This window comes from Haliaeetus leucocephalus, unplaced genomic scaffold, assembly GCF_000737465.1.
Source record: "Haliaeetus leucocephalus isolate CR32 unplaced genomic scaffold, Haliaeetus_leucocephalus-4.0 Scaffold0, whole genome shotgun sequence".
NCBI classification, from domain to species: domain Eukaryota; kingdom Metazoa; phylum Chordata; class Aves; order Accipitriformes; family Accipitridae; genus Haliaeetus; species Haliaeetus leucocephalus.
The window spans coordinates 17,984,242-18,056,330 of NW_010972436.1; positions in this window are offsets into that span (position 1 = coordinate 17,984,242).

Consider the following 72,089-nt stretch of genomic DNA (forward strand, 5'->3'; position numbering starts at 1 on the left):
AGTTTCCTAGGGACAGAAAGCAAGTTCAAACAAGGAAAGCAAACAACATTCTCTGAATAGCTATATTTCCCTGTGTATTTAGGCTAAAAAAAAAATAAAACCCACATGCTGCAAGAGACAGAGAGAGAGAGAATTTCCACATATGCAAATCGAGCACTGAGAAGTGTAGGACACTGAGTGTGATTCCAGTGTACAATGACATCGTCCAATAGTTAATTTGCATGCATCTTATTTTTATGCTTATGAAATCCAGCAATCCTTTCATTATAAAGATCCTACCTTGAAGGATTAACATTTAATGTCCATGCAGTGAGGATCACATTGCAAGCATATATTTGCACGGTGATTTCATTCAGTTTTATACCACATGCAAAAAGTGTGTTAAAAAGCTAAAATGTGGATATTCATAGCCGTTTGTTGAATTAGTATAGGTAGGAATATTTTCATTGTCATTTAGAAAGTAAGTGAGTTAACTCCCAGTGAGAAGTAAATATCTTAATTTCTCAAAGACCTAAGGAAGAATAAATACAGATGCTTGCCAGATTATCTGCATACTAATTTCGTGCAAAAGCAGTAACAGGTATTTTATATTTCCATCTCTCTGGTTTTTTTTGTTTTGCTTTCTTTTGTTTTTCAATCTGTGTGTGTAAAAGGACCAGGGTTTAGAAAACTATGCCTAATAATTTAGAAAAATACAGTTTAAATTTTTAGGGCTTTATAGGAAGTTGCTGGATTTGTGGGTTCTTGTTGTGTTTTCTCCGGGGCTTTGGAATGTGGCAGAGTACTGGCAGAATTCAGCACAGCGGCCTCAGCACAGTTTGTGCAGATTTCATAGCCTGTGGTATAGATTTTTAAAAGAAGGCTTGTTTTCTGAGATAAATGATTACAAGTAGACCAAACAAAAGCAGAGTTGCCGTTTACTGATGACACTAAAAAGGCCACACTTCAGCAGCCTGTGGCAACTTCTTAGAAATCAACATACAGAAAGTTAACTATGAAATGGGTGATTGGAGATGTGCCCCTTATGAGTTATTATTTTCCAGTACAAGACAACAAATAAGCCACCTTATTTGTAATGCGGTTTTATAGAGCTAGCGATTAAAGTCAATTACTGGAAACAGGAGGGAATCAGGTATGCCTGATGTGGTAGAAGGCCATGGCCGAGGTCACTGCTGATACAACAGGACACGAAATAAAGGTTGACAGAATAAACTAAATAAGGGCAGCAAGCGGGTGAGAGAGAGAGGCAAAAGGATTGTGAAATGAAATTCCATGAAAAATTAATGAAATAGAAAGATTGTGCTGAGGACGGAGGGAGGAAACCAGCTTGGTTCTTCATCATCCTGCAATGCCAAAGTAATAAATGAGCGTGTTTCATCTTGGCGAGGTTCAGGGACACAACTCCTTCCCCACAACAGGATTGCGTCGTGCTTCAAGATGTGTTCCGCTTATCTCGTCCCCTGACAGCTGGAGAGGAAGAGACTGGATTTGGTGATAAAATTAAATTGATTAAACCTTTATCCATCATCTAATTTGGTACCTTTCTTTTTTCTTTTTTACTATTACCTCCAATTTCTAGTGATCCGTGTAATGACAGCAATTTGAGATAGCATCAAGGACATTAGCTACGATGACTGAACTTAAATTTAGAATAAAAATATGGGATTCATGAGCCCATATCTAAATAGCAGACGATTAGGTTAGAGCAGAGTTGTATCTTCCTAGCAACAGCACGTAAGAGTGAGGACAATAAAATGGCACATTTTACTTTGAGAGAGAACAAAATATTTCAACTTTACCTCAAAGTATTAATTATTTAAGTAAAAAAAGCATTAATATAAATATTGACCATATCTTACATAAGCAATGACATATATAGCCATTTTTACCTTTTTGACCACATAAATTGTTGGATGTTTTGCTTTCTTCAGTGGCGATGCAGAGGCAACGTAAAGCTAGTGGCCAAGTATCGTACTGTTGGAAGTTGCTTCATATTGCTTAAAATTTTGTAGCTTCTCCTTGGTGTTTTGGGTAGGGAAGTTCTCCCGTAAGGTGAGAGAGAGCTTTGCATACATATTCCAGTTTAAGTGACATTAATGGAGTTTATAAAATGCTTAATGGCAGCCCTTTCTGAAGTGATACCCTACAAATGGAAAACGCTGCACTAAAAATTAAAGGTCAGATCAAATTGCCTTGTGAAATACCAAAGCTACTGAAGGTTTGTGCAAACTGTTTTCTTAGGTTCCTTTAATGCCCTTTAGGTTAGCAAGTTGCATTAAAAAAAGTGAACATTAGAATAGCTGTCTGATCTCTGTTAATTGTAATACTTTTGAATTACTGCTGTCCAGTATTGTATAGGTTTTGTAAGTAGTAATGAACCTGAATTGATCCTTATGTTTACAGCTAACTATCTCTACAAACTTTCAGGCAGTTTACTGTTTTTTCCATGTAAACTACTAGTTATCCAGACAAAAAAAGCTAATAGGCATCAGTAGATAGATTATTCTCAAGGCATCTGTGATGAACTCGATGTTTTCTGTGTAGAACAGCGCGGTTTGCCTGCAGATTATTTAAGTTCCGATAGTAAAATAAAGTGCTTACCTTCCTGCTCTGGCTGACCTTTGTTCCCAGCTGTATGAATTTGAAACGCAGCAGCCAACCCAGAGGAGTTTTAACAGCATATTGTGATATATAGTATATTAAAAAGACGGCTTTGTTAACTGGCAGAAGCAGCTTGTCAACCCATACTAATAGAGAACCCTCCCCGAGTCATAAAATAACCAAATTTAATGCTTTAGCAGAAAGCATTAAATGGATGGCATTATCATTGTCATTCAGTCAGTCTAGAATTTCTTGCTTCTTACAACGGGTTTGAAATACGAAGACGTGTTTTGGGGCCCTGGGTTAACAATACCTGCTCCGGACTAAGGACTGGACATGGCTGTGGATGGTTTAATGAAAACCTCTGCTAGAGTAAAGCATGATAACAAGGGAAGCATAGAGCAGGGCAGAGTGCGTGAAGAGCAGGATGGCTAATATTGAAGATATTACGTTGTCATTAATGAATGAAAGGTGTGTTTTCACTGGGTGTGTTCTACTTCATCCTGGCTGTTCTAGCTCCCAAATGTGTACTAGAAATAGTGAGGATTCAGAGTCATGTGGCAAAAGGGATTAGAGATGTGTAAAATTTCAGTAGAAGAAAATTGGTAAGATTTATATTGTTTACTTTGGAGATAAACTTAGGAAAGAATACAGTAAAATTATATTAAAGAAGGAAAGAGTATAAAGAAGGTAAACAGGCTACTCTAATTCATTCCTGATTTTTTTATTTACAAAGACAGAGGCCTTTAAGGAAACAGAATTTCAGCATGCTTAATAGGGTTGGAAGTACTTTTTCTGTTGAGACGGTATGTAGCTGGCCTGGGGAATTCGTTCATTCAAGGTGTGGAAAAGCAAAACTTACATATGTGTAGGAAGTCGAGGGATTTGATTAGGTCAGCTGAGACTAACGCTAAAAAGTTTGCTGCTCGCTTCAGTGAATGTAGGCTTTGGCTTTAGGGAGGATACACTAAGAAGGATTTGTGTTTTTTTTTAATATGAGATATGAATCGTCTTTTTCAGGAAATTATCTGACTCCTGACTTCCTTGGATTACGTGGAAAGATGATTTGTAGGCTGTTTGCTCGCTCCTGTTCCTGTGAGGCGGTTGGCAGCCTCCTGCGCTTCCACGGCCGAAGCTGTAGCGCGGCGGGTCAGGAGGTGCCGTTCTGCTCGGCGGGGGCAACCGCATCCCTCCGCCCGTGCGCCTCCCAAAACCGGGAACGCAGCTGCGAGGAAGGCAGGCGCGTTTCCGTGGAGTATTCCTGACGGCTTCTTAAGTCGCCTTCCTCTCTGTTCCTACTCAACGCCTTCCCTGCACGATGTATGTAAAAATAGACCGAAGCTGAGGCTGATTCCCAGTCTCTTCCTTCGGTGCTGTAGTGAGGTTAGGAGGATAACGATAAAAATTAATACACCCCCCGTTTCTTATTCCCTTGGAAAAAGAAACAAAAGAGTAGGGTAAAAGGCGGTGAAAACGAAGTCTACAAACACGTGATCATTTGTCAGGAAGAAAAAACCCCACAGTTACTGGCGTGACTGCTAGTCCATCATCATCAGATGACTATTGTGTAGTAGGGGGTTACCCCTGCAAACCACGGTCTGTCTTTGTGAAAGTGTTCCTGCTGGGTTAGGGTTTGGTCCCAACGCTGTACCAGATATTGCCTCTGATTTTGGAGTTGTGCCACTTGCGAGTGCTGTTTCTGAAACCTGCAGTACGTGCCGGTGGCGTTTTATTTGTGGTTCAGGCATGAGGAGGGAGCAGTAAGTAGAGCTCAGCAAAATACTTCATGATGAAGTGTGATTTTTTTTTTCTCCATTTTTACATCATCTTTGTTCCTTATAAGAGAAATGGTGCTCAAAATTATTAGCAGAGTCACCTTTCTTTTAAGTGCTCATGAAACATCAACATGAAGAGTCAAAAGCTGCTGGGGAGTGTGGGAATAAAGAAGTAGAACTTGACAGATACTTTATCTCCATCTCCAGAGAGAGAGATTTACACACAACTAATTTTATGCAATTGCCCGCTTCTTACCACTTCTCAGAGACTGTAAAATAGCTATCTATTCCTTAAATAGTGGGGTTTAACAAATGTAAAATGATGGCTATTAAGCGAACTGTAATAATGTGTTACCTTTGTATAAGGCCTGATGCTGCTGCCCCTACTCACAGTAAAATTGAAACTGAAACTTCTCAGCATGAGTCAGGGTGGCAGAACTGTGCTGATATATACATGGGTGTCTGTGCCTAAATATATATGTACATATATACATTTTTGTATGTGTATAGGTGAAATATAAACTTTTGCTTCAGCTGTCTAGCTGTATTAAATGAATGACTATAATAAACTCCCAAGTTATATTAGACAAAGGGTTTTAAAGCCTGTAGAGTCCAAAAAATATTTACATTAGGGATTAATTTTTATATTACATTGAAGGATTTTGTTTAGAGATGTAAAAATAAAATACATTTGTATCATCTGTTTATTTATACACATCCATCCATGCTGTATGAATTTGTAATTTTAAATATATATATATAAACATTCTCATAGGATTTGTGTATGATCTTCCTCTATGTAATACTAATAGTCTTGCAGACAAATCACAAAGGCACAACTGCACAAGGATTATAAGATTATTTTAGAGTGAGAAATAAACAAATGAAAGAAACTTCTGATAAGCCAGATTTTTTTAGGATATTTCTATGTTCTGTTTCTCTAGATAGGTTTTTCTGAGTAGCTAAGCAATTCAGAATGGTGAAGGCAGAGGCTTATGCAGGAGCCTGTAATGCCCATGTCAGGAAACCCCAAACCTTTACCGAAAAGGTGAATTTGGTCTTAAGTTTCTTTGTGTGCTGATCTTTCTCCAGCTGAAACTTAGGGAAGAACTGACATAACTGGGAGCAGAAGCCAACCCTGAGCTCGTGCTCCGTTTTACATCCATGCCAGCAGCCCTGCCACAAACTGCCAGGCAAAATGCCGATGGATTCTTGAACAATACTGGGCTGAAATTAACTTTCATTAGCTGATTTCCAGGTTGTAATTTCCTTCCGTCATGCCAGTCATGAATTGCTATTTATATGTTCATATGAATGGTGATTTTGGGAGGCGAGGGGAGAGCTGCAGTGGTCTGCGTTGCCTCCATTGTTGAGCACCGCAGACAGTAATTAAATTGGAGCTCAGCTCTTGCTGCTCGTGGATTTAGGAGTTTAAAAGAAACAGTACAAAAAGGGAATGTTCTCTAATATCACTGACAGCAGGTCTCCTCCAGCTGCAACTGCTGCAAAGATTATTGATTGATCTGTGTTAATCATTTATTTATGCTAAAGCATCTGATGTGTGTCTCTTAAAATCTCGTTTCTCAAATCAAGATACTTGAGTCATTTTCAATTCACATTTATAATGACCAGTTTTTACAGCTGTATGACAGCGGTTTGCTTTACCTGGTGCTGTGCCCACAAGGAGCACTTTTTGTGCCTTCAGCAGAAATCCATGAGCACAAGTCATTTGATAATTTAAAAAAAAAAAAAGCTTCACTGTGCAAATCCTTTAGATTTCATACACAGGAAGAAGAGGGAATATACAGTATTCAAGCATAAATGTGAAGCATTTCAGTTCTGCCAGAACAAGTCAAAAACTAGGCTTTCTAGGTTAACTTGTATCCTGCCAATAATACTTTTAAAATGAGACTTTAGCTCTGCATTAATTTTGCTAAAAAACAGAAGAATTTTGGAATCTTTATGTGTTATAGCACAAGGTGTAAACTGTAAGGTAAAAACACGCAGTAAGATACTAACAGTACCAGTTACCAGAAGATGGTTATGAGGTGTCAAAAAAAAAAAAAAAAAGGGGGGTTTTTAAAAAATGTACACTGGGTTTGATTAGACAGAAGTGAAATAGCCTTTTGCAGTTTAGAAATGTGGTTTGTAATAGAAGTAGTTCAACAGAACACTGCTTTATAGATTGGTTAGCCCAGGCACATTTTTAAGCAGGTGATACATTCTGCTTAAATGGGGTAAGAAACCATAGACAAAGAAGTTTGGCAGTTCTTCCTGAAGGCTACCCGTGAATTCCTTATTAAATTTATTCTTTTATGATGTAAGGCACATTGGACTATTTTTCCCTGCCAGTGACTTAAGATCATCCTTCTCTTCAGATAATTGCAACTCATCCCAGCCAGCAAGGACTCTTATTGCCCAGAGTTAATAAAAATGCATCAGTGTACTCACACTAGGTACACGCTCAGAGTATTTATGAAAAGTTGTTATTAACTCTCACAGACAGAGAGGCCGCATTCCCCCAGTTCACAGAGAGGGAAACTGAGTCAGAGCAGTTAACAAATCTGTTGCAGAATTAATTAGCAAGAGGTAGGAATTCAGGAGCCTGTCGCTCCGGTTTCAAGTATCCAGTGAACCTGTTTCTATCTTTTCTGCAGCTGCATCGCATCCGTAGTTGCATCACATCGCTGGGGTTTATCCCTGCGAAATACTCGTGCGACACGGCAGGTGGGTGGGAGCGCTGCCGGTTTCACGGCGCCGGCAGCGGGTGCTCAGGGCCGGGAGCAGGTGTCATCCCTGCTGCGAGGCAGACCGCTACGTTTGTCTGCAGAGCCGTTCTGCCCGGTGGCGGCTGAAAGGAGAGGGCTTTTTTATTTATTTAGCTATTTTGTGTGCAAACGCGTGCATGGGGTCAGATTCTTCCTCGGTGTTAAATCACATTTGCTCTTCGGCTCCTGGAGGGCTTTTGATTTCTCCCAGAATGGCTTGTTAGACATGCTGAGGGCGAGGTTTCTGTGTCTCCGAGTTTACATTTAAAAGGCAACTCTTTCTTCAATGTTAGCAGCACATTGCTGACAAGTCTGTAGAATAACTCTTTTTTTATAACATACATTACTTCCTTCACATACTATGAGAATTTGCTTATGGAATTGACTGAAACTGTTACAGATTTTCTTTTTTTTTTTTTAAATGAGATTTGTCCTTTTAGATGAACCACTTAATTTCCATAGGATTAAATATTATCTAAATTTCATAACTTTTATTTCCATTAAAAATCTTAGGAAAAGTGCCTACATTTGTGCCTTGCCTGTAATTCATCAATTTTGTATATGCAAGTGCTTCTTGGAAGACCAGGAGGCTATTCCACTTTAGCTAAAACCACTGTAAATTGACCGTACTATTTAACCATAAGATAATTCTTTGACTAATATGTGGCAGACAATTGTAAGATGAAAAAAAAAGAACCAAGCCCTCATTTCTAGATCTAGGAAAGTAATTCTAAAAGCTAAAAACAATTTAAAAAAATCTGTTCCCTATACATTATTACTTTAATTTTGCCTCAAAAAACTCCAAGCCCTCATCAAGAATCTCCTAAATTAACTGAAAGCAAGAAGCAACAAATTACACACTGTTTCAGGGCTTGTGGAGTGCTGTTTTAATGGGAACATGAATTAAACACTATAGAAGCTATCTCAATTTATTGTTAATGATTAAAAGATAACCGCAAAGGCTCCAAAAAAACACTCTTAAAATAAAACATAGTGTATGTAACCCTGAAAATCCATGTGTTTATCACCAATTTGCACTTTTTGAATTTATTTCTGTCTTTACCAAAACACCCGTCTCGTTCTTCCCCTTGTTGCTTTTATCTTAATCCCCTCGTTTGCATCCCCACCTATTGAAGCAGCTGTTATTCATACAAATTACGAAAATGAAAGTATATAGGAGATTGGTGGCTGGATAGGACCAATATATCACCAGAGGTCTTTGGGGGGGTAATGTATGGCCTTGGTTCAGCAAAATCACTTGTTCAGTCATTCCATTGCTGCTCAGAAAAGCAGTAAATAATAAGTAACAAGATCTGCATACCAGTATGCCGGCACTTAATTTTTTGTGTGGAATCAGAAACTGGATAAGAAGTTACTATTCTTTTCCTAAAAATTTTCCACGTATAAAAAAATTTGTACTGCGCTTACGTGCCAACACCTATTTCTTAGGGCTCATGCTGTCTTAGCCTATCTAAACTGATCTTCCTACCACTTCCTGAACTGAATAGATGTTTCTCTGACGCGGGCATGTGAAGTTGGTTTCTATGCTGTTTAGACAGAAATGGGAGACAGCAAGAAGTAAAGGTACGGGGCTGAGACTATTATTCTGATGGCCACTATAGCAAAATCAATCTCTGCATCATATGCAGGCAGTTGGATGAAAATAGCGGTTTGTTAATCTTGGTTTATCTTGTTAATCTTGGTTTCAGATAATTTTCCTGTTGTTGGTTTGCCCCATACTATGTTGTGGCAGATGCTGGCGTTAGGCGCGTACCTGTCTGCAGGTGCAGTCGTGCACAGACCGCGTACGGACAATCACCTGAACTTCCATCTGTCATTTCCCCGTGCTCCAGCAGGTATCAGTGAGTCTGCGCCTTGTGGGAGAGATGATGATGACTCACTGAAACCCACATGGCAAAAAGAGACTTTTCGGTGATCGTCAGCACAGGCCTTTTACGTAGAGATGAAGTGCAGGTGGAAAGGCACCCTCGAGGCGTGACGAGATGTGATGCTCTCAGCGCATCTGTGGCCAAAAGCATGGCTTAAGGGTAGCAACAATATGGCTCCCAGCCCAAATGTGGGGAACTGGTTTCCATCAGCCCTTTCTAGCAGACAGCTTGTCTCTGCCGAATGTTGACAACATATTACATAAATTTCCCTGCAACAGCTTGTTTAAGAAACTTTCCCCAGTAATGTAGATTAAGTTAGAATTTTGTTTTGACTGCTGTAATGCATATTCATTAGATAAAAGCCCAGACAATTACTGTGATAGTTTCACTAGCAGGTGGAGCATGTTTTAGGATTTGATGGGCATGGGATTTGATGGAATAATCTCAGAGAAATTTGGGGGATTATTTTTATGATGGGGGTTTGTAGGAAAAGTGAGAACGTAAGCAGATTTGAAGGTGATTTCATTATGTTTTTACATGAGTTTGCTCTTACCATTTTAAATCTAGAATAAGTTCATACTTTGAAAAAATGAAGGTCTCTCAGGGCAAACAATGAACACACAAATAAATGCTACCGGAATAATATAGTTTAAAATTGCATAGATAGTAAGCAGCGGTATTTCTAAAGGGATATCACTTCATTGCATTCATTTTCCAAAACTAGAAAAGAACTAGAAAAAATATCTTCTATCTTAACTTCTATAATGTTCACTTTCATCCGTTATGTACATTAAGGTTATAGATTAATTTTTGTTGCGTAGTTAATATTACAGAAAATATGCATGCATCAACATTGCTGAGAATTTGCGAACAAAAGAACAATTTCCTTTTTTGTTTCCACTAGACAAGAGAGAAAGATTGAGAACAGAATCAAGGTGAAGAGAATAGGAGCCCAATCCTGCACTGTCACAAGGGAGTCTTTCTTTTTGAGGAGCACCAGGCCCTACCGCTTACAGGACCTTCCTCCCATAGGTCATCCTCACATGGGTGGTCACGTTGTCTTCAGTGCAGACTGACCTCAGTGGTAATTATTTATAGGGGTTAGGGTCATGCTAACTGGCACTATCAGTAGTGGATCACTGCCAAATTAAGAGTTTCAAAAAGAAAACAAGGAAGTTAAAACTGCACACTCGGGAAAGCGCTTTATTTCATCCCTACAGCACAGCATCAGAATTTTAACATTAAAGGAGGTTTAAAAATATACTTGCATAGCACAGAAGTTATCAGTCTAGACTCCCCATCTGTTGAATGCCTTGGAAGTATCAGTAGCAGTTCAGTATCTGACTTAAACAGAAATCATCATGTAAAAATGCTAATAATTTCTCTACACTGTTTTGTTACTAATGGAACTTCAAAGCTATGAATGCATATGTTTGTATTCAATTTCTATTTATATACTTAAACACAGACACTCTATTACCATGCATATTAACGTGCCAATATGTGCTCCAGCAATGCGTGTATTAATGTACATGCATATTTACATAAAGGGCTGAACTCAGTGGAAGTTTTGTCCTAGGCTTCATAAGGAGCTTGGATTAAACCCCGATTTTTTTAATGAACATTGGGCCAAATTTCCAGGAATTGATTTAGTTCATAACATTGTCTTTTTGTTGTTGTAGTTGGTTTTTAATTCTTAAGCACAAGTTTTTTAAGAGCTGCATCATTTTCACCAGCTTGTGTAGAGAAGTTTCTCTGTTGACAGAGCTGCTTCCATACTTCCTTCGCCATCCTCCTTTGTCTTCTTGTTTTCAGTGTGTTTTAATCATGTTTTGTAATCCCCTATGTCGTTATAACTGATTAATTAGCAAACCTTCAGTTTCAGGCTCTGAATTTTTCTCTTAGGCTCAGACCATTTATAATCTCAGCTGAAAAGACAAGATTGAACATCTGCCTTGTAATTCATCTCTTTGCATCTTGTACCCATCATGATTACTGTTTGTTCTTTATTATAACTGGGGTTTTTAAGGGTGAAATGTTACACACTGCATTATCTGGGCTCTTAGCCTGAAAATAAATCCATGCAGATGGGCTGCGGTGAAATAGTGAAAGTCAAGGACTCCACAACTCGTGTTCTTTTGTAGAATTTGGGACCTCAGATGTCCGTTTTTTTTCAAGAATCAACATAAAGAAACTGTGGCAGGGAGAAGATAATGGTGGATGAATTGTTTCTTTTGCAGAGCTTTCATCAGTTTATGTTTTTGAAATTTTCTTTGCAAAGATGCAGGATAGAAACATACATATATTTGTATATTTATGAGAAGTAAATAAATCCAACATTTTCATCCAGTCGTAGGATGCCGAAATCTGTGGTTTTCAGAAAATCACATTACGGGACCTGCAACTGTACCAGCTACTGGTGGCAGTGAAAGGACCATCCTCCTTCAGAAGTTCAGGTCTGAGCTTCCCTCAACTCCTTCTCAAGATTTCCACATGAAGCCTGTTTGCTCAGAGCTTCTGCAAGGAACATTTTTCTCTGCTGCGCTTGCTCTGCATGTTTTTTGATATAGTTGGGATTGAGATTTTGAGGGATTGAAGGGGGATCAAGTACCCATTTGCCATTACCTATTTCCAGCTGGAAACCGTGGGATGGCAAACTTTCTCTCCCCTCTCCCTGATGCACAGTGTGAAGGGATGGTGGAAGAGAAATTTTGCCAAGACATTGTACATTTGGCAGGACAGGTAGAAAAATGGTGAATGAAATAATTTCTTTGCTCATCCCACCTACTGTCCTAGTCATGATCTCAAGCACCAGGAAGCAGCACAGAGAGGATTTATTTCTCCAAAAGGAACTGGCTGTCTCCAAATGTCACATAATTTATGCAGAAATTGCTTGTTTCTCCTTTCTGCTGCAGCTGATACCCACATGGACTTGTCCATCCAAAAAGGACCCTGGTTTTGGCCTGAACTGGGAAAAAGGGAGGTATTCGGGCTCTCTCATATGTAATGTCTTACATCGGTTAGAGGCCTGACAGTGTCAGCCGGCTGCTGGGGTCTCTTGCAAATATGCATTTCTGTTATTCATGCAGTCTGAGCCTTCCAAAAACTGTGAGACCTCCAAACGATTCTCAGTAGGGTTACTGCAGGTTTTGGAATCATACTGTAAAATCATATAGTTACAAGTATTTTCATTATGGAAATATAAGAGGAAAGAAAACAGCTAATGGTGGATTTTTAACTGATTTTTTTATTTCTTTCACAACTCTGATCTTTGTAGATCTTTGTAGATTAAAAAATAATTTCAAACATGAATAAGAAATAACATGTGCAGAAAACTTCATTTCAGCTAGAATTAGCAATGTGAAGCGCCTTTCTGGGGCTGTGATTCCAGTCTGCCGGTTTCCCAGAGTGCGCAGAACAAGTGTGGCTGTGACCAATGGAGCCCATGAAGCATTTTGAAATAGTTTCTAGCGTTCATTTCTTTCTCCAGGAAGAACTAATTTTAAATATTCCAGCAGGCCTTTCAGGAGATATAGCATCTTGCTCTCCTGACTGCCTCTTTTTTTATGTTTGTTTTTTAAGAGATCTCCTCTCTTGCAGATGTTTATTTTCTTACAGCATTGTATTGCCCAGATGCATGGCTCTCTTCTCAGCCTCCAGCTGGTCCCCTTAGCTGCTGTCTTTGGACAGCAGTGTATCAGCAAGGAGCAGCTGACTCTGATGCACCTTGGTTAGGCTGAGTTTTGGGGCAACAGAGTGTTTCTTTAGAAGGTGCAATGTCTCAAGTGTTGATGGGGCTTAGTGGGGATGCAAGACCCCACCTACGACAATCTGCCCACCAGAGGGAAAGCTGACATGAGATTCGCATGCGAGACACTTGCCTATATTGCCTTCTGCGCGTGTTTTCCATTGACCATGGCCAGGCAGTCTGTTTTATGAAGAAGTCCATGAACTCTGTGTGTGTCTGTCCAGGTGCAGGTCAGGGACTTCAGTTCAGCATGTGCTAGGGAGCTGCTGAAATGTTGGGGTGTCGTGGTTCAAGCCCAGCTGGTAACAAAGCATTACAAAGCCGCTTGCTCACTCCTCCCCCCCGGCCCCAGTGGGATGAGTAGGAGAAAATACAAAGAAAAGCTCGTGGGTCGAGACAAGGACAGGGAGAGATCACTCACCACTTATGGTCACAGGCAAAAGACAGACTCAGCTTGGGGAAAAACCAAAATTAATTTAATTTACTACCAATCAAATCAAAACAAGGATAATGAGAAGTAAACCCAAACCTTAGAACACCTTTCCCCCTCTCCCCTCCTCCTTCCCAGGCTCAACTCCATTCCTGAATTCTCTACCTCCTCCCCCGCAGCGGTGCAGGGGGATGGGGAATGGGGGCTGTGGTCAGTCCATCACACCTTGTCTCTGCCACTCCTTCCTCCTCAGGGGCAGGACTCCTCACTCTTGCCCTGCTCCAGCATGGGGTACCTCCCACGGTAGACAGTTCTCCACAAACTTCTCCAACGTGGGTCCTTCCCACGGGCTGCAGTTCTTCACAAACTGCTCCAGCGTGGGTCCCTTCCATGGGCTGCAGTCCTTCAGGCACAGACTGCTCCAGCGCGGGCTTTCCCCTGGAGTCACAGCCATCTTGGGGAGCATCCCCCTGCTCCGCCGTGGGCTCCTCCCCAGGCTGCAGGTGGGCATCTGCTCCCCCGTGGACCTCCATGGGCTGGGGATGACAGCCTGCCGCCTCACCGCAGGCTGCGGGGGCATCCCCTCCTACAGTGCACCTCTGCACCCTCCTTCCTCACTGACCTTCCTCTCACATCCCAATCCCCTGCTCACTGCAGGTTCCCCTTCTTAACTCTGTTCTCCCAGAGGCGATACCGCCATCGCTGATGGGCTCGGCCTGGGCCAGAGGTGGGTGCGACTTGGAGCCAGAGAAGCTTCTAGCAGCTTCTCACAGGAGCCACCCCCCCTCTACCAAAACTCCGCCACACAAACCCAAAACAGGGGGTCACAGGATGGTACAAATCGCAGCCGGTTCTGCTGGATGTGCTCACGTGAACCTGTGAGAGATGTATGACTAGGGAGTCACAGAGCCACGTTTCTCCTATGTCTCCCGGTGGTATGGTGGGAGCACAGTGGCCTGTTGGTCCCCTCAGCTCCATCAGCAAGGATCTTACCTGATGTTTATCTGGGGTTTGGGGGTAGGTTCACACGCTTGCAAGATGGATTTCCACTAAAGGAAGCTCTATTCTGAAACTGGCAATGCTGAAACTTAAAATTATCTTCTCCTTTATTACTAGGACCTATTTTTAGGCCCTAATTCATGTCTCGTGAACGCAGTCCTCCCACTCCTACGTTGGGAGTACTGAACTGGAGTCTGAGGGCTGTGTGTTACATTTTCCAGAAATAGGTGCTACCCAAGATTTTGAATATTTACATTCTTTGCCTTTTAAAAAAATGCACCCACTGGTTTCAGGCCTGTATATGGTTTTAAAATAGAGAAAAATCAAAGTATGAACGGCTATCCTTTGTTTTCTTGTCACTCAATCCTCATTTTTATTTTGGTTGCGTGGAGGGGATCTTTGCTTAGTTAGTTTGCATCTAGATTCTGCAAACTGCAAAAAAATATAGACTACAGGCCCAACAACTCCTGTTGAAATATTTTGGATGTCTCCTGTTTTCTGCACTCTGCTCTTGAGCTGCAGTACCACAGCTGTGGTCACCCATAAGCACCTGAAGCTATTTACGCCCCACTGTCTTCAGTGGTCAGTGTGAGGCCAAATCCAGCAGCACACCTAGGTGATGAACTCCAGGGAGGACGGGAGTTTATTTACTCTGGGAACGCAGCCACCGTTCCTGTTAGCGCTGGCTCTGTGGGTGGAGGACGCCCGCATTTGTGTGCTGGGCCCTGCCCTCCCTGGCTGCAGGCGCATGCTTGGGACTGTTCTTCGTCTGCTTCCAGATGTCACTGTCCTCCGTTGAGTGTTTATGGTGTTCCTGCTGTACTGACAAACAGAGAGGGTGTATTCCCAGGAGCTGCTCTTAGGCACGCAAGCTTTTCCCATTCGCTGGGAGACCTACAAGCCCACGTATTGCAGGAATGGGCCTTCACGGTCACATCAGAGTAACCACGGTCTCCTAACGGAGAGCGCTCTGATCTTGGACGTCGTCTGCGGCCATCATGCTCTTACCTGGGAGATCCATTCCAAGGAGCAAAGAAACAAGATTTTATCAACAAGTAGTGTGGAAGGAGGGCTGTCTCTGCACCTCTGTGTTTGGAAGGTAAGCCAAGCCAAGAAGGCTCTGGGTACTGCCACTCCACAAACAAATTGTAAATATAAAAGATGTAAAACACGTATGTTTTGCCACAGAACAGGGATGGAATTATACATCAAATAAAACCTAAAGTCATTATTTTATTTAAAAAAAATAATAAACTCTCTTAGCCTGTCAGCATACTCCACAGACTAATATGATCAACCCAATAACAACTGTCTTGAAAAGAAAAAAAAAAGCAAAGCAGTGTATAGAACTTGGAAAAGATGTTTCATACCTTTACATAAATAAGGCAAAAATAAATGAGACTTTTAGAGAATGCAAATCAAATCTGTTCTTTGTTTTAATCTATTATTACGGGAGCTTGCAATAGGTAGGATTAGAAAATGATCACTGAGAAATATCATTGGTGTACTGAATATTTCAAGTCACTGAGGACTCTCTCATTTAAAATAAAACCATCAGCAAAAGGCTGTATCAATGTATGAATGGAGAGGAATCAGATATTTCTGCTACTGCAAAAAATTAATAATATAAGTCATTAGCATTAGCGCAACTTGCTTCTCTTTCTAATTTACAGCCACATATCTAGATTAACTGTAAAATATTCCTGGGTTTAGGACACACTGTCCTCCATTGAATGCTTAGCCTGGAAAGGTTATTAACATTGAATGGGGACTGTTCTCTCAGGAGAGCTGCAGATAAAATGACCAGGGAAAGAAATAGCACAACTTCTCAAATTAGCATAATTAGTAATTATCTCTTAATAGCCCCACTTGGCTTTGGAGACTTGGCACTTGAAATTCCGCTTAAAGTTCAGTGAGGAAAAACAAATTTCACGCTGAAATGTCTCAATAACACAGCTGAGCTGCTGAGGTAATCATCTGGTTTAGGTAAAGGGAAGGAGATGAACATATGGATAGGGAAGATCTTTCCTGTAAGCACTGCGTTTGTGTTTGCATATGTAAAGCACTCGAGGTTTATGGTACAATTGCGACTTTATCTGGGGGCGAGGGGAGGGCAGGAGGATGAGTGGGACTTTTCTCTCTTCTTTAGTGGAGAGAAATAGATGAAGATAATAAATTAAACAGAGGAGATCCCATTCATTTTGCACTAAAATAGTGTAATTTCTTTTGCAATTCTGGCTGAAATAAAAAACCCGGAGACAAACAAGCCAAGCAGTGGATAGAAACAGCAGCCTTTATTGTAGCCAGTGGCAGAACTAAAACCTTCCCAAATGGGGACGGTTCTCCAACATTTAACTCAAGGCAAAGTCGGATGAATAAGCCCAGGGATCCTGGTATCCCTAATTTTTTTCTTTCTGTGGCAAGGAAACAGATGGCTTTCTTAAGATGCTTTTGGCTGGGAAAGAACAAAAGCAGAAGAGAAATATTTACCATTTTTACATACCTAAAGCCCAGTCCTCTTTATCCTCAGGCAGAAAGCAATTTATCAGTCCATCCTGATCGAAACAAGCCTTTGTTATTAAGAAGGCACGTTTTGATTTACATGCTGCACAGCTGGTTGGAAGCTTTCCACCAGGAAACACATATACAATTGATAAGCCTTCCTAAACTAGTTTGAAATAGGAAAAAAAGTTGTTTCATTCCAGCCTCTTTGGCAGGCAAGGCAATTCATGTTGGGTGCCAGCACATCCGTAGTGGATTTATTGAGGTGATGGATTGGGGGGCTTGGTTGTTTTGGTTTTTTTTTGTGGGATATATACACACACACATATATATGTATATATATTTTTAAGTGCCAGGCTGCCATGTCCTGAAGGTGCAGGGAGTCAGGGGTGCAGTGGTTCATGCCATACGTGGCCCTTCCTGGAGTAGGGTCAGGTGTCCTGTAGAAGAGGCGCTTTTTGTTCTGCCTGCAGAGCAAAGGTCCCCTTTGCTGCAGGGAAATAACTCTTTTGGTGCTGTGTCAACCCACAAAATAGGAAAGATGAAGATAAACTAGTCAGAGGAGGCTGACAGCTGTTATAAAACTGATAGGCTGACATACTCATGGCCAGAGGAGGAAAAGGTTTGGCTTAGAAACTCTAATTAAGGCTGGCCAAGGTCCATTAGCTCATCTTCACTAGTAGCTTTGCAGCCTCACACCCTATGTATCACCCTTATTATACAGGTTCTAGGTGAGAAATGTGATTAAGCAAGCTGCTATCCTGTGTTTCCAAGGCCCAGGCTCTGAAAGCAATTCAAATGCCTCTATCAACCAATAAAATCCATTTCAAAATTCAGAAAGAGCATGAAGGCAAAGAGGGAGAAGGGAGAAAAGACATGGAAGCAGATCAAAAGAGATGAAATGACATTTGAAAAGTATGGAAATGAGGAGAATATTGAGACTGAATTAATTACAAAAAATCCTAAAAGATGCAGAAATCCAGCAGGTCTGATGTAAATATTTGCAGGCTGACAGAAAGCAGGGAGATAGGGCAGTATCATGATGAAACGAACACATTTCTCCCTGTTCCCCCCTACCCAGTCCTACTCCCAAACGAGCACTTGACAAATAAATTAAGCTCAAGCACTAACAGTGGAGAAAGCACAGAAAAATATTCTGATGGACATCTGAGATATCTCCTGATAGGCTGTACGTGGGCAGCTGCTGAGAAGAAAATGCTACAAAAGAAAAATGCCCACTCCTTGACAAGCTTCTTTGTTGAGTGATTGATATGTTTCTGCTTTCCTCCTTCGCTATAATATTGGGAATGTGAGCTGCTGCTTCGAGGCCAGAACTATTAAAAAATAATCATCTGTGAATACTAGCTTGACTTTTTTTTCAATGCATATAGCTGGAGATGGTGAGTGTTGATTTTTCTTGGTACCCCAGACTGGATTTTTTAGGGCAGGTTTCTCAGAACAGGTCTTTGTCATTTTGCTTCTAAATTTCATCTTGGGAAATACAGGAGAAGCAGCTGCTTAGTTGCACATGTGTCTTGTTTGCTTGCAAAGTTCATTAGAAGGATGATATTGTTAAATTCAGGAATGCTGAATTTGATTTTTGGCTCCGCTGCTGTTCTTTTTGTGACTGTGGCAATCCGCTTGCCTCGTCTCTGCATAGGGTCCATGAGGACAGACAGAATATGTTCATCACTACTATTTATAATCTCTTTGCGCTGTGAGCCCTTTAGAGACCACTAAATTATGTCTGAAATGACGTGGTCCTGCTCTGATTTGGGACCTCCTGGTTACTACTGTAAAAGTAATAGCAATGTTACTAAATGGCATTAAGTTTTATTTCTAGGCATTGAGGAAGCTGAGCGAGTAACCTGCAGGTGAACTTCCAAAGGCTACTTCTTTGACATTTGATCTTGTCTGACGGCGATTAATTATTTGGCCTAATTCTGCGATGCTTGGCAAACCTCAGCGAGGTGCAAAGGGCATTTCTGTTCTGCTAAAACCAATGCTAGAGAAGAATGCTCAGCAGTTCAGTCAGTATTGGACCTTTAAAATTGGACAGAGCAAGGAAGAGGAGAAACATGCAAAATTACCTGAGCAGAAAAATGCCTGAGGATAATTCATTCTCTTAAAAAATGCCGTTGACTCATACTGGCTTCATAGGTAGCATTTAATTGTGTCAAGCTGATGATCTGCTGCCTTGTTCTGTTTTTTCTTTCCTTTTCCAATTTTTGGAACCATCAATTTTGGCTATTTCTTGAATTGCTGGTAATTCAGAACAGGGGGTGAATAAGAACATACTGTGTATTACATCTGTGTTGCTTTCAAACAGAGTTAAGCATAACCTGTATGTATAGATCATGGTAAGGAAATATCAGTAATTTTAAGTGGAAGAGTAAATTGGACAGCCTAACAGACCTATAAGGCCTATTCTCCTTCATTTAATAGAAGTAGGTCAATGTAGGTTTTATGCTGTTCACATTAGTGTCATTCATTTAGCTTTACTAATAAAAGCTAATGGCTGGTTAAGCATTACTGGAACAGAATATCAGAAAATAAATTAGAAGAAGATAAATGGGTAAAGAAACATTAACAGAAAATAAAGCCCTAAGTCATTGGAATGTTCCTATAAAATTTGTTAAATAACATCGACTAACACTCTGGTTCTGAAACTCCCATTTGCACCATGACTAAAGTACAAATGAACTGGAACATGAAAAAAAAAAGTATCTTGTGTACTTCTTTAGCTTCAGATCAACTATTAAACACTCAGGAGATGCTAACAATGGGCTTTATGCAATCCTGTCATAATTCCCATTTAACTCTCAGAGCTGTTACTACATATTTGAGACTACCGTGATCTGACTCTAGCCTGTGTGGTTCTGCCTTAGCTGTGAGGAACTTGCTGGTTTAGCTCCTATTCATTTTGATAGCCAGGTGCCTGCCTGAGGGGGTGATTAGTGGCACAAGGAATGCTGGGTGGTGATTATAAAATAAAGATAGGGAGAATGTTATTCTATCTGCTGTTACTAGCACAAGGCCATTTATTGAAGCAAATCAAAGGAGTATATAAACATATATACACATATGCACACACAGAAATCCCACTGCATTTTTTTCATTTGCCTTCTACAGTTTTTAATAATACTGCAATTATTCTTGTAGTTAAACTACTACTTTAATATTTCTCATACAGGGCCTTGGAAAGTAACAAATGAAAAGAGAAGGAATTGGGAGTCTTTTTATTTGCTTTTCAGCTTTTGGTTAAGGCATAGACTATGTTTTCATATCTTTCCTGAAAGACTAAAAAGCTTTCAAAACTCTTCAGAAAGGGTGAAAAACTTGTTCAGCTTCACACAAAAAAGCTCACAAATTTCTTTCATATCCTGCACCTTAAGTCACTGTCTTTTTCTCAGCCATTTCTTAATAATACTTGAAAGAGACAAATTTAACATGTGTACCTCAAAGTAGTTCATGTTAAAATGCATTTCTTGTGCTGGATCCATCATTACAGCATTTGGGGACCCATTAGTATTTAGTGTGTTTGTCTTAGACTCTTTCCAGGGTCTTGTGAATGGTTCCCCCCTCAGGTCACAAGCTCTGTGCCTTGTCCCTTCTGTTTTGATTTACACTCCACCTGGAGTGGCTGCATGATGTGGCAAGCCTTTCTGCTGATGGTGTCTTCTTCATCCCTTCATTGCCCCCCTTTTGATAAGCCACCCCAGCCTCAGCAAAAAAAAGAAAAAAAAAGGCACACCAGCAGTAATAAAATCCACTAACAAAGCAGGTAAAGGGCGTGAGAAGATTTTAGGTATTTTAGATTCTTGACCTCTAAAGACTGTTTCAGGACATGTCTTAGATACAGTCTGAACACCTATGAACATGGCATATCTCTCAGGCTTTGCTAATTTTTTTCCTAAACCAAGAGAAAAAAATTACTATTCTTTTACATTTGCTGAAGTCAAACAAATTCCCCATTGCATGCTGAGCTAAGGATATCTCTTCTTTGTCCCTGAGCAAAATACTGTAGTAGCAACTGGAAGCCTTATAATTAACAGGAAGTGGGAGAGATGAGTTATTTCGGTAGGTCATACTCTAGTAAGTGGAACACTACAAGGCCCTCTGTGCTTCTCACAGGGTGCTAAATTTTAGTTCAGGTTCTCTAGACTGAGAGATTGAGCACATCCAAATGGTCAGGAAACCAATGAAAACACTTTTCCTAGTGTGTCATTTCCTATGAAACACAGAAAGCCACAGGCAGATGTCAAAAAGAATGAGTGGCAAAATTTCCTCCAGGGCAGCTTTGTTTTGGAATAAGACCAGTCCCTAAGTAGAAGTCATCAGTGGCTGATCTAAGAGATGGTTCAAGGCAGTATGCGTACTTTTTATTAGGTAGCATGGGAAGTAGAAGCGATGTTTCACATGTTGGGAGATGGCAAAATTTTGGATAAACCAGCAAGCGAGTAGATAATTTTGTAAAATGTGAAAAAGCAGCCTCTGGAGCATTGAGAGTGCATTACACCTGACTAGTGGTATTGTAGAAGGTATCTGAATTTATTTGACAATCACTGAAGTCAATCATTTTAATTTTACCCCTCAGTATGACATTCTGTTTTAAAAATTCTTTGAATTCAGTTTTGAAAAGAAGTCCCAAGTGTTTGCTCTCACTTCTGAAGGAATTGTTTTATTTTACACACACATACTGTATTTTCAATTTTGTTTTTCTTTGTTTCTGAGAAGAAACAGAGATTCGATTGACCACCAAATGACTTCTCTTAATCCAGTCTCTCAGCTTGGTAAGTGAGCCATTCAAAAAACCACAAGATATATGCATGATTTCAAGGAGATACCCAGTCATATCCTGGGCTGCATCAAAAGAAGTGTGGCCAGCAGGACAAGGGAGTTGTCCTCTACTCTGCTCTGGTGAGACCCCACCAGGAGTACTGTGTTCAGCTCTGGGGCCCCAGCATAGAAAGACATGCTGGACGTGCTCAAGCTGGTCCAGAGGAGGGCCACAAAGATGATCAGAGGGCTAGACCACCTCCCATGTGAGGACAGGCTGAGAGAGTTGGGGTTGTTCAGCCTGGAGAAGAGAAGGCTCCAAGGACACCATATAGCAGCCTTCCAGTACCTAAAGGGGGCCTACAAGAAAGCCAGAGAGGGACTTTTTACAAGGGCATGTAGTGATAGGACAAGGGGTAATGGCTTTAAACTGAAAGAGAGTAGATTTAGATCAGATGTAAGGAAGAAGTTCTTCACTGTGAGGGTGGTGAGGCACTGGAAGAGGTTGCCCAGAGAGGCTGTGGCTGCCCCATCCCTGGCAGTGTTCAAGGCCAGGCTGGATGGGGCTTTGAGCAACCTGGTCTAGTGGAAGGTGTCCCTGCCCATGGCAGGGGGATTGGGACTAGATGATCTTTAAGGTCCCCTCCAACCCAAACCATTCTATGATTCTATGATTCATTCGATGATTCTATGATTTAATACCATAGAGGTGCCATTTAGAGTACATCTTACATATGGTCTTGAAGGATACACAAAAGTGTACTAACATTGCAGCTTACTCCAGGTGGGTAGCTTGCAGCTGAATTCCCTGTAGTCTGGTGGGCCACGTGCAGCTTCAGTTTCTACAGCACTGTCTGAACAACCTGTAGCATAATGCACTTGTGGCTATGCAGCGTAACTCCTAAGTTGCAAATACCTAAGGTTAGTCAACGGTATTTTAAGTGTGCATTTATCCTCATTCCTTTAGAGGTTTGATAAAGAGATCTATTCCTTTAGCAGTCAGTCCTTTGCTTCTCCCTGTCTTTCCCCCAGACATCTGTGGTTATACAAAGAAACTGTTGTCATGACGGAGATGAATTGTCATTGCAGAATTAATTTTTAAATATAGCATTTATTTTTAACTCCTACTGACCCCAGATGGGTTTATATGAGACCTTATGAGGTCTGAACTTCTATACTTGCTGTATCCTCCTTAAAGAATAGGTGACCATGAAGCCTCTATTTTGGAAATAATAATAATTAAAAAAAACTTAGGAGAGAGGATCAAAACCCCGAAGATCTCAGCCCAGGTAATTACATTGAGGTTTTATAACCAACAGGTTGCTGCAGTCACAATGAAATGAATCAGAAAAAGTAGTAGTTCAGGTTGCAGTGGCATGAGCTGCCAGTTTTCCTTCTATCTCCCAATGAAGAAAGAGCCGAGATCTGCTTTAAATTCTGACATCTGGTAAAGTGTAGTGATGTATGATTCGGCACACAAGCTAGTACATTGCACAACAAAGTATGCCATTTATGAGTCTCTCTAAATATAGGAAAGCAGTTTTTTTAAGTAGTGCAGTAAATAACAGAGTGGATATTTTAGTTGAAGGGAAAGTATAAGCCTTGAGGCTGAATTCAAGCAAGGACATTTTTATGTGGATACAGATCTTGGATTATTGAGACCATACACCTGCCTGTCTGTAGTTTCTGTATTACCCAGTGATCATTACTGCCTGACATCTTGCACTAAATATTCATAATTGACTAGAGATGATACAAGAAACAAATTGATCTCATTTAATTTGGCAAAAAAAAATCTGAGCTGCCAATATCAAAACTTTCTTACACAAATGTAATTGTGGGTCTGTGTTGTTCAAATTGGTGGAAATTAGAAGTGTCAGCATCAACAAACACTTTTAACTGTGAAATCTCAATGAAAAAAATTTCTTTGCTTATACCTTGGCTGAAAGGAGAATTTGGCTATTGATTTCAGGAATGGAGCTTAAGATTCCGCAGCCCTGAGTAAGACTTGCTGCGTTAGCTCAGAGCTGGGAGCCGGCCAGCCTCCTGCCTCCAGAAGCAATCAGCAGCAGATGCTTAGGAAGGGGCTATGCGCAGGACAAGCTACGTAGGAAATCTTCCCCTCCTGGATGTTTAAAGCAAGGAGCTAATGGGAATGCCAGAGCCAGAAGTTACACCTGAACAGCTGTGTTCAGTGGCCACTGGTGGGCATGAATTTCTCCAGTCCTTTTGAACATGTGTAATTTAATACACGCATAGTCTTGCTTAAGCCAACGGGTTGACTGAAAGGTAGGTAGTGTGCAATTGTTTGCTAGATCCAGGTTTTCCTATATATTACCTCTGATAAAGCTATAAGGATAAGAATAACTTCTGTAACTAACTGTTCAATTCTTTCTTTACTGGCAGAGCATTTGTTCAGTACAACTCAAATTCTGCATGTGCAGCACAAACAGAAATAAGTAATAGAGTACAAATTCTGGACCCCTCTCCTTTTGCCTGCAAGCTGAAACCAGCACGTGGGGGCTGTTCAGGTTTGAGCTGAGATACCCACCCTGCAGGACCTTCTGCCATGGCCCTGCCATGCCAGGGGCACCCTTATTCGCCCCGTAGTGCCCCAGATGCCACCACAGAAACCCAGGTGGAGGGTGAGGAGGTCTCCCCGTGCACCAGCAACCGTTGGGAGCTGCGGGACACCCCAGCGTGAAGCAACTGCATCCTTCAGCCGCAGTGCCAGACCTAAGCTTCGCTGGGTTTCGCAGGCAGTGAAGACAACTGCTTCCACGACATTGTTCTTTGGGGCCACAAGGTTTTAAGTAAGAAACTGGTGGGATCACAGAGGAAAATTAACTCCAGTGGAGTCAGTAGATTGCAGTGACTTACGTCAGTGCTGCAATTGCCCGTAATTTTCAAAAAGAGGCTCTGACTCTCTAGTTTTCCTATTAAGAGATTTAAACTTCTTTTTACCTTACTATTTTACCACATTTTACTATTAATTACTATTACTCTACCATGTACTGGGTTTGCATATATTCATAGGCATAATCCTATTTACTCCTAAATTTGCTGTTCTCATGATTCCTATTATTTAATGCCACAACATAGTGCGTGAGGAAAACTAATACATCTATTTATCTTTTTATGTCAGCTCCAGAATTTTACAATCCATTGAGCTGGCAAGGCCCACAGAAGTCACTTTCCTGTGGAGCAAGAGCAGCTCGGAGTCCACAGCTCTCAGTGCCAGGGAACCTGGTCCCCTGGACATGGCCCTGGATCCAATTATCCTTGTAACCTGGCTGCTCTGTGTGTTTCCATTGCTGATTACAGGTTCCCCCTTACCTTGACGTTCTTTTAAAAAATCTGTTGGACTGGAATGAGCATTTTTTTACTGTCGGAAAGCTTAGATGCAGACAGTTGACCATGACCAGCAGATAGGAGGCATACATGCATCCATAGGTGCCATAATGTGCTTTATTCTTACCTAACCACATGCATAGTCTTGTTAAAATAAATGGGACACTGCTGACATAAAATATGTACATTTCTAACAAGCTGTGTTGGACTGGGGGTTACATACACACACATTGTTAGCTCATAGAGCTCATGTGCATCTAATTAAACTTTTTTTAAACCTTTTCTATTCAATAGCATAGCATTTCCTGTCCTGCAGTTTTGGAAAGCTGGGAACCAGATTTATTGGCTATTATGGATAAATCATGGCTTATAATTACTTCTAGTCCATTTATGCTTTCAAATTTTGGGGGAAAATGTGTTTTCTTTTCAAAGAACACATTTTGACATTTATGGTGAATCGAAAATCTGGAAAAATGTGTTTCTGTCATGAGACAGTGGTATTGTTACTGGCTGAAACAAAACATGGCATGGAGAATAAAATGTTTATTTGCCATTTATAAGACTACTGCAAAATTTAAAAAGTTTTAAGCTGAACACTTAGCGATATTGCCACATTTGTAAAAGGAGTTGCTGTTGTCAAATCTGTATGTTTTCGGCTGAGAAAACAAGCTCTTCACTGTACTCCGTCCAAGCTAAGGTTATGTCTGCATCCTTGTTTCGTGCAGCACCTGCAGCTTACAATGTTTGGGGGTTTTTTGAGTACTCGTAGCAGCGTGGCACAATGCTCTAACACAGCCTCAAACACAGACTGGTTTATTCTTTTGTTTTTCCTTTTTTTTTTTTTTTTTGTCTGAGCTCTGTTCTGCTCTGAAGACTTGTGCTGCCACCTGCGATAACTAGTTTAGAGCTAACTGGAGCCTGTCTGTGCTGCAGTGACAGCCGTGGCACTGGGCTAACACCCAACCGTGTTGAATGTGGGACGTAGCACATGGATGGGGTGAAGGCAAACACCCCTAATTGCAGTAGATGATAAAAACCAGGTTGTTTCCTGGGCTGCTAGCTGGCCTATGTCCTGCAGGTATCGCTGCATGAAGCCCTGGAAAAGCAATGTCAAACTAAAGCAAAGGACATCATCTTTCAATGCCTTGCTGAATTTACTCAGCAGTTCCTGCACTGTCAGGGGCAGTGTGGCTGCCCCACGTGATGGAGGAAGGCAAGTAGTACTGGGCAGGTTAACGCAGTGCTGTAAGCCCACCTTCTCCTGCTCTTTCCAAGGAAGCCATAGGAAAGGCGCAAGGTTGGAGAAAGGAAATGTGGCCTTTGAGTTTTCCATTACTGTGCCATTACGGCCACATACGGCTCTGCCAAACCCATCATTAATAACTTTGAGAAATTCCAGTGTGTAGCGATAAGCCAGTGGAGACACTTTGTGCATTAGCTGCACACTCCCGTTATAATCCAAACAACATTTAACTTGCTTCCAGTTTCATACAAATTAGCTGCTCATCAACTCTGTTATTACACAAACGTGTAGCAGCTGCATTGCAGAAACTGATTACTGCAAAACTCCTTCAATTCAAGTCTCTTATGCAACCTTCCCATCATTATACTCAATTGATTAACTCAATCCAATTTTACTATTAATTTAATTTTACTGTTGTCAAAGGCCTCATATAATTTTTCATATGTTTGTATCTTTTGGGCCTGGCTGTGTCTAATACACCCTTAAATCAATTATTTAAAGAACTCCGTTAGGCCTTAATAATTTAAAATATCATCACCAGGCAGCAAGTATCCATTAAAAAGAAATATTTTAATAGGTATATAAACTGCGAAGTCTAATGGCATTGAAACAACATGGGGTATTTCACCGATTCATAATTTTGTTGTCTACCCCTTCTTGCCATATTCAGTAAAAACTTAAGCTAGCTTCTGTGAAAAGCTCAGAAAGCAGTAAGTAAATAACAAAATAAATAAAATTAAGGATTGAAAAACTTAGAGTTGATATCCGTGACTACAAAAATTGGCAGTTATCTTGAATCTTTTCTCTTAGATCTGATGCATTCTGGATGCATGCACTCAGCACATGAAAACAACCTCTTGTTTTCATTTGGAAATGAAATAAAATGTGAGTCAGTTCTCTGCACACTTAATTCAGTCTTAATTCAGGCTTACAAAACCTGTCAGGCTGGTCATCACTAACCAGTTTATGGGTTGGGATAACTTTTCTTCCTTCCTACTTCCTTTTTCTGTTCCTATTGCCCATCAACCATCCAAACAGTATTACATATCACCATGTCATCTGGAACAATTCTTCACCAGATTCACCAGGTAGCGTGTTATACCTCCATCATCCATTGAACCTGCTGGTGCCAGGTTACTGGCTCGGGGGCAGGTCAGAGCAACCTGACCACCAGCAATATCTCTTGCTGTTAGTAAGTAGCGATAGGCCACAGAAGGCCATTCAAATCAGAGGAAGCCCTAAACGATGGAGAATACATGTTGGTGGAAGGGGTTCGGTAAACAAGGGCAACAGCTGTATGCAGACAAATGAGATTGCACTGATTTCTTCATAAGTGACTGGGGAAAGGAAAGGACTAATGAAGGAAGAGTTGGGCAGATGTGGTTAATGGGCTTTTATGGGGAGTGTTAAGGTGCTTATCTGAGAGGCTGAGAAAGAGCTGCTGCCAAGACGCAGAACCCACTGCACACAGTGGAAGGGTTGGGTTGCGTGTGGTGGGCACTGGGAATGGGAGGGAATATTTGGGGAAGCTGAGCAATCAGAAAATGATTTGTTGCTAAAAGAAGCGTGCTATAGTAGCGCTACTTGGATAGTTCAACAGAGCCTTGTCTGCCTAAAGCAAACACTGAGTCTCTTCTCTGAGCGCACTGGAAATCACCACAGGCCAACAGTGCTGTAATGGCCCATGTCAAGTGATTATGCCAGCACCCATTTGATGTCTCCATTCATATTAGTCATATAGTATCAGGCTAAAGAAAAGAACGTATAGCTCAATGTTCAGTGTCTTCTGCTTTGGAGTAAATGTCTTTGTTTCACTTTTGCCTTGTCTGTTGCAGCAGGAGACCTGTACTTAATTGCAACAGTCCATTACTGTGCTCTTATCCCATCAAGAGGCCCTTTATTAAATAATATGAAGGATGTTTTTCTATTAAATATGTCCTCTTGGAAATAATTGATGGCCAGATAAGTTCAAAAGTGGGAGATTTTTCCAGTCCAGTTTTCTGCCAGGATATACAGCAAAATCGTCCTGCATTTAGAAGTTAATCCTGTCCTTCTACCCCTCTTAACCTCTGGAGAAGTAAAAGCTTCCCCAGGCATGAGTTTCCAAGTTCTCTAACAAGCCGGTGAGCGCGACAGCCATGGTCTGACTGCACAAGACCTCAAGGGCAAGCCTATCTTTTCTGTTTTCTGTTATTTAATGCCTATCATTACAGGGCTCCTGCATTATACAGCAATATAAATAATAATAATAAAGTATGATGGTAATTTCTTAAGTAAATCAGAAAGCAGTCAGTTCTAATACTGTACTGCTATTTGTTTTACTTGTTCGGTGTAGATAAAACCACAGGTGTTCGTCTTTCATATGAAAGGTGACATCTATAAAACAAATAATACGGGTGCCAGCTGCCCAAATTGCTCTCTAATGCTGTTTAAACAGTGTGCTTTGTGTTTTCAGGAGAAAATCTCATCCTTTTTAAGTCTATAAATAGCAGTATAAGTTCACTTTGGTGTACAATAAATGTTCTGCTTAGAAAAAAAAATTCTTCAAATTACTGAATGGAATAAACAGAGTCCTCATCAAGCACCAGTAACATAGGTTCTGCCTTTAGGAAGGTACTTATCTGGGGTTTTAAGTCATGATTTGTTGATAAGCCAGGAGACAACAAAGGCCCCAAAAATGTACCTGAGCACCACTTACAACATTTTGTATGGGACATGAACACTCAATGTCCTCTGTTCTTATCCTGTGACCAATATACAAGTTTTGGAAAGCACATCTTACTTGAAGGAGAACACCACGACCAAGGGAAATGGAAAAGGAGAAGGCTGGTGAAAGGGCTTACAAAATGTTGGGACCTTCTCAACATGTATGGGGATATCTTGGGGAGTTCACTCTCAGTTTTTGTACTGTGTTGCGTTATCCTGCAGGCCATACAGATAGATACCAGATTTTAGTTTTCTTCATTCAAAAATCTGTTTCTTTTCCTTTCCAGACTACTGAATCAACTCCCTGACCATGCTTTCTTGCTCTTTCTTGCCCCCTCCCCAAGCTAAGAAATAGGAGCAGATGAAATGCTGACAGCATGTCCATTGCAGAGGGCAATTTCCACTAATGGATGACATGTCCATAACAGGTGAATTATCATTCTTATTTCTGTCTTTGAAATACGTTAGTAACTGTTAGTTAGTGTTGTCACTGGACTCGCCTTTGCAGCAGCTGCGCTGCTCTGACTGCTCCACTTTGTCACTGTCTTTGCCCCTTTGCTTGCCCAGCATTTGACATTATGGACGTTGACCTGCCTTGGCCTCCCTCTTATAGGTATAAATTACACTATTCTAATCCTCTGGGTTCTCTTCTTACTTCTACCACTTTTGTGCTTATTTAATTTAACAGATCCCAATTTACCCAGGCACAGGTGAGATCTTATCCCCTTTGGGTAGCCTGAAGCCATTATATATATTGAGTGCATCCAGACTGTGAGGGAGTTGTAACCCAAATTCCGAATCTTCTGGCTCTTCACATGAGATGCTGAGTATCTCTTTATAGACCTTGATGTTGCTGTCTGTTTCTTCTTAGAAGGCTGTTCTGCTTTGTTACAATATGAAATGGTAATCAATAAGGAAGGAAAAGGACTTAAACAGATGTGGTAGTAAAAGTGATCATCCAAATAGCTGAAATGAAAGCATTCAAAATCCTCTGCTGTTTTCACTGGTGTCACTAGGCTTGTGATAAAGTATAAAATGGGAATGACTGGGATCAGGTCTTTAATAATGTCAGGTTTATTAAAGTTTAGCACTTAGCAGTTAGAGGAGTGTACATGAAATCTTCTTTCTCACCTCAACCAATAATGAGGATATAATTAGCATACAAAGAAACTTAAAGATAAAATGAAATCACATTTTAAAGAAAGTCTGGGGATGAAGGTTAGAAAATGCCTCTTAGAAGGCTCAGGGCATAAAATTCAACAGGAATCAGGATCCCCTTCTCCCCCTCCTTGTCCTTGAGGTTTTTGTGTTCCAGGAGCTGTGGAATAGAAGTTATAGAAGTCGCACCAAAAGGATGCAACATACTTGAAGCGCTTTTTCGCCCCTATGGGCTTGTCTGTCTCCTGCACTCCTAAGGAAGTAGCCAGGTCACAAAGAATTAATCTTGGAGAGGTCAAAAGTGCCATAGCATTTGCCAACCATCCTTTCAGTTCGGAGCACAGATTAAGCAACCACAATAGAGAGGGAGCCTGATGAAATCGATCACTCAGCTTGGGAGAAATCATAATTAGCTTTCCTGTAAAGCAGCTCCACAGAAACACAGCCTCGGAGGCTCCCTGGCACTGTGACAAATCTCTGGGAATCTGGTTTTCTTAACCCTTTGGGGATTCAGCTCTTGTCTGCTGCATTATGTGCATGAGATGTGCTAGTCCTTCTTCTCCCCACGGCGCTGACAGGCAGGGTTGGAAGGGTCATGTACTTGCCTAGTCACTGCTCAAAGTCCAGTTTCCTTTCCCCAGCTGTAGCCCCATACTATGCAGCGAACAACAAGGCAGGGAAACAGCAAGGGAACCAAGAAAGAGGCCACTTTTTAGCTCCTTATCTTCCTAAATCTTTGTTAGCTGTTCTGCTACGCTGTTCCTGGGCGTGCATTTAACTGTAACTGTACTGGATACAGTAAGAAAATATACTGGTGCTCAGCACAGTATGTGGCAGACTCTCACTCCTGCACCTGCATCAGTTTCTCTCTTCAGCCCTGCTGGAATAAAAAATTATTTCTTGCAAAGTCGCTTACACTTGCTTCTAACTTTATTGTAATAGACACTGACCTTTTAAACCGCTAAGCCTATAGAGGGCTAAATTATAGAGTTTACCTCCCTAGATGCTCCTTAGCTGTCATAATGAAGGAAGTTTACAGTGGGAAAGTGAATGAAGCAAGCATGTTTTTAACCATATGGTAATTATCTGCTATCTGTGCAAAAGACATAAAGTGTTGTTTACTGGATGTGAAAAGAGCATCTGAGAAGGGATTCCCTGGAGAGGGAGTAAGGGGGATTTGGCACAGTGGCTGCTCTTCAGATGGCTTGTAATAGACCCTATAAATTTGGAATATGTTATTGTTAATCAGTGGAGATTGGAGATGCTTGGCACATAATGTTTTAGTTTTAAGGGGCAGGTGATTGTCTTGCCAAGCAGACATTTTTTTAAAACTCTAATTGAATTATGCAAATGCATAATTGTTGGTTGAACTTTTAAAGTAAGAATGAAGAAAAATGTGTAAAATTACATCCTTAACTCTTTGATATCAGTGGCATGTTAAATAAGGAAAAGTTACTCTGGTAGTAGAGTTATTCTAAGACCAATAAGCTATAGGCTGTGTTCGCTCTCTTAAACAAGTATAATTTAGTTTGAATTCTCTTTCCTTGATTCCACTACCTAAGTAGTATATTCTTTGCTTCTTAAAAAAGGAGCGGGAGGAAGAAAGGAGAATGTGTCATGGTTATAAGCGGAACTACACAAGCTTGCAGATCATTTAATTTTCAGTACATTAAATTATTTAGAATAATTGCCAAGGCTTATTTGCACAGATCTACTTAAACTGCTTTAGCACTTTAACACTAAAAAAAATAGTTGTGAAAATCCAGCTAAATCATCTACACTAAAGTGGCTGAGTCTCATGCACATTTACAGTCCCTTAAAACTGCCCAGAAGTGCACAGAGAGATTCAGCCTCAGAGATGCAAAACCCAGTTTTTGGTGAAAACCGATGTGTTAAGTGTCAAGTAAAGAACTTTCATTTAATTATTTTATGTTTTGATTGATTGTTTTCAGCTTTAGTCATAAACCCATGATTTTTTTCTGTGCTGAATGGTGAAAGTATTCACTGTGTAGTTAATACTTATTTCTTATGAAACTCTCTCTGAAGTTGTGGGCATACGTGCTGCAGAAGCAGCACTGCATTTTGAACTGAGGTGTCTGATAGGCCTTACATCATTTTTCATTTGTGTGTTTCTCAAAAACCTTGTTTAATGAAAAAGGAAAAAGATACGTTAGTCACTTTTATTTGCAGTGTTTAGTACTTGGTATTCAGATTTGCAGACCGGGCATGGCAAGTTTAAGCAGTGAGACCTTCAGGTGGAAATTTCAGAGAGGTAAAATGAGAAGTTGAGTTTTATAGATGGAAGGAGCTCATGAATGAGAATGTAGGAGATATGAAGAAATAGGCTAAACCATGAAAGGATATAAAGAAAATGATGTGAAGAAAATGGAGGTAAGATCCTAAGACAGAACATGATCCTTAGAGGAGAAATGAATGACCCAGATGAGAAGGGTTTAAGAGAGCAAAGCTGGGAAAGCTACAGGAAGGCGGGATGCTGTGACTGACAGATTCAAAGGCAGCAACAAGGAAAAACTCAGTCAAAAAAAAACCCCTCTTCCTCACCACTCTATGCTGTCCCTCGGCAACTCCTAAAGATGTAGGATGTGAGCCTCAAGTCCTTACTTGTATGAGAAGTCCTTTGATATCTGTCAGACTTCCAGTTGGGTTAGTCACTTGAGAAGCTATTTCAGGGAGTAAGTCCTTAAGGTGTAAATTTTTCATGGCAATTTTTCAAACCAGGCTTTAAAGCCCAGTGCACATTTATGGTACCATTTAAATGAAAAAACAATAATATATGATATAGTCTGAATATTATACTTAATGAGCTATATTTTCTTTTAAAATAAGGTTACAGACTATAACCAGAACATTATGCTGCCATAAATTTCATGAGACTTTTTTCTAAACACCTCAGTCTATAAAAGTCAATGACTCACAGAGTAGACATAATCTAAGGGAAACTTTGACCTTTTGCATAATAACAGCCTTACAGCCTGTCGTGTCAATGCTCTGCTTCCTCTGAGTGTACTCTGAAGGCCTCAGTAAAATAACCGTTACGGCAATTTCCATCTGGAACGTGCATTTTAATAATTTTGTAATTATATTTAAGCAGTAATCTTTATGTGATGACTTTTTTGCATTGTTACTCAATGGCCCACACGATTATTCACCCCTTAACTCAGAGCAGTCCGCCTTGTAGAACTTGAGGAAGCAGGTTGCAAGCGGTGTGATGAAGCTGTTGTTGTTTCTCATGAATGTCAGAGCAAACTGGATGTCTTTACTTAAATGTGAAAAATACTACTATTTAACTGATATATCTGGTTACAGGTTATTTAAGCCTAACGGTATTCAAAGCCGCCTGGCTCTCACCGCACAGCAAACCCCCTCTGTTTTACACAGCTGCCATTCACAGCATTTTCAGTCAGGTGCACAGAGGCTGAGCTCAGATGACATTTCTTTTCACTTGAGAGGAGAGATGAGATGTGTTTATGTCTGTGAATTATCCCTCCTCACTTTCCTCATGTCTGAGTTTTGTCTTGATAGATGCAAGAATATGATACCTGTCCTTACTTCTCAAGGTGTTAATTTTTATTCTCCTACATTTCCCATATTGTGGAGTTTGTTCTGCTCTCAGGTCAAAACAATGTATGTGGACTTCGGGACTTCACAGAAAAAGCTTTGGGGTATTTGATGTCTGTGGAGATGTTTATGTGATGGAAGAAGCAATCCTCGGTTACACTGGGAGTAACCATGGCAGAGGAGCTGTGCTGATTTGCCAAAGAATTTTGCCCTTTACCGTTCCTAATCTCAACAGTCATAAGCCAACTGTTCTCTGATGTCAGGGTATATACAGTAGACATTCATAAAATTGACTTTCAGTTACTAAGATGGCAATCAACAGGAGATGAAAATGAATTTTTGTGACTATTTTTATTGAAGTCCTTGGGTTTCTTGAAAGTGCTTTGTGTGCGACTGGGCTTTGAAATGCTTCTCTAGAAGGCCAGGCAAGCAGCTTGCTATGTCCTTCATGTTGGAGAACATCCTGCATTGGTAAGCAGTTACATCTTTCTTATCAGGGATCTGCAAAGGGATCTGCTCAAAAAGTAATTAAATAAATAACTAATGCAAAAATGTGGGTTGAACCCTCCAGAAATACTTACCAATCTATGCTAGTTCAGTGAGTTGGGGGGGGAAGTAAAGGAGGAGGGGAGAAGGGGAAATAAAGGAATTTAAAAATAGCTAAATGAATTATTTTGAATTATTACTCCCCTGAAAAAAAAATCAATATATTGTTTTGGCTGCATTTTCTTGTTTTTTCAGAAGAACCTTGAATTGTACTAAACTTTCTTCCTATACTGGGTTACATATTTTGCTTTATTCATAGTTGTGTCCTTTCTTCAGCAAATAAAAAAAAATAGCAATAATGATTTTCTTTGCTGCAGAGAGGACACACAAAAAAGCATTGTGGGTATTTTTTTCTTCTGATTTATCTACTGAACCAACCATGGAACTGAGCACAGTTCTACATATAATCTTGTGGGCTCCAGCATACCATCTTTTTTGTATTTGGTTGGAAGACGGTGTAAGAAGACATGAACTAGTGCATGAAAAAGCAAATATCTGGTAAGCTATATCACCATTCATGGTTTCTGCAGTACCTGAAGTGACTTGAGATTGGATTCAGTATTGTCCTACCTGGTGACTGATGCTGGTTTCAGGCTGATAGAATAAAGTGGACAACCAAAAGTAATGTTTATTACTTACCCCAGTTCTAAGGTGCTAAGACTGAAACACTGGGAAAGCTCTGTCAGGTGTATTCTGGAACAGTATGTGATTTGTCAGGCTGTGTAACACTGATAGTTGATCTGGAACAGGGTATACAGACTGCACTTCTTTCACATATCTAGGCAGGAAGTGTGTCAGCCGTACTTCATTAAAACCTCCTTTACCTATATTCTGCTTGTTACTTTCCTGTGTCCTTTATTAATGCTTTCTGATTTATTTGATGTTTTATGTTTACTGACCCCCCACTGCTTCACTGGGAGCCTTTTTGTTGGCATTGGATCACAGGCTAGTACTTGATTCTTATCCTAAGTCCAAAATTCAAGATAATATTTTACTCCTTGAATATATACAAATGTTTGACCTCATATATATTGCTAGTCCCTTTAAGTTCATTGGTATTTCACTTTAATTTCAGTGAAACTTTTGTGCAAAGTACCTGCTTAAAGTTAAGCATGCACTTATTTGCAAAAAGAGGAAATTTAGCAAGTGTGACTACTGAGTTGGGTAAGAATTACTGTAATGTCTGATATTTTTATTTTATAACCTTCTTTGCAAAGAAATTTCTTCTTTCTCTTATCATTTAACAGACTAACAACAGAATGATTTTATTTTTCCCCATATGCACCTCACTTGTGCTTTTCCCAATATATTCTTGAACGGTATTTTGACCTCTAAATGATGATGTACACAGGTTAGTAACATTTATGTTGTAAAGTTCTAATCTTCAGGTTCCGTACAAATCATCAAATAGGAAGGTGAAGAATGCATACAGAATGTTTAATTGAGCTTTGCAATGCAGGGGATTCAGGAAATTGGCAAAAATAGTTGCAGGAGGTTTTATTTTATGCTTCAAATGAATACGCCTGACTTTGGGATGTTTGTACTCTTTTTTTCCTGTAGAAAGATCAAGTGGATGAGAATACAGGATGAAAATGATGGGATTTTGTTTTGCAGTAGTGCGAGTCTAGTGTGTTTTTTGAATGTGAATGTGGTCTCATTGGCAGGGTTTGCACACAGATGTGTGGCATTAACATACTGGATAATTGGATATTGCAAGTGAATTATCCAAATGTGGTGACTAACAGGATAATGTCCCTAGCTGATGTATTCAACACTCCTTTAACATTAAGAAGAAAAAAAAAAACAGTTACAAGAATAAATGTGCCTCTTTACATTTGGATTCTTTTAAATCAATAAGTCTAAACTATTATGATGCAATTCACTATATTTATGTATGCACATATTTTCTTATATGTAGAATATGTCCACACAGCAATATATATATGTATATAGAGAGAGGTATGGTCATAGTATATATAACCTGTTATAGTAGATATATGATATATATTAAAATAGCAGGTTCTACCAGAGGGCCTTGGCATAATAAAAAAAGTTTGATCTTATAGCACAATGCCAGAGAAAGTTCCATTACATCTGTAAGAGTTATGTTGAAAATGTTTAGATGAATAAATAAAAAAAGCCAAAAGAGAGGAAAATTGGGAGGTCCAGCTATCAAGGATCTTATATATTATCACAGATATTGATCAGTCAGGGGAGATGCACTGATCTTGCCAGTTGAAAATCTAAACATGACCTTTTTCCCCCACTTTTTTATCTTTAATTGCCCTTTTTTTTTTGTTCACTCATATGATGTAGTTGTCTGTCTTGGTCACTTCAGTTCCTTGTTTCATACAAAACTACACTATAGGAAGAAACATTTTGAATTTTTCCAGTAAAATACTGTTGTCCACTCTATTTGGTATAGAAATTTTTCTAAGCTTTATTTTCCTTCCATTTAAAATTAAATGAAAATAGCATGGTCAGTTATCCTTTCAGATCTCACTGAAAACTGAATTCTTTCCTCTCTGAATTTTTATTTGTAGAATATCATTCATTTTCTTTCCTGAATTAGCCAAGGTTTACAAAATCATGATTACCATCTACAAAAATGGATAAAACATAGCATAATATCTGAATTCATATAGTGTGACCAGCATTCTGTTTCTTATTTGGCTACTGTGCCTGCAATGAGTATTTCTGGTTATTATTTTGAGGGATGTTTCAGGGATCAGATATCCTCCAATTCTTGTAATTTTTCTTTGAAATTTAGCTCTGGAAACAATTTGCTGTTTATCACTATAGGTATGAAAATTGCTTGGTCTGCATTGTCCAAATGTAAAATAACTTTTCTTGTCACCATTATGTTCAGCAGAATTAACATGTTTCCTAAGGTATTTGACTGTGCTGCTGATACCTTACAATCTGTAGGCACCCTGGGTAAAACTTAAGACAAATTCCCTTGTAATATTTTTAATAAAAATAGCTACACAACACATACAGTGATTTCATTTCAGGCATCACAGTTTGGTTTATTTAAGCCAGAAAACAAATCAGATATTACCTTAGTCTTCTATTGTTTGCATCATTTAATGTAATTTGGGGGGGGGGGTGGTATTTAGTGTGGAATTTTAGGTCATAACAATGTCATCTGTGATATCAAATTAAATTCTCGTTCACTTTTTAAAGGATTAAAATATTATTTAAAAAAATGTTTTTCAAGTTTGCTTGCTGGACTATGCTTCAAAAATAAATTCAGAAAATAGATAAATTGCATTTCTATCATCTTGAAAATTATACACAATATTGGCCATAAAGGTCACAACATTTTTAACTATTCGAATTCATAAGTTGTACAAGGCAGACTAAATCCATCAAAGAACTCTCTCCTGGCTGACTTGTATGCCAGATGGATGTACATGCTGTTACATTAATTTTAATGTGTTTGCCTTAAAAGGTATGCACTTAGGTGTGCCAAAGACCTAACATTCGTATGCAATAGGAAAAGCATAATGTTTTACTTCTGGGATTAAGAGGAAAGAGCAGCAATAGTAATGAAAAGCTGCTACGCACAAGAAAGGGTTTTTAAAGGCATGTGGGGCTATAAAAAATTGTGTGTTACTATGAAAACCATCTTTTGTAAAAAGCAAAACCTTCCAAACCAACTTTCCTTAGAGATATTTAAAAATAAGTCAATATTTGGCTTAAGAAAATGGCTGCATCCCTGTGAGTTAATAAAGGAAGTTTCTGTCAGTACATGTACATGGCTTAAAATGGAAATTTAAGGCATGACATAAAATAATGGTTTTGTTTATTCCAGACTGGATATGTTTATTACTCTGTGTATAGCTGTATTGCTTATACACTGTTAGAAATCACTAATGCTGATCCCATAAAGAATCAAATTTTGCACTTTCCTTCAACAAGAGGAAACTGAAATATAAATTACAGCTGAACTCTTAACTACCAAAAACATGGAATACAGACTACTGCTGTTTCCTTAGTTACAACAGGTTTACAGATAGAGCACACTGAATCTTTAAAACAATGTCTGGACACCTTTGCCCAGCCTGTGATTCACAACCACAAGCTTTGTGTGTGGGGGGGAGCAACAGAAGCAGCAGTTTCTGTGGGCATCCTGCTTCACCTGTACCACCTCTCCCCTCCTCTGCACTGTAAAGCCCTTGGTTTTGCATTTTATTTTATGAGCAGGAGTCTCTTTTTGAGGAGACCCTAGGAAAAGCCTAAGTATTACCAGAACCATTGTCATGATATTTGTGAAAATATGTGTGGTGGGTTGACCCTGGCTGAACGCCAGGTGCCCACCAAAGCTGCTCTATTAATCCCCTCCTCACCTGGACAGGGGACAGAAAATAGAACAAAAGGCTCATGGGTCGAGATAAAGACAGGGAGAGATCATTCACCAATTGCCGTCAAGGGCAAAACAGACTTGACTTGGGGAAAAAAAATTAATTTAATTTGTTACCAGTCAAATCAGAGTAGGGTAATGAGAAATAAAACCAAATCTCAAAAACACCTTCCCTCCACCCCTCTCTTTTACCCGGGCACAACTTCACTCCTGGATTCTCTACCTATCCCCCCAGCAGCACAGGGGGACGGGGAATGGGGGTTGTGGTCAGTTCATCTCATGTTGTCTCTCCCGCTCCTTCCTCCTCAGGGGCAGGACTCCTCACTCTTCCCCTGCTCCAGCGTAGGGTCCCTCTCACGGGAGATGGTTCTCCATGAACTTCTCCAATGTGGGTCCTTCCCACGGGCTGCAGTTCTTCACAAACTGCTCCAACATGAGCCCCTTCTTTGGCATGCAGTCGTTCAGGAGCACACTGCTCCAGCGCGGGCTTCCCACGAGGTCACAGCCTCCTTCGGGCACCCACCTGCTCCGGCGTGGGGTCCTCTCTCCCCAGGCTGCAGGTGGAGATCTGCTCCCCCGTGGACCTCCCTGGGCTGCAGGGGGACAGCCTGCCTCACCATGGTCTTCCCCACAGGTTGCAGGGGAATCTCTGCTCCGGCGCCTGGAGCACCTCCTCCCCCTCCTTCTGCACTGACCTGGGGGTCTGCAGGGCTGGTTCTCTTACATGTTCTCACTCCTCTCTCCGGCTGCCGTTTCTGTGTGCCCCGCAACTTTTTTTTCCTTCTTAAAAATGTTATCACAGAGGTGCTACTGCTGTTACTGACGGGCTCGGCCTTGGGCAGTGGTGGGTCCATCTTGGAGCTGGCTGGCATTGGATCTATCAGACACAGGGGAAGCTTCCAGCAGCTTCTCACAGAAGCCACTCCTGTAACCCCCTGCTACCAAAATTTTGCCACGCAAACCCGGTACAATATGCTAAATTTTGAGATGAACAGCATAAGCTGATATATAGATGTGTAAGCTAGGACCTGATTTACTCTCATTTCTGGCTTGGATGCAGAGTTTGGTTATGAAGAATTTTGCCCTTTTGCCCCTCTCTCCTTGAGTCTGCCCTGATTTCACTGTTACCTGCGTGGGTCAAGGACTAACCTTTTTTTGTCTTTGTACTGGTCCTAATACTGTCTAAAGCTTTTTAACGAAGCCATAATATAAAATAATAAAAGACACATTATAAAATTTAATGGGAAATGAAAACATGTTTTAATCTTGGAGTGGAGAGGGGAATAAGAGTTTGAGGAGTGGAAGAGCAAAACATGATCACAGTGATCGAATTTCTCTTAAGCCATACTTGACCCTTTCATCACAACCAGCAATTTAAAAAACAGTCTTAAATATTAACTTAGCTGTGACTTGATAATATGCTGTGAAAGCTTTCCAGTCTCAGAAACACATAAGACACCTATTGATGAATTTTATCATATAATACAGAAGCTGCCTAATCCCTCAAAATATGCTTATACGAGACAGGGAAGCAGTGTTGCATGCTGGAAATGTCACCATGAAATGAGAACCATTAGCACAACGTCATGACACACATCTCGGGGAGAGACAGCAACTGCCACCACGCTGCCAAGGACATCGTTTTAAAGGGTGTTGCTGAGTTCAAGAAAGACACGTAGGTTCAAAGCATGTCTTTGTGGAAGTGAACAGGAAAGAATATGATGTTTGGTTAGCCAAGAGGCAGTAATCCACATTGCTGCCATTGGGGATTAGGAAACAGCAGCATCATCCTCAGAAGACTTATTTCTCAAACTCTGGAAAAACTGAGTCCTTTCCTGAGACACGTACCTTCTCCATTCAGCCTCCTTCTTTGTCTTCTCCCCAAGTTGAGAGCAATCCAGGTTTTCACAGAGGAAATGACAGCCACCTACTTATATTCACCCTCTTGCTCCAAAAACCTGAGCTATTGTTGGCCATTAGAAGTAGTCTGCCGTTCCCTGAAAAACATACAAATCTACCAGAATACAACCTTTAACTCCATCTGCCTTTGAGGGACTGAGCAGCCACTGTCTAAAACTTTACAGTTCTTTGAACTAAATGGTGTTTTGGAAGATGGCAGTTTGGAAACACTGCTGTTTGTTAGTAATATTCACTGTCCTGTGATCATCTGTCTGATCAAAGTAAATATTTAAGGAGAAAAAAAAAGTGAAGTACTGGCTTTCAGCTCTATAGCTCTTATTTAAAGGAAGGAAGACGATAGTTGGGAATGATTGGACTTGGCACTTAATTTTTTTTCTAGTTCATCAGTGCATTTAATTCTGTCTGAAATAGAGGAATCTTAGAAAGATGAGACAGATTTGCTCTTTATGGCATGAGAAAATCCAGGAGATTTTTTTTTACAAAAATTCTCTGTAAAGACTATTCATTTTATCACCATAAAGAAGGGAGGAGATATTATATATGTTTTAACATGGTGCAGTCAGTTTCTTGTCTGATGTTGGTAAAGGCAGGATTCTAAGTCTGATTGGCAGAAGAAACCCTAGGGCTAGCCACTAAAGATGGCCATTATCATTTATTAAGCAGGTGTTGAAATGAATTGGTCTTTTATCGTAATGCAGATTTACAGTGCATTAGGCAATCCATTTTTCAATTTAGTGTACTGCCTCTGATAAATTAACAGATGTCGATTGATTTTTTTTTTTCCTTCAGTCCCCCTGTTTACACCTGACAGCCAGTGCTTTATAGCTGAGCAGTTATTTGAAGTTATAAACATTATAATTAGCAATTTTTTAATTAGGCTGACAATTAACAGGAGATTTGCAAAGCTGCTAATTTGACATATCATACTCTCCACAGTGTTTATGTTAACCACTACTTGAGTGAATTCAATTGAACATAACTACGGTGTCTGAAAAATCAATCTCAGAAGAACCCTTTTCCCCACTTGGCTAACATTATGGCACTTCAGGCAGAGAAGTGGGACTTCAATGAAATTTTACAATATGACAGTTCCAACAACTGAAGTTTAAACAATGTGCCCATGTTAGCTCAGAGATGCAATTAAACACGATGTGCCGAACACAGGCGTGTTCTGGGCTCTTTTACTAATGTTAGGCTTTAAAGGTTTTATTTTTTAAGGACTAAGACCAGAAGAAAACCAACAACCACCCAACCCCAAACAACACAGAGGCTCAACCCTGAAGATAACCTTAGTTCTTTGAGTTGAACAAAGGAAAAAGAAAATACGTCATTCTAGGAAGTGTCTGTGTCGTCATTGATGAAATCTGTGTAGCTTTTCCAGCAGAATTCTGCATATCCCAGTACAAACCTGCGTGGTGTGAATAGAAGTGTTACAGCAGTCCTGCTGCATCAGGTGGGAATTTCCTGGCTCTTTCCATTAATCTGACCTTCCTTTCAGGTGGTACAAAATGCCCTTCTTTCTGATTGAATTTCCTCTGGGAGCATTATCCACTGAGTGCTATTGCCAATCCTGACATAGAGAAGACTGGGTAGATGCAAGACAGTAAGGGGGTTAGAGTGCTCAGCAAGAGAGACGAGCTTGGGTATGGAAAGAGACAATTGATAAAAAGTTGCCTGCCAACACCAGGGTTAAGATAAATCGGTGGGGCAGCCTGAGAAAACATGTTCCTGGGTGGCTGCAGTTGAAAGGACCAGAAGTGATGTGTTCTTAGGTCATTTCTGTGAATTAAGATACTTAATCACGTCCACTTTGTAAGGGAAACAAGACTAGCTTTTACATGCAAATGGACTTGATTTTGACTGAGAGAGCTCTCTTGCCTTAAAGAACATGGGTATTACCTTCTTTTATATAGGCATTTTCTTAACTTTATTTCAGGGGTTTTTTTTGCATCAAGTCATATGCTTTCATCAGGTACCCGCCTCTTTTGAATTCTGTTTCTGAACTGGGTCCTCATTCGCTCCACTTGGTGGCTCATCTGGTAGAAGCACTATTAGCCCTTAAACTAGAACACGATAACAATAAAAAGAAAGAAAAAAATGCAGCCTCTTCCACACCTTTTAAAAATCCTACTTCTTTAATCCTCTGCAGCCATCAAAAGATGATCACACCCCTTCCCATATTAGTCTTTCTTCTCTGAGGTCCTCAATTGTGATGGAGGTAAGACACATCCCTAACTTGACTGGTGGTGAAGTACCAGGAGGAACCAGGATGCGCAGAAAGCACCACTCTCCGAAATACTCCCACCCTGCAGTCTCCCCACAGGAGCTCAAAAGAAGATCTAGACACATAGTTATTGAAACCTTTCATTCTACTGATACCTCTACCTCTCTACCTCCACATATCCATAACTCACTTGCTTCCTAAAAGCTGTGTGAGAATGAACGAGGTAAGGTACTTGCTCAGATTTCACTCCAGTCCGATAGGAAGATAAAGAAAAGGGCTTATTTAAAGAGTGATCTCAATAAAAGCCTCAGGAGTTGATTCAAAATGTCAAAATACTTCGTGTATTCCTCACCTCTGATGCAGGATTTAGCAGGCAAATAGTATCCTGCTTCAATTAAAAATATGATCCCTGATAGTGACACAGCATTGAATTAATTTCATTTGACTAGTGAAGATTTTTACTACCTGGGAGTCTTGCATGAAGTCACTGAGGGACAGATCCTTGGCTGGTACAGATTGTCACAGGATCTGCCTCTGAAATACCCTGTTTTCTCACACAGAGTTAATGATTTCATTTTTCCATCTCCTTTCAGTGACTAAATAGACACAATTTTGGGTTCACAACCCAATATGTTTTATAACTTAGAAAACTTAAATGCCAATTTATTTCTGGAGCAATTAGACAAAGAGTATCTTAAAATGGCTCTATCAGAGCAAATGGGGAATCGATACCAAATGAGTTATAATTAAATATGTGAAACTGTCTTACTGAAACTGCTAGCGTCTTACTATTTTTCAGCTCAAACAGTTCTAATTAGTTACATGGATAATACCACGTTTGACATGAGGTATATTGAAGAATCCATCTACTACTTGTTTTGTGTAAAATGCTGGTTGCTCATTTCAAACAGTGAGTCAAACACTCCTGCCAAGGAGTGCTATTAATGGGTGAAGTATCCAATTTTTTTCCCTGTGGGACCAACACCCACCCCCAAAGCAGCAATTCTCCTCTGAGAATGAGTCAGAAAAAAAGTATTTAAATCATGATTAGCATTCATTGCAGAGCTCATCTTCCTTACATTGATTGGGTAGGGAAGAGAGAAAGTTCTGGATTATGAAGATGTCCTTGGGAAACTAAGAGACAAGGAGAACTCAAGAAATGAGGGGCCTTTCACAGGGAAATTTCTGAAAAGGGAGAAGAGAGGGCAAGAGGTTGTTTAAAACCTTGGATTCCATCTGGATTTTTCTCATCAAACAGCTGAGATACTTCTGGTAGATGAACAGCTTTCTAGATAAGATACATACAGGTCACAACTGAATCAAGAAGAAAAAGTTCATCTCAGGAGAAAGTGGAGAGGGGGAAGGGGTAAAGGTGGACCCTGAGGATAGTTATTAAGGTGGGAGAAGTTAGTTCTAGGCAATAATTACAAAAAAGCGAAGACTGTACTTCCCTGCCAGCATGGGAGATGGGATCACTATTTGAGGACATCTGGAGGCAGTGTAGGCTACAAGGGTGGTACGTGTGGCACTGACAGGCTTCAACCCATCAGGGTACCAAACCCTACAGCCAGGATGAAACTGCATGTTGTGAGGGAAAATAAATCCTTGCCATAAAGTCTGATAAAATGGATACTTTGGGAGAGGTGTGGGAGAGGGTTAAACTCCTCAAAGCAAACTGGTTAATGCCATTATAGCCTTTTGAAACTCTTGCTCATGTCAAGAGGGCCCAGTCCCATTAGCAAAAAGGAGACAAAGGAGACACTCTTGCTAATGAATATCCCAGAAAAGGACGTGAACAACACTCTAATTGAGAAAACTATTTATTTTGAGCTGTTTATTTAAGCACAGGAGGATTCCTAATGGAGCCATCAGACCTCACTCATTGGCTAATAGTTTAATTAGGCCCATCTGGTGGAGGCTGTGGAGAGAACTGTCCCAGCTCTCATATTGGCAGAGAGGTAATTTGTCATCCTGTGGCCCAGTGACTGGCACGCGAACATCTCTAAAGCCAAACAGAAGCTCAGCAATCTGTCTCACATGAGAATAGCTGAGAGCTATTGGAGGCATTTGTGTGGTTCACCTTGGCACACCGAGGAGAAATGAGACTGTTGCACAGTATCCTTGAGATAACCTCAGCAGGGAAATTCAGGCAGAGTTCCTGAAAGTCAAGTCAGTCTTGCTGTTGTCAGCCAAACTGAATACAGGGAGAAGATTTTTCCTCCCTTTTCCCCAATATCCCCTCTTCTTTGCCATCCTGATAAAAAAATATGGTAAGGATGTTTTCTATTAGGTTCTGTTCAAGAGCATCTGTACTTCAGATTTCACTCCTACAAAATCTTGGAACAAAAGAATTTCCTTTTTGCATAGGAGAAAGTTGCTGTTTTTAAGAAATCCTGTTTCTACAAAATGTTATCAAGTGATGGAGCTGCAAATAAAAAACAGTGCTGCAGAGATTTCACACAACTGTAACCAGTCTGTAAGCTAAGTTGATAAAACTATGGGTTGATTCAACTAAAGAAGGAAAAAACTTCAAAACTGTAACAGCAACTGCCTTAAAAACTGTAACAGCAACTGCCTTAAAAGCTGAAATCAATATTTTCTTCTCAGTCTGGTGTTACTGTTAGTATTAGCGTTAGCAGATATTAAAACACCACTGCCTCTTTAGGGGTAATACTTGAGAAAACATGGAAAAAACATACCAAAGAAAGATGTATCTCACATCTGTTTATCCACTGGTATTTATGTGGTACTCATTCTTCATTCTAGTATAACCCACTGCCTTTTCCAAAACCCTGAAAGCATTTAATTTGTCGAATATTTTATCAGCTTTTTTTTTACAGGCTCCTAATGTCAGTGCTGTCCAAAGTAAAAGAAGCAAAAAAGCTCATCCAATGCAAACATAGCAGTTTCCCTTATAAATGACACTTGAAGAGTCTGAATAGCCTCAGAGGAGGCATCATTGCTTAAAAAAATTTGTAAGTCAATAAATCACTCAGCTTTATACATGTCAGGTACCTATCTATACCTTAAGAAGCAAAAGATGGAGACAATACAGAGATTAAAAGGAACTGATACTTAAGAACTGAAAGCAGCTGAAGTGATTGTTTGAATTAATCTCATGGGCAAACAGTCCACTGTGATCCCTTGACCAAAAAATATCAGTATCCTTAAATTATTTTTCTGTGCCTGGCAATGTTCACCATCATTCTCTCAGTGTAAATACTCCTTTTTTATGGTAGGATTTTTTCATGAGCTAGGCATTGCAGAACCAAAGTGCTGTGTTTGAATACCATAAATTGAGCTTGAGCAACCTGATCTAGTGAAAGATGTCCCTGCCCATGGCAGGAGGTTGGACTAGATGATCTTTGAAGGTCCTTTCCAGCCCAAACCATTCTATGATTCTATGAAGTTGGATTTTGCTCTGGTTGTGCATGCTGTTGTAGATGCACAGTCATATGTTCATATTTTAGAGATGCTCATTCCTGTGTATAGTTCTTACAATGGATAGACACGTTTTAAAATTCACACAAGTGAGTTCAAAGAGTTTCAGCCTGCAGTTTCAAACCTAGGAAATAATGCAGTTTACTAAAATTCTGCCAGTCTAGTTTCCCTTTAATTAATTTTGCTTCATATGCAAGTACAAGCATCATTAGTTTGTATCATTTTTAGCAATGTCCCAAAAGAATCAGCAAGTCAGTTTTGTGCTCAGTCTGATAAACTGTCGAGACAATTTTGCCGGCAAAGCTAACTCGTGCAGTGCAAATATTTAGCAAGAGATTATCTATTCTTAAAACAAAGTCACTAATCCAGGTTGTCTCTTCCAGACATAATTCTGAACATGTATATTGAGCAAGCTAAAAGCATAGTAACAAAAATGTTTTGCAATGTAAGAGCTTCATGATCATCTGCTGCCTTCAACCAAATCTCTTGTGAAAGCTCATTGTTGTGTGTCTTGCTTCATTGTGAATTCTGCTATGTTTACAAAAGTAGAGGAGACAGTGGGTAAAGTGGAAACATTTTTCTATTTATATATGTACTTGACTGGTATTAACTGGTATTTTTGACTCCTACTGCTCAGTTTTCTCCTTACTCGCCTGTCTCACTTGTCAACACCATGTAGAACAGGTGACAGTCTTGTTCTTGTTCCCTGTATTCCAGCTAAAATCTGGTGTGTTTTATGTCTGAATTGTCTAGTTTGGGATTTGTATTGGTACTTCTATGATAAAAATACTTCATAATGAAATGCTACTAAAATTACTCAGCAGCATGCATACTTGCTACTGGAAAAGCACAAGAGTGCCTCATGTAGTTTGCAAAACTTGGAAGAGAATTGATCTGCCATCATCTTTATGCTGGTAAAGATGATGCAGAAATGAGGCCCTGGAGGTGAAGGCAGCCTGAAGCTACAGCATAGAGCTCTGCGGATGACAACAGCCGCATCCCTTCCATCTTGGGCGGTGCAGGAGTGGATTTCCAAAGGGCGTTTTCCACAGGAGCTGCACCCCTGAGTCCTGGCGCCTCAAGGAGAGGCAGACAGGACAGGTGCCCAAGACATGGGACTGCCTGGCTGCCCACTTTGGGGGGAATAGAGCAGCTGCCTAACACATGCAGTGAAGGGCAAAAATGGCAGCAGGATAATAGATTACTTTACTGTGACCCAGAGCAAAGTGCTGGATTACTTCAGGGAACTCAGGGAACCCCAAAGTAGATTAAAGGGATATTTTTTCTGTGAAGAATGAGAAAAAAAGGCATCAAAGGTTTGTTCACACTTCTATGTTAGAAAAGGCAATTCAACAGGAAAAGGCTCAAGCTATCAATTTATCTTTGTGGGAGACTGTATAGTTATTTATCTTTTTTAATTATGCTTCAAAAGAAACATGGTGCTGCAATAAATAACATTAGGCAAGAATAAAGGGAACAGCACAGAGAGCTGACTGTAACGTGTTCCCCTCACCCTCTTCGTTTTAACCTCTATAAAAGTGTGGGATTTTCCATGTTGTTTGAGGTATTCAAGACTGTGATATTTCTGGAAGCAAGTGAAACACAGCTGCTTGCTGATTAAGGGGATACAGGAGATGGCAGGATTACATTAGTATGATGCATGTGCTGCTACTCAGTGACCAGCGAGTTCCCAAATTTAGTGCCAGATACACACACACGGTCGCACCTGAGCACATCTAAAAATGTGGCACTTCCACCAAAGCCTGAGCAGAGTTTATTATCGCTTGTGTACTAGAGCAAAAACATAAAATTCCTTGATGAGGATTGGGACAGCACTGATACCTCTTTTAAAAGAATTCTGGTAACTTTGAAGGATCTTTTTCACTTTGAACTCTCAAGACACCAGCTAGGAAGAAGGGCATGTGAGCTGCGGTGTTTGTGTTGGGCTGGATCTTCTGCACAGTGAAAGTATTTGCAGAAGTAATTAATTTTACAGGGCTTACTTTGAGAGGTTTTCACTCAGGACACTTAGGAAGAGGTTTGCTTTCCAGGTCAAGTGAATAGCATCTCTCTAAAGTTTGCATCTTTCTTAAAGGTTGACACAGCTTGGGCAGTCAAATTCACTGCTCTTTCATGTTGTTTGGTATTTGGAAGAAAATTAAAGGGAATTAGTTAAGACTTTTTCTGGTATAACTTTGGCCCTAAAGCTTTTTTGTAATCATGCTGGCAGTAATGTAACAATTCATCTTGTAGACAAGTCTAACAACAATGTCATAATTTCAAAAGCTAAACAGCCTTTCATATTTCTTGCAGCAGGAGAGAACTGTTGGGATTTTCATGTACGTTTTGCCTTTGTAAAAATAGAAGTTGGAGTGTGAAACATAGATCATCCTTCACACTCATTAGCATTTTAATGGCTTCTCAATTGTTAACAGATTTGATGTAGCTACTAGAAAGATAAGACTGGGTTGTGATTTACGTCTACACTTTCCAATCCTGTAGTAGTCAGTTATATTACGTTTTACTAAGTGTAATGTCAGGTCTTTGAAATAAATTTTCAACCCTTTGAAAAAAATAATAAAGACAACGATAAAGGAAAATGCCAATATGCCCTCTTCAATGTCTTTCCAAAATGATAGTTCTGATTTCTTATTTTTGCAGAGCACAGAAAATTTTCCCCAACAGAAATAATAATTAATTATATAATTTGAAAATGGAAGATGAATGTATTGTGCACAAGTTAACCCTATACTGAATAGCATAAAGCAACATAAACATTCACAACAGAATGATTTGCAGAAATTGTAATACAGAGAAGTTATTTGAAGATTTGTATTTTTCTGTATTTTTAACATATGACTCTATGTTTCTATCAGGAACAGAGTATTTGGTTTGGCTTATTGAATAGCAAACATCCTTCTGACAATGTGTAGACCAATTAGCATGTAGCTATTACATTTTACATACATTTTAACTTCTCAGAAGCTATCAGCTCCAAAAAGAGTTGTCAAACCCAAGAACACCATGGCATTGTATTTAGAAATATTCTTAGTGTCAGGAGTGATTTGAACTATCCAAATTAAACTACAATACATATCAACAGAGCCTGGCTAACAGACTCTTGCCATCCGCAAATAGGCTGCTGTAGCCCTATGTGTCATTCATGGCATGACCCTCTTCCTTCCCTGCCCTTAAAAGACAGGGCTGAACCTTACCCTGAATGTAATACAGATGTTTAGGATCTAAACACTGGCAATATGTATTTGACATGCCTCTCTGGTTTGACTCCTTTGCAGTCCAGCACTCATTGCCCAATACTTATACGTCCTGTAGCATCAGAGCAAGCCAGAATCCAGAACATCACCAGGATCACCAGAAGGTCCAACAGAAGGTGTTTTGTTGGCAGGAGTATCATTACTGACATAGCTGAAACAGAGTCAGGACTTCTGAATGAAAGAAAGATTCCTCTGTTCAGATAAATTATTATGTCCCCTCAATAAGGCAAACAACATTTTGTTTTGGTTTTTTTTTTTATTTGGAATTTTCCATTTTATCTACCATCTCCTTCTAGGCAGCTGTCTACAGAGAATATTGATGAGGAACTAGACACCACTAGCATTTTGCCATAGGATATTAATGTGCTATCCTGTGCTGGCTGTGTTATGGTCTAGAAAGTCTCCAGCGGAAGTTGAACAAAGCTCCTACCTATGTGGTTCATTTATTTCAGTAGAGAGGCTTTAATACAACAGATAGAAACTTTCAGTATTTTTGTCTGTGCTGTACTTACTGTAAGGAGGCAGAGGATTTGAATTTTCAGGTGTGCTGATTCATGAAACATGACTTTTGTTGGACTGGAGGGAAAAGTTTTGATTGCTATTTTTAAAAGAAAGAAAATGGTCTGGAAAGTTCCCTTGCATAGGTTGTCCAGTAGGTTGATGATCTAATGGCTTTTTTGGATTTAAAGATTTGCAAATGTTCCTCAAACTAAGAGAGTGAATTCAATGCATTGGATTAGATATTTCAGTATTGACTGCAACTGTGTGAGGACAGGCTTTATGTCCTGCTGTGTTAACCCTTGCTTTGAACCAGAGTATCAAAACTTTCTGGACTTGTAGATCATCGGGCTGGTGTTATTACCTCGCCCGTACTGGGGACGAAGAGGGGAGGGGGGCAAGAAATGAGTCAGGCAGCTTTTCTCAGAGAGGGCATAGCTTGAGTTGATATTTGCACAGCGCTGTTAGAAAGTGCCTTGAATGCACTTTTCATCACATGGCAAATTAGATCTCTTCCTGTCAGAAAGTTAGACTCTAAAAATGTTAAATGTCTGTGGCAGAGATTTCCAACTGCCAACAAAAGGCTCACTTTCATGAGGAAAATAATTTAAAATGCTTCTGAGTCATTGTGAAAAATACGGGCCATGACTGTGTCTGCAAAACCCCATTGAGCTAAGACACCGAAGACAAGAAAAATTGCATTCATACCACTGTGATCATCATCTGTCCGTTCAGCGCGGTGCTCTCCAGGAAAAGACAAAGCTGGAGTGACAGCTCAAGGAGCAGCCTGCACCTTTCTGTGTCACTGCTCGTGCCAACCCGTGGCACCACGTGGGAGCAGGGCGGTAGAGGAGTGTGAGAAAGGAAACCCCCCGTGCAGGTTTCTTTTTCCTCCTCTCTTTTCTTCATCCCTGAAGTCTTGATGTAAACTTGCTGTGATAGATGCAGGTGGCTAAAAATAGCGTGGGTTTTGTGTGCCATACAAGCAAGTGAATAATTTTCTGCTGTAAGCAGGATGCCAAGGGACAGCAAAAACCTGATGGTAATGGCAGGTAAGGTACAATGATGGAGTGCGGCTTCCAGCCCACTAAATCAGTGGCAGAGTGCTTGGCACATTTGCCAATGCTGCTGCAGCCGGAGAAAAGCCCTGGGGAAACGCTCCCTGCATTTAAAAATTATACTTGAGATATACATGTTTTATACTAGGAGTTTGATGATTTATCCTTGCAGCGTAGGAACCCTGCAGTAACAAGTGATAGTTCTTGTTATATTACTTGTTGCAGCTTCTGCCTCCTGGATTTTCAGATTCTCTGCTTCTAGCCAAGAGTATACCACATATATCTCCCCACAAGTGTAATTGTCTTGGGGCATGAAAGTTTAAAAATTACAGTAAATGCTGGACAGAATCTAGGAATAAACCATGACAATCAGTTCAGATTTTCCTGGTTGTACCTCTCATATCATCAGCGCTACATCTGGAAGTTATTTCATACAATTACAGCAGATGAGACAGTTCTTATGTATAGGATTGTGCTCTGACTTTTGGACAAGTAGGAAATCCACTATAAAGATTCCCATTTTGCCACTTTGGTGAGTATAAATCCCATTATTATTTAGTGTCCTAATGCCATACCGACTGTTGCTGGGAGCGGTTTCCATCATCTGGAATGAAATCCTGATCCTTTTGAAGTCAAACAGCAAAATTCCCATTGACTTCAGTAGGACAGATTTAACTCCCAGAGCTGTGCAAGATCGTAAGTCACCTGCTGCTAGCCAGATCCTTCAGCAGTGGGTATTTTTATCGAGTCGACCTCATTTATGGAGTTGCCTCAGAAAGTCTGCTTAGAGTGAGAGAAGATACAACTGGAATAAAGCAGGTGCCTTCCTAATTGGAAAGTGGGGGAGACTGAGTTTTACAAGAGGATTTAGTACTAAATAAGGAATAGAATCCTTTCCCTGGGGAGCTTGAAATCCTTTTAAAACTTTTATAGCTTCCTGGTTTTTTGCCTCTGGTTCCCACTGCCAGATGGAGCATTCCGTGTCGCAGAAGGATGCACTTCGGTATCCTCACCAGGCTTGCTGCACATGGGACGATGGAGGGAGCAGCCGGGAAGCAAGCCTGCTATTTGAGGGGTGGTGGCAGCGATGCTGCCTGTGGGGTGCAAAGAGGCAGCGCAGAACAGGGTGTCTTGCCCCTCCTGTGCTCAGTATTGTTAATTGTATGGTGAAGCACGTCTGAATTTCTGAACTGAGTAAGGGGCTGTGAATTGCGTCCCCACTGCAACAGTATGATCTAAGAGGTATAAATTTTCTATTCACCATGTTTGTTTCTCCCACCATTGCAAGAAAAACAGATTTGGGAGGATGCTTACATCCTTGCCTCTGAATGATGAATGCAGTCTGTAGCCACACTCTCCTTCATTATGCAAATAGTTGGGACAAATCTTCCTTCCATCCACTTCCCTATTTAAATGTGCTATTGTGAACAAAAGACCCAGTGCCTTTGCAAGGACTAATATTAGATTGTTCACATCATTAGTTTAAATGAGATTACGATTATACCATCTGCATTCAGTTGTACTCCATTCAAACCTTGTCATTGCCTTTGCCAAACTCAACATCTTTTGGGGTGTTTTTTTTGAACACCATTTATCTGTGTTTCCAGCCTATTCAAAGACACCTCACTGCCTGTAATGGCTGCATTTAATTTCCTTTACTTAAACATTGCTGATTTGCTGGGTCTTTATGTCAGATTTCCTGTTCCACATTACTAGTATTTAAACTTGCACCTTTTTAAAATCAGATGTCAAATTAACCTCACGTTGCTCTTTTTCCAAGCATTCCTCACTTGCTAGAATACCCTGGAAATTAGCTAATTTTCTCTCATGCCTGACACTGGCAGCCAGATATGAAAGCCAACTTCACCAACTGGCAGTGTTCGCCATCCAGTCGTTGGCCCTGCTGAGCACATGTGGGACTCAAACCAGAAGCCCCGTGGTCCGCTGGCAGCAGATCTGTTGATAGCTGCGAAAGGGAGCCGTGTTCTGCGTCAGAGAGCTGAGGGTCTGTGAGCTGGAAGCAGCTCTTCCCACACCTCCCCCTACCACGGCAATGTGCTGCTTGGCACGCCGGCGGTCCCGCGACCAGTTGACACCCGACCGCTTGCGCGGTATTTGCTCTCCTGGTGAGATTTGGCTGAAGTCTGAGGCGCTCTTTAGTTCTTAACAGCAAAGTCCTGCCAGTCTGAGTGATATCCCTCCAACGTTTATATATACTTGGACGTTTCCAGCAGTGTCTCCAGTTTTTATGTTAATGTTTGCATTTGGTGACGTTGGCCTGTCGTAGAAGTCAACCCCATGCCCTGGCTGCGTTTAGCAGCTGTGCTGGTGGCAATTCTCCGCTGCCGTGTCCTTCCTCAAATCCCTTCCCAGGATGGGTGAAGGCTGCCAAGCGTGGCACGCCTGGCAGCCCCCTCCTGTTCTGCGCCTCGTCTCGATTCCCACTCACCGGACGGAGTACCGGAGAGGTCACGGGTGTTCGTCCTTTGGCTGCCAGAGGCGGCTCTGGTGCCCGGTGATTAGGCAGCTGGGCCGTCCTTTCCTCTGCTCATCTGCCTCTTGCCTGAAGTACTTGCAGGGACAAATAAGAGGCTTAGGGAGAGCGTGCTGAGATGCAGCTATAGGAGGAAAGAGTCACTGAACCAGCCCTTACCTTTTTATTTAAACCAGCTGCAGCCACAAGAGCTATCTGCCGGCTGCCCCCTATCCTCCGGAGGAATTTAAGTTGAGGGCAGCCTGTGACATGTTTTGCATCATTTCTGTCATCAGAATTAGAACTTTTGATTGCAGAAGACTGCATCCAGGATAAGGTTACAGTCACGGCAGATTACTTATGTAATACAGAACATTAAACTTGCGTAAAATTGCACAGGTAGGACAGCGCAACTTGGCTGCTCTGAACAAGATACTTTCAGAGAGAACAAAAGTAGTCCCATTTATGCGTGAGTGCGCAGGAGTTATTTCTTCATCTGATTCTGTAAGTCTTCCATTTGTTTCCTTATTAGAGGACTATCCGTTCAGTGTAAAGACTTTATTTTATGTGCATTTTGAGGCTCTGTGTGTTGTGAAGGCTTAAGGAATAGCAATAACCATACAACACAAAGTCGCAACACATCATGCACACGGCGTGCAACACAAATCTTTTATTAAAGGGAGATGAAAGATGGCCAGAGTTAAAGTACTGACCTGGGTCTCAGGAGAGCTGAAAAATTCCCTGAGGTCTATGTCATCCCTCCTCAGCATTTTCTATTTCCCACATATAAAACAGAAATATTAATTCCTTTCTGAGTGCCCTACATATTTAAACTGTAAGTTCTATATAGCATATATATACTCAGTACTTAGTTCAGCTGGCTGTAGTCTTTTACAGGGCCCCTAGATGCTACTAAAATTTAAATTATGAGTCGGTAACTTTGCAATATTTTCTGTCACATTCACCAAAGATCATCCTACAGAGGTTTGGAATGCCATGTGTTGATTAGACAAGATTTTAAATGTGTGCTTAATGTGTCAAAGACAAAACCCACCAATTAACATGGCTTTAATAAAATGTATACCAAGTAAAAACAATAAAAAAAGGTAGCCAGCATCTGGCTGTATTCAGATTTTAAATATAAGGAGCATTTGGAAGATGAGTATAGGACCCTGAGCTTTAATTTATTACAGCTTTTGGGTAGACCACTATTAAAGTTGGCATGTTAATTCAGATATATCTAAACAGCATTTCTGCTTTTATGTGAACATTTTGCTGACCTACGTGCTTAGAAAATTATATTGCTTTCCAAAGTGTTGGAACTTTTTCTTATTTTCTAAGTGTGAAACCCATATTTTAAGCTGCTTTCATATGTTGCAATGTATTTTCTGCATCATTCTTGCCATTCTAAATTATTAGAAATCTGTTCATTTTTTCTGTTTAGCATCAAGTTTAACATAGTCCTTTGAGAACAGTAATGGCAGCTAATGAAACTTGTGAAGAGAGTCTTCTGCTGTTTCAAAGTGCCCATATAGCGAGGAGTGGAAAGCTAAGATTCCCTTATCCTGTTTATGACCTGACTCCAAATGATACACACTGCTGGAGAGAAGGTAATTTAATGCCCATTATTACTATACAGTCCTGCACCTCCTTTGAAGCTGTCAGCTTCAAAATCAACTGCAGTCGTGTATGTTCATTTGCCAAGCTTTTTATCAAAGCATGACACAGAGCTGCTTCCTAAACAACCTCGCTTTCTCGCACACCCAAATTAACCACTTTCTCCTCATCTAACCAAAGGGAGAGGTACTTGGAGGTCCAGGCATATATAGTAACTGTTGAAACATGGCATAAAGAGAAGGAACATGCTAATTAGGTTACTGAGGCACTTTAAAAGGATTTGCTTCCCTTATAGAGTGTGCAACATGGCTGGCATGTTAATTCAATTGTAAAGTAAATTATTTAAACTAATAAATCATTAACTTCACATTTTAGTGAAGTATCTCATTAAGATGCAGAAACATGGAAATTTGATGCATCTATGAAAGTACAAGACAACGATCAGGTTGTTTGTGAGGTGGCAGGTTTGGCTTCTCCTGTGCCTGAAGTCAGACGAGCAGATTCTCAGCTGTGGGGTCGGTATGATCTACAGGTGTCCGCCAGCCCAGTTCCTTCGTCTGCTGACCTTGGTCCCTGATGGATGGGCATGTCACTCGGCACTTGGCAGCAGAGAAGCTGGAGTAGTTGTAAAGGTTTTACAAGCTGTGAGGGAATTTGGTATGTGAAATAATTTCTTTGTGGAAGGACACGGGCGACCATTTTATGACCCTTCACTTTTTTTTATAAGCTGAGCCTTCCCTGTGAGTTTGTTCTGCTCTCGCTTCCCTGCTTCTCAGCTACAGTGAACACGATGCTAATTCTGTCTGCATGGAGCTACTTCTGTTGGATACCGTTTTGTGCTCTGCAGCACTCCCTTGCTCCTTCAGGCCAGCAGTGGCCAAGTACACCTAGAACATGGTCCTTGGTGCTTTGTTATCAGGGAATACAGGCATTTTTCATTAGTAGGGGGACAAAAAAAAAATTGAGAAAGACTACGGCATACCTTAACTGTATTTTTTACAAGGAAATGATGCAATCCTAACGTCACCCCAGCAAAGTCCATCCAATGCCTGAGGGAGTCAGAAAGTCACCCATGCCCATGGATGAACCAGCTGGCTAGCAGGTTAGGAGAGATGGCACAGCAAGAGGGAAATGAAGACTTTGCCTATTTCTGGATGTCTGATTTAATCTTTAAGTCAAAAGGGCAGAGGAGGCTGAAGAAAAACAATGCAAAAAATTAAAGAAGGGATCCTCATGGGTCCTGTTACCCTTCCACTCGGGTTTCTCCTCCACCTGAATAAAGGCACATGGGCTAATCCATATAGAAGTCACCTTCTCTGTAATGCAGTAAAATCAGTATATATCTTTGGCTGGTTTCTTGGTGGCTTCACAGAGTAAGTAAGTGTCAGGAGGCCAGGGAACTTTCCTGTGATAGTGAAAGACAGAGGAACATTGCATCTCTAAGGATTTGGACTTCTAATTGCAAATTACCTTGAACATTAGCAAAGCTGAGATTCATGCAGCAGATTTCCGAGGTTTGTATATAGACTTATAGCAACTCTGGCAGCTGAGTCAAAAGAAACCATGAGAAGGTTATCTCTACTGGATATGTTCTTTGTTTGTCATGTGAAAGTCTATTAATAGCAGCTGTACTTCAAGGAGGATTGTCTCTTCATATGAAATTCCTGGAAGAGATGGGGCTGACTTCCTAATTGCCAAAGAGAAGGAGAAGGACACCTATTGTTAATATGTACCAAAAAAGTTATTAAGTCCCCAGCGCTACAAGCAGCAAAATCTTGTAACTGATCCATGGAAGTGAGGTGAATTCTGGAATCCTTCCTAACCAGTTTCAAATATTTGACAGCAAGTTTCATTAATGTATATATTCATGCTGTGCAAAGAGATAATGAAACGAATTTCCATAGAAACATTACAGGACAGTAGCATTCTTTGTGTGTGTGGGATTGGTATGCAACTATTGGTAATAATGTAGTGTTAAAAAACATAAGAGATGGCCATATAAAACCAGAATAAAAAGAATGTACTTAGGATGCTTTGAAAAGCAACTGTGGTATCAGGGAAAAGTATGTGTCCTGTTCTGACTATACACCAAACTCCAGGTTAAAACGTGTGCACCACTTGGAAATCATACACAGGGAACTCCACGACAGCCAGTTTTTAAGTACAGTTGGCAATAACTTAGAAATTTTGACGTCTTATAAAGAAGTTACTTTCATAGAAAGCCCGCATAGTTAGGCTGCAAGTATTGGGTTGCCTCACAGGTAGAACCAAGCAGTCTTGAACAGACAGCTTGGTACTCAAATGTCAGTGTGCCCAAACTGCACCATTCAGATCAGTGCGGCCCTGCATGCTGTAAGTAAATGTTGCCTTGAATCCAGACTTTCAAGACAGCCTTGTGTCTATTTGGGTTTTAAAAAATAGCATTTCTTGCCTAAGCACTGCATTTTAGTACTTCTGTAGGAGCACAGGATGTATTTTGATTTGTGCCGACCTGTTACCTCTTAGGAAAGTGACTCCATCCCTGCCTGTTGATACTATAAATGAAGCATTGCTGGATGTGTTAAGTAAACTCCACATTTCTGAAGAGAGTTGCTGCCTACATCTGTATCATCACTGAGGATCATTTTAGTGAGCCCTGAGCTCTGGCTGCCATATCGGAGATGCCTGGTTCAATGGAGTCCAGTAGTATCATAGAAAGGAAAGAACCAGCTTTTTGAAAACATGGAGTGTATGGGAACATGCGTGGAGGTTTAAGTTAGAATATAAATCTTAAGCCAATCTGTCCTGCTTAAAAATTTGATCTGCCTAAATTACTGGGAGGAAGAGGGAAACAAGAATACCATTAAAATAAAATCCTGTAGTATTATCAATAACAAGCCTACTGAATTTCAGAAATGTGTTAGTTGCGGTTAATGTGCAGCGGGTGCTAAAGAAATATTTAAACTATCTTTCAAGGATTTAAATGAAAATTGGCTTCTATAAATACCAATTGGTTTCCTTAAATGCATCCAACTGTGACAAAGAAGTGGTTGGAGGAGAAATAAATCAGAAGGAATTAAAATGCATTTGTTTTTAGAAGTGACTACTGATTTCAGTGAAAAGCCATATTGGGTTGAATAAAAGTGGTAAATATTTGCTCATTTATTTAAACCATATTCTTTTCATATACCAGTATCAGTTCCACTGTTAATGAAATAAATTCAATTAAGTGGGTTCAGCAAAACCATATCAATTAGAAAAATTAAACTGGCAACAGTAGTGGTAACACCTAAGTCTTTGATGCAAAAAGAATAATCCATTGAAATTGATAAAATAAGCACAGAAGTAATCCCAGGTACTGGATTGAATATAAATGAGTTGAAGAGATATCCTGGATGTACAGTTTGTGCATGTTTATACTGTATAGTACATAATTGTGAGCAGCAATTAAGCATGGTACTTGAGCATGGCTGTAACTGTTAATACATGTGTAGCTGTTCTTTGTCAAATCCAGCTGGGAGATGCAGGAGTCTGGGAATCTGGGATCACATGCATTGGAAAAAGAAAGGTGGAAAATCAAGGCATTTAGGGAAGGTCAGACTTATACAGCAAGGCGTGTTCATGTAATGATTTGCCACATTATTATCTTGTTTCTTTTATGTAGTTTTAAACCTGTGCATAGCTTTTGGTGCATTAGGCAGTGTGGGGGGTTGTGACTTAATAGAGACATAACCAAAGTATATTACAGAGCCAAAGATTTAATAGGGAGAGGAGCTGATCCTCTGTGTGACCTTCCTGATCTTTGTCCTCTTCTAGGCTTGAGAAACTACAGCTGTGATTGAGGCAAGCCCACACTGAGGAGTGCTCTGTGCAAACGGGTCCCGTCCCGTTATTGCCTGAGCGTGACTTGCTCCAGCCATGTTTCCTTTGGGCACAGTAAGGAGCTCACAGTAAAGTTCAGGCAGTACATAAACCTGTTGAAATGGTGCTGTCGAGTTCAGGAAACGCCATATTCATACATGCAGTGTAGGTGGCTCAAAGAACTGATGGGGAGTGTGATTAAATACATTTGTTCTCATTCTCCAAGCTCAGCTCCAAATCTCTAGAGCTGCATCCCCCCAGTCACAAGCTTCCAATCCCAGTTCTCACTTTGGTGGAGTATTTGCAATGAGATTTTTAGGTAGCAAAGGAAAACATTAAAAGGGATGCATTTTTCAAGCTGGGGACCTTTCCTGTTTTGTTTCAATTTCCATATATACTGCGTAAAGAAAGGGCCATGGGATCATTTTTTTAGGATCGAGACATTCTGATTTTGAGAAGTCTGTCTTGTCTCAGCGGAGTTCTAAAGTGCATTTTACACGTTTGAGACCATTTGCCCCCACAAAAAAGTACCTGATTTGTCTACTCTTATTTTTTAACATAATTCCTATGCTGGGATTTTACCCAGTTAAACCAGTAGATCCATTCTTCAGCAGATGAAACTGTCAGAGATGCAAAGATATTCATAGGCAATAGTTTCATCTAATGCACCAGTATGGCACCAATAAGTCTACAATCTTACCCCAGGTGAGGAGCAGGTCACAGAGTTTGCTTTGTAATAAACTTTTCTCTGCTACCACATCACTTTTCAATAGCCTAGCATCTCCTTGCTTCCAAAGTAATAAAATAACTGAGCAGCTATTAGTGAAGTACAAGTATATATGTTTGAACCAGGGTCCCTTCTCATACCAAGAAGAGATGTTGATCTGTTCTGTAACGTCTTCTTTTCCAGTTGGCTACGCAGAATGTACTGCTGGTTTCGTTCACTAATGATTTTATAATGTATTTTAATCTGACACAACAATTGCCTAGATCATTCTTACAGATATATTTCTTAAAAGCCAAATAAATATGTCTAGTAGTACCACATCATCTGAACATAATTGGAGGAAGCCACAGGCTTCCCACCTGCATTAATCAAGTGTACATGAGCTTAATTAATCTCTCAGATCTAAATGGAGAATGAGAAATGAGAGCTATTTGTTTGAAAGCCAGTATAGCAGGCTTTGAAAACATAAGAGCTGTCCTGTTTACAGGTAAGGATGTGTAATGATTGGTGTCTTGCTTAAAAACTGTTCATCTCTGTGAAGGAAATACAGTCAAACACTTGGGGCTTGGTTTTGTTCCAAAACATAATTTCTCTCCGAAGACAGAACTTGCCTAAAGCTCAGCTGTGTGTATGAGGGTCCATCACTAATACCTCACAGTACTTAGCTTCTTCACTAACTCTTCATCACTTACTTCCTAGGAGACTAAAAAGTAAATGTGTCATTTTTATTAATATTTTATCAAATTTATAGGGGCTAAAAGAGGTAGAATAATAACAGGATACCCAACTACAATCTCCTTTTAGGCTGCCCCATTTTGCAATAGGTCTGTTACAATTTGGGTGGCTGAGGAGATGCTTAAATAGAAATGTCCATCATAACTGAAATTCAGGTGGAAGTAACAAAATATGTTGATAACAGAATTTATGCTTTAAGCGTAAGTCAAGGAAGTACCCCTTTTCATAACATTTTACATTTCTCTCATATTTTGTTTGGGAGTTAATCTGCCAAACACTGTTACAAAGCAGGCAATCTCAAATTCAGGAAAGGGAGCTTGTCTCTTCTTCATCTTCTTCCTGACAGAGTTGGTAGCTACCCTGTGCTAGCAGATTCATGAAAATTAAATCCAGGGGAATAATTATTATGTCCAGTCCGACCAGTCTATTACGAACTATTAAATCTCATTGACTCTGTTGAGCTCTGTAATTTGTGCTTTCCAGCAAGGCCTCTACATTCGCTTGGAAGAGATACAAAGACAGAAAACCCACCACTTCCTTTAGTAATTTTTTCCAGTGGTTAGTCACCCTCACTGTTGCAAATTTGTGTTTTATTCCTAATTAGAACTTGTCTGGCCTCAATTTCCAGCCAGTGGTGTTGCTGGACGCAGAAGTGGATGCCTCCTAGGTCTCTCACTCTTTCTGTCACATAATTGATTTTTCATGAACAGCACAAAGTAAGGCTGAAATTAGCCCAGCAAAGCAATAGGAGACATGTTGGATCAGGAAGCCTTCCTGCAAGATATGAAGGTAATTTTTTATCCTATTTATTCTAATATTTTATTGAGTTTTGCATCAGGTTAGTGGATATTCTTTAACCGTGACTTCCTCTGAGGCAGCACATTGTTGATGCTAATACTGAGAAAATATATTAATCATTTGGCCTCTGGCACACTCTGCTCTCATTCTCTCCCTAGCACATTCTCCCATTTCTCAACAGGATGGTAATCGACATGCAATTTCGCTATCTCGTTGATGGTTCAGACACACGTAATCCAGATCTCTGTTCCACAAAAGTGGGCTTGTAAAACTGGTGCCTCTGGATTGCTTAGGGCTCCTCTGCATGTAGGTACATGTCCCTTGAACGTGTAATCTCATTGTATAGGCATAGGGATGCGTATGCAGAGGCTCTCAGGCACTCCATCTCGTTCAGATAATAGCATTAGTTGATAGCAGGAATTGATTTACAAGGTCTCTTCATGTTTTCATTAAATGGATCATTTATGCACTTTATTTATTTTTAAATATTTGCTCTTTAGGTGTAGTTGTAGCTTTTCCCATATGGAACTGACTGGAGTTTTATAGATCAAACCCCAAGGAATAAAAATGAAACACGAGTTCCCCCAGTTTTGATGGTAATTTGGCAACTAACGGTACCCAGTGCATTCCTGTACACTTAAGAAATCCAAACTGACTGAAAGTCTCTCAAGCGTTTTTTCTGGAGAGAGGCCAGTGGGGCTGTAAATTTGATCATGACAGACTCCCTGGTCCGGGATGCAGTTTCTGGTCAGAAGGATCTAGTGATGGCATCCTAGAATGGGCAAGCGCCAGTTACTCAGATTTTGTGCATGCCACATATTCCAGCCTTGGTTCTGCCTGCTCTCTCACACCCAAAGTATGTATTCCAGCAATCTCAATGTGGAGTCTATTTCTTTCAGCTATTGGATCTGTTCCACTCACTTTAAATAAAGGTCCTAATTCTAGAAATTCTAGCATGTCAGAAATTGGTTTAATTCTGAAAAAGAAGAGGGCGTATTTCAGCCTTTCCTGCAGATCAGAATTAAAGGAAAATCTTGTTTTGGAAAATTTCAGGAGAAGTAGATTTAAAAGGATTGTTAAAAATATTTTTTCTCATTTTTAGATTCTTTCCATTATTAGGATTGTTACCTAAATTTAATCTTGCTTTTAATTATCAGAGATAATTACTGATACAGATTACTACAGGGCATAGCAGCCCAACATTGCACAGCAGTCTTGCATGCCTTCCCGATGACTGCACCATAGATAAAACTTTTAAGGCTGACCATTATAAACAGAAGAACATCAGCAGAAAAGAATCCATTGCACGTGTTCTGGTGAAGGTAATGTTAACTTTGAAGTACTAGCATAATATAGAGGGAGTGGCAGACCTTATATCAGCAGGCAGCCACGTTTCTTCTAGTTTGGTAACATGGTATTTTCTCTTCTATGAAAAGATTGTTAGTACCGTGCCCATCTCCTTAATACCGTGGGGTGGGATTTTTCTTCCAAGTCATGAGGGATATGCTAACAAAAATTTGATCAACGTATCCATTCCAAAAAACTTGAAATCTGAACACAACCCTTTTTATCTTCTCACTTGCCTTATGTCCCGGAGGGTATTGCTCTGTGTGTGGGTGAATGAAAAAAAAGAGTTTCCATGAAGTCTAGATAGGATGCCAAATGTCAGTGCTGTCTTGGAAGCACCTTTATTATCAGTGATAGCTTGTCTGGTCTCAGATAAAGCAAAATTATTCAAAATATCTTAATAAAACTATCTGTTTGTCTTTCCGCTGCTAAATGGCAGCTTATTGATTTCTTCACTGTGCTATTACAGTAGCAGAATTTGAAATGTTTTGAAAACATCCCTTAGAGCCACACAACAATAATTAACAGCATAGCAAGTGCTGAGCAGCAAGTAGCTGATAATGACAGAGTCTAATGTCGACTGAATACAATTAATCATGGATACTACCCACAGAGCTTTGGATTTATACTCAGTTATTATAAAGCACTGATGAGGTCCCCTCTCGATCTTTCACAATGTATGTATTAAGAGTATCTCTTCACCATAAGCAGAAGAAAGCAGAAGGAATGCTTTGAGACTTGTATTTCTTAATATGTTTACTATCACTCCATTATGCTGTTAGTGACTGGTATTCTCCTAGGAAGGCAGTATCATAGAGAAGCAGGAGCAGTTCATGCCTCTAATCTTTCCAGCAGACAAAACAACAGGCAATATATATGCCACAGTCCCAAAGTGGCAAATAAGTGCCAGTGTTTTGATACAGGATACCTTTACGCAACCTGAAAACGTTTCATTGCCCAGCTTTGCTTAGGGTAAGCAACCATGATCAGCGCTGTGTGCATACCGTTGGCTTCATAATTCATATAAAATTGCATTCACTCTTTTCCTTTTCTGTTGTTGCTGCCATCATGTTCCACTTGATCAATCCACTCTAATAGCTCTTTGGCACTTGACAAGTGACTAGACTCTTAACCCTGAAGTGAGTTCAGAGCAAGTAAAAGGGCACAGGAGTTTGTCATGTTGCAGCACACTTTCAGTCAGACTTGAAACTCTTCATGGATGAGTAAAGAGGGTCTCAATATTTAGGATTGTATCTCTCCAAACTCGATTCAAATACAACTCTCAGTCTCACCTAATCCCCAAGAAAGAAAATGGGAGGGAATAGTGACTTTTAAACTGAAGGATCTTAGGTATGCATTCCTAGTCCTTAAGGAATTCCTGGTGGAAAGACCACCCATATCTCCTCCTCTGTGTACAAAAGAAAAGTCTGCTTTAACTTCAGAATTGAATCTGAAGGAGTAACTCCACTGGTAGTCAAGGCTCATCTGACTCATGAAAGGTATGGTCATTGGTAGGCTGATCAAAAGTCTCAAATACACTCTTAAATATTTCACTGAATATGGGAGGTGAAATATACTGCTTGAATCTTACTGCTCCTTGTTGATCACCAACCAATTCAGGACTGAAAGTCTGCTGATGAAAGCAAATCCTCTTCAAAGACTTTGTCGTGGTTTAACCCCAGCCAGCAGCTAAGCACCACGCAGCCACTTGCTCACTGCCCCACAGTGGGATGGGGGAGACAACTGGAAGAGTAAAAGTGAGAAAACTTGTGGGTTGAGATAAAGACAGTTTAATAGGTAAAGCAAAAGCTGCGCATGCAAGCAAAGCAAAACAAGGAATTCATTCCCCACTGCCCATGGGCAGGCAGGTGTTCAGCCATCTCCAGGACAGCAGGGCTCCATCACGCCTAACGGGGACTTGGGAAGACAAACACCATCACTCCGAACATCCCCCCTTCCTTGTTCTTCCCCCAGCTTTATATACTGAGCATGACGTCCTATGGTCTGGGGTATCCCTTCGGTCAGTGGGGGTCAGCTGTCCCGGCTGTGTCCCCTCCAACTCCTTGTGCCCCCCCAGCCTCCTCGCTGGTGGGGTGGGTGAGAAGCAGAAAAAGCCTTGGCTCTGGGTGAGCACTGCTCAGCAATAGCTAAAACACACTGTTTCCAGCACAAATCCAAAACACAACCCCATACTAGCTGCTATGAAGAGATTTAACTCTATCCCAGCCAAAACCAGCACAACTTGCAAGCAAAAATACAGCAACAAAACACTTAGAAGATAATAGGGCCAAAAGAGTGAATAACGATTGTTGATATGGGTGGAAGGATTCTTTAAGACTGACTCTGAAGCTGGGCTCTCAGAACTCCATTGGTGCCGAAGACACAGCTAGAGAGTCAGATCCCTTTCTTCTTGCTGCCATCCACTCCTTTTTACAGTTCACAGTAAGCCTGTGGAGCATATGGACATGAATGTTACGTAAGATGAAGGCTTAATTGGGTTCTGTACCTGACCTGTGAAAACCTCCACTGAAGTGATGTGGGGTTTATTAATTTTGGAGGACATGAAGTGAGAGTTCTTAAACTGGAAAGGATGTAAGTTTATGGGGTTTAGGCAAAAAGCAGTATTAAACCGAGGGAATGGGAAGGAAAACTCCCACGTGGCCAGACTGTTCCTCAGCTGAATTTCCTCAGAACTGGAGTGTGTGATATGAGCAGTTGTGTTCAGTAGGGTATTATATGATATGCAACTTTTGTCTAACTTTCTGAGGTAAATCCTATGTCCTGAAGGTATTTCATAAGAAACGTCAAGAAAACAAAGCAAGAAATGTGATTGACAATATTTTACTCTATCTGTAAAGAATTCTGGGTTTGGTTGTTTTTTTTTTTTCTTTTAAGCCATTCCTCCATAGCGCTTTGGAGAGTGATAGATGGACATTGCTTTTCTAATACCTTGCTTTAAGTGAAGTGTGATTCCCTTGTGCCTGATTTCCACAGCTAAATAGAAAAATGCAACTCACTGGAAATCCAATTTTCAGACAAGACATAAAACTTCAGAGCATGGGTGGTAATTACAAAGTCTACGTAACTTTCCACAGAAGTAGAAAGTCCTTATTCCAATATCTTAATCACCTTGTATTCACGAGTTTTCAGTACTCCTACATATTCCAGTGGATTTCTTCTAATAACATCTTTCTGATTAGAATGTTCTGTTTGCAAACATGAAAAAAAGGAAATAGTTTGTGGGGAAGGTATCATATGACAATAAATGAAGAAGTAGAATAAAAAAACAAGCAGTGGAGAAAACTGAAACGATGGTTCCTTGGCTGACTTTCTGGAGTTGTCTTCACAAGTTCATTTTCTGCCTGTCAGTGAAATGGACAAGAGTGTTTTAGTTAGGCAGCTCAGAAACCAAAAGATACTATTTTGTTTTCCCAGAAAAATAATATTTTGAAAAATCCTCTGTGCCCCATAAAATAAATAAATAACAAGCAAAATCAATAGAAGTCAGCAAAATAATTAACCACTGTGTTTTGAGTAAGGGGAAATTTTTAATTATGCAGGGGAAATTTTTAATTATGCAGGATTTTTTTTTATTTTTTTTTCAAGGATGGTATTTGTCATGTGTCATTCTAGTCCATTAAAGTAGAAGACATCTTTAAAGCCAAAGATACCTGGAAGCTGAAATGATCATTTTCTCTCCTATCACCTACCATTTTCTGTTTTCTTGTTTTTTTTCTAAAGCTGGAATTCAGTGCAACACTCCTGAAAACAGGAGGACTATCCAGGCATTTTTTCTTTCATGTGTATCTTTTTGATTTTACTCCTAACTGGACTGAAATCTGTTAGTTTTACCATTGGTATTAGTGGAAGCACTAACGAGAGGTTTTATCAGATCAAATGTCTATCTAACATCAACATAGGATTCGTATTTTTCCCTTGTTTGCATATCAAAAAGTATAAAAAGAGATCTGCTTGTTCAAGACAAGGAGTTACAAAGTATCAGTGACATATTAGTTATACAATCTGTTTATTTTCTGCTTTATCACTTATTATCAGTACTTATTTCACTTCTTCCCATCGCAGAGCAAATGCCAGGCAAGCAGGAGAATTTTACATCATTTTCTGCTACACCTAGAAACATTGTCCCTTTACTTCTATGAGAGTGGCTCCTGTGAGTCTGAATTAATGACTCTGTATGTGTCTTATGTTCGTGATGGACATTAAGTCTTCCAGGTATAATTTTCTGTAAAGAAAAGTCATTTTATTTCCAGCTGAATAGGCACTCCATCATACTACCCAAGTCAAACAAAGTTATTATTTGGCTTTTTGCCAAGTTGTACAGTATAGAAAGGTCATATTTTTAATAGCTTTGTACTCCATGGTAATCAAATTTGTAAGCCTGGAGAAATAAACTACTTGAATATATCAGTGTTCTCTGTGCATGTTTAACCACTGCTGTTCAGTTCCTATGGTACCCTTCCTCCATACTGCAACAGCAGAGCAGGCTGGGTTTTACTCTTATCTTGGTTATTAGCTTTGTACATTAAGGTATAACATGCTATGCATATAAGAGCAGGACTAGCTAATTAGAACTATTTCTTGCTAAACTCCAGTTTTGAGAACTAAACCAAAAGATACTGTTCTCCATCAGGTGACTGCTGATAGACAAACAAGGTTACATTATTGTAAACCTGGGTGCACCTAAGTGTTAATAACTTGCTCGAATCAACAATAATTAGAAAGAACACCTGCTTTTAAAAGTCATTTTTCTTCTGGTTGACTGGGCATTGCATTTGTGGGAAATGGATGCTGATTACATGCAAATGAAATTTCCAAGGTTTTCTTGTGTTTCATTTTTAAAAATAATCGTGCCCTGTTGTGCATCGGGAACAATCCAGCTCGGTTATTGTTCAGCTGCACCTGTATGTCAAAAAAGAGCTGTGAAACCTTGAAAAGTCCAGAGGAAAAGAGAGAATTTTGCATCAGCACTTGGGCTATCTATCTTCTTAAACATTAGATTAACCTGAGTTTTTTGTGATTTTATAATAGCAGTTGTTATGAATTGGCTTAGAGTCAAGGTACAATCTGACTGGTGAGAGGAGATGAATTATTAACCTGTAAGACAACGGCTGGGAATTGGGGCTGCCAGACAGGACCGTTACTGCGATGTTTATTGATGGCTTCTTGATGACGAGCTTTTTGTCTGTCTCAGAATAGCTTAGGCTAGTTGCAATAGCCACACTACTTTGGTAATGATACCTTTCTTGGTCATTGCTTTCATTGACCTTTCCCTATTTCTTTCTTGAATTTTACCTTGCCTGCATTTTGGTGGTCAGAGTTTGAAGTCCACAACCTTTGGCCACGCTTCTTGACCTCTACAATAAGGCACGACTCAGATCCTAACCATTATTTTAAATAGTCTCTCTTACATTCACTTGCTAAAAATGGTACTAAATACCATTTAGTATTTAGCCAGAAAACCTAAGCAATATTGTCATGGAGACAGGTATCTTCCTCACCTGTTACAGATTTCATTCCTAAAGTGCACTGCTAGAACTGGGCTTTATGTTTTGCCTATACATATGCTAGAAAATTTGAATCCAAATTACCTAAAAATGTTAATTTAAACTGGATCGTTAAATCATATGATGTAAATCCCTTATTCAAAATTTAAGTGGTCTTCATTGGATTTAGCTTAATTCACTTTGGAAATGTCCATATAGAATTGCAATGCATTTTAGTTAGTCAACTCAAAAAGCTCATTCAATGTAATTTAACTGAGCATCACTTGTACTGTCCTCTGTCTATAACATGTTCTCTGATAAAAAGCCTTACTTTGTCAGACTGGTGCTTTTCATAAGCATTAGAGAAGCAGCAACAGGTTTTACCTCTGTTGAACAGTGTTTGCCTCATAACTGAGTTTCATCATAAGATATTGTAGTACTGAGGACTCACCTCTAAAAGACACGCGTTGCAGTCTGCTCCAGCATGATCTAGGCCCTCTCCTGCAACTGCTTTCGCACAGCAGGAAACCCCAACCCAGCAGAGCACGCTGCTCCATCTAAACACAAATCTGTCAGCTTGCAAGTGCGACGGGCCAGGGGCCCTCCTTTGCATTTTAAGTAGGTCACAGAAGCAATGTCTTTTGTGAAGTGAGCCTGCATAACTTAGAAAATTAACATCTGTGGAGAATTAAATGGATGCTTCAGTATGTTTGACAAAGGTTCTCCAGAAGTAGAGTCTTTGGGCGTGCACTGAGAAATGAGGAAAATGTAGTGCATTTTGATTTTTACTCCTTTTTTTCTTAGCTCTCCAGTTTGTAGCCATCTTTACTTCCAATCACCTTTTTTTTTTCTTGCCTACTGAAACTTCTTAAATACAGCCCAAAAAGCAATGCTTTTGGTTCAGAGACATTTTTCCCTTTCTTTGAAAAGAAAGAAGTTGTTCCTGTGCCACCTTATTCTAAGGTAAATTTCAGTTTCAACTAACTATCAACAAGTAACTTGTGTCATCACATAGAAAATAGGATTTAACTAAACAGAAATGACAGCAGATTCTTGATGTTTAAAATCAGGCATCACAAAATTTTAACACATATGAAATAGTGTCTTGAGCATAATTACATTTAAAGTTCTGTGACTTCTTGTTGCCGTGTTCATAGTAAGGTCACCATCATCTTGTTGATGATCAGGTACTGAGCATCAAAAATCATTCTCTTGAGATGCAGTTGCAAACATTTACAAGACAAGATTTTTTGCCTGAAGATAAATTTAAACTTGCACAACTTTGTTCCAACAAGAGGTACTTTAGGACTGGATTGAAATCTTTGAAGACGTTAAGTCACTTTTCCATTAAGAATGGGAATCACCTTCTGATACTTTTAACAGAATTAATTAGATCTCTGAATGAAGATTTGAACTGGCAAAAGGCTGATTTTAAATACTTCCTCTGTTTTGTACGGAGGGCTCCAGGTTGTGACTGGTCTGCAGGCAGAGTGCTTGTGTACAGCCAAACAAACAGACACTGACACATCGCTCGTGTGGCAGCTCCATTCTGGATGAGGTGATTGATTGCAGTCCACTTGCAAGGGATACTGTGGATAGACTCAGTGTATGACTGCGGCCAGGCAAAAAAAAATGTAGTTTCAAAAATTTCCTCTTTTAAGAAGTGTAGAGTTCTGAAAATGTAGATGGATTAGGCTCTGACTGTACGATCAACTTTTGATACACCCACCTTTGGGAGCAAATCTTGTGAAGACAAGTGTTGGGGTATCTTACATTTTCATATGTTTTGGTGTTTCTCTCCAAAGATTTCTGTGAATCTGTTCCTTATCGACCCATGTACAATACCTGGAATGTTAGGTGATGTCTCTGCCTTTCCCCCTTGTTTGGTGCCTGCTATTTCTCCTCTCCTTGGACAGGCGCTACAGGACAGGAATGGCACATAAGCAGCAAGGAGGTGTTTTGCACACTCATGGTGTTATAGTCCCAGCACAGTCAGTCAAGCAATTGGACAGAAATGCCAGTGTCATTGTGGACCCGCTTCTAGTGCCTCCCCGCAAAAGCCCCCAGTGTCCTATGGATGCCAGTCTCAACCGAAGAGACATTACAAAATAAAACAAAAATACAGTCATTCTCTAAAACTTTCATCCAGAAAAGTCTCACTAATAGCCAACGGAGATCTTTACCTGCTTACAAGTGCAGAAAACAACAGATGTCATTCACTCTGTGCAGCTGTTATCCCCATGCAGCAGCTGGAGCAATTGGACAACGGCAGACTGCTCTTCCAGCTTGTGATCTGAGACTCCTTTAAACCACGCAGCATGTTTTGTGCAGTGCCGCACCAGTCTTTTGGCCTTTAAGTCATCAAGACACTATCCCAACATAGCGATGTGAAGATCTGGAAGCCAGAGCTTTATTCTGGTGGCTGGAAATGTGGTTTTTTTTAATTTTAGGAATTGTCAAATTCAGCGGGGAACAAGCTGTAATTCATAAGTAATGCACTGTCTGCACTCTGGTAATGGTAAAAGTGGTCAAAAGACTGTCTGGAAGTCATGGAGGGAAAGGACAGCAAAAGAAAAGAGATGTTAACTTAATTAAGTCAGTAAAGAATAAAGAAAGGCCACATGAAAGTTAAAGTCTGTGTGACAGCCTACCTTTTCTTTATATTCCCTTTAAAGTTAAACAAGGGATGTATCACTGGAAAGGCAGGTTGATTGTCTGTGAAAACATCAGTTAAGCTTGAAAGGAAATATTCAATGAGCATAAAATTCACAAATGCATAAATCCGTAACTTTATATGATATGAAAAGGAATCTAGCGTTGCATTTTCCTGCCTTGTACAAACCCTGTCTCATTAAGGGCGCTTCCAAGGAACCGGTTGTGGAGAACTGAAAAACAAGAGGTTTGAGTACAGCAGGAGTTTAGAACATAAGCACAGGGACAAACAAGCAGGGAAATCTGCTGCAGGTCCCAGCAAGACGGAAAAAATGGCAGAAGTATATTGATTATGTGGTAAGAACCCATGGCGTGGGCAGAGACTTGGTGGAATATGGGGAAGAAACCTAAAACTTGGGATTTCCAAAGCCACTGGAGAGGATGAATGTGCGCTCAACCCTCTAAACTGCCACACAGCCCTTGATCTTAACAGCTTGACATCTTCTCTTGTTTAATATCTGTAATACAGTCTGCAGTCATTGTGCTTGAAACAGCTTGCTGGGGTGTGAAAGGGCAGTGCCCAAAGTCAGCCTCCCCACTACCCTTCCTTTTCTTACCCTTCCCCTGGACCAGGTGGAAAAGGACAAAGCCAAAACCTTAACTCCTATTAAATAACTGGCACATACGACTTTCCAATATTTCAGACGTATTTCAGGCATGTTTGCTGTGTCTAGTGCTGAGCGCATTTTCGAGTGGCTTGTGCTGCTGCGGGTGGCTCTCTCTGGGGGCCACCAACCAAAAGCAATGCTGAGTTAAGGCAAGGTAGAGGTAAAGGGGAAGGGGTGGTGAATACAGATATATGTTGAAAGGCTGGTATGTGAATAATTTTTCATGGTGCCAAATCCATAGTCCCAATGCATATTAAAGGTTGAGGTCAAATCTATTTCTAATGTATTTTACATAACTCCATTTAAAGATCCTCTGAACAGAAAGAGAGGGTGCTGACAACGCTGTCAGGAACGACATGCTCCTGCCTCCCCCAAGCACTGAGGAGGGCAGAGTTTACAGCACTGAGCAGCTATGCAGCTAATTGTTTGCCTGTAAAAGTCTGACAGACTGCATGATAGTGCAAGTGATGTGTATCTAAACCGAAAGGGAAATCACCTAGTGATTCCTTAATTGTATTCATTTGTATTGCTAAAGAAATAAGTTGTTCTCTTAAGATTTCAGGCAGCGTTGTGCAACGCTGGGCATCCCATGTATGCATTTCATCAGGGCACAGACTCCAGCCCAGCAAAAAAATGAGTGTGAGATCTGGGAACAAACTGTCATACTCTGAAGTAAAGCATTTCAGTGCTGTCATCCAGAACCAAACTCAAATGTCTTTGTGAATGTGCTTCTAATTGTTTGGATCATGCTGAAACAAGAGCTATCTGGGAAGGAAGTATTCATGTTTACAGGCATCTGAGAAACACATGGAACCACAAAATGGAAAGGGCAGAACAAAGAAAGGGTTGGGGGGGGACGGGGCAAGGTTTCT